The sequence below is a fragment of the Lepeophtheirus salmonis genome, chromosome 4 (genome assembly GCF_016086655.4).
Source record: "Lepeophtheirus salmonis chromosome 4, UVic_Lsal_1.4, whole genome shotgun sequence".
NCBI classification, from domain to species: Eukaryota; Metazoa; Arthropoda; class Copepoda; order Siphonostomatoida; family Caligidae; genus Lepeophtheirus; species Lepeophtheirus salmonis.
Genome location: NC_052134.2, coordinates 14,914,452 through 14,986,540, shown reverse-complemented (window position 1 = coordinate 14,986,540; position 72,089 = coordinate 14,914,452). Strand labels below are relative to the sequence as shown.

Below are 72,089 nucleotides of genomic sequence, written 5' to 3'. Positions count from 1 at the left end.
GCCCCTCCAAAAGAGTAAAACTAGCAACACTCAGGCAATATACTATAATATAGTTGCAGTCGTACACGAAGTTATTTATTTTATTAATATAGGAGATAACTCCTCAAATAATCCTTATATTACTGTCCGTTTTTCATGAGACACACTCACACGTAGCTACTGAACAATTAGATGTTCTCTTCTCAATATTAAAATAATAATAATAACAGCTTGCTTTTATTTTTTGAACATCACATGTTGAGCCTTGTAGAGTTTATTAAAACAAATAGCAACTAATACAAGCATACATATGTATTTAATAGGTATGGTAAGAATTTTTCAGTGTTTTTTGCTTTATTTTGACAAAGAGGGGGTTGCGTTATTTATTTTGTTAGTTGATCGGTGTTCCTTGTTTTTGTTTATAATCATGCTGCCTATTTGTAATTGTTGTTTCTTTTTCTTTTTATTAGTAGTGTTAATAAAAACCTTGTCGTTAATACACATGTTTTTTTGTTTTTTTTTATTAATGTGAAAAGAGGTTAACCCAGCCACAAATTGGGAAGAGAACATAAGGGTCTTACAATAGTTGAGATTATCAGATTTACATTGAATATGCGCCGTTTCGTTTGATAACATATGTCCATTTTGAAGGCAATTAAATAATTCTACGATTGGAAAAGTTTTTGTTCCTATTGGTAAAAAACTTGAACAGCTCATTTTCAGAAGACTCTCTTGAGGCCAGTTTTGTACAATCAAGAAATTTTTGGCAGTGTTGGAAAAGGTAAAAATCAATTGGTGCCAGGTCTAAACAATACGACGGGGATAATAAAACCTCCCATCCAAGCTCTTGGTGCTTATGGTGCGGTGTTAAAGATGTATGTGGCCTGACGTTGTCATGATGAAAAACAACACCCTTTTTTTTGCCGATTTTGGTCGATTGCCTACTTCAATTTGGTTAGTTGTTGACAATGTAAGTTTGAATTGAAGTTTTTTCCCGATAGAAGCAGCTCATAGAGGATAATTTCTTTCCAATCCCACCAAACACAAAGTGTAACCTTTTTGGACATTAAACAGGGTTTGGCAAGCATTTGAGCCGCTTCACCTTACTTTGACCAAGATATTTTTCAGTTGTTGTTCTCATATGTGAACCATTTCTCATAGTCAGTCCCCATACGCTTCAAAAATGAATCGATTTCGTTACGATTCAGAAAAGAGTCACAAACATCAGTTCGATCCAAAAGGTTCTTTTGAGTCAATTCGTGTGCCACCAATATATCGAGCTTCTCCTTAAGACAAGCCTTATGCAAATGGTTCCAAATAGCGCTCTAGCTAATCTTCAGTTCCTGGGCAATGGAATAAGTCCAAACATGCCTCTACAACTTAAGGATTTCCATAATTTTATCGACATTTTCTACGAATAGCCTACCAGAGCGTGTTTCTTGTTCGACCTCCATATTAACAGAACAGAATCGTAGGAACCCTTGCATTGCTGATGCATTCAGTACTGTATTGAATTAATAAAAATCACAATTTGTTTTGGCCATCTGCTTCGCCTTACACCTTTGTCGTAGTGATATTGAAGAATGTATCAATTTTTTTATTTTTTTACTTCCATTTTGTAACACTATACCACACAACCGGCAACACCTAAGAGAAAACTGTAAATGAACTTTTTATTTAAGTGTACGCTTGACCTTTAAGCATACTTGAAACTTTTTTAATACAATGTATTAATCGTGAGGTATTGGTAACATAATACATCTGCAAAAAAATACTCATAACTTTTTACTTAACCTAATATAATTTTTTTTGTTGGTATTTTGAAGCTTTTAGGGGGCCTCAAGGCTCCCCAAAAAGGGTTTAGGGATGCCTTTGACATATAGCTTTTACTTTTTTCAAGTATAATAATAAATGTAAATAATAGGGAGTCAATTAAGGTACGTCATGTGTTTTTAATATAATAGTGCGTACATAGTATTATATGTATATATTCCATCTAACAATTTATGTCAATACAAGGGATAATAACTGATTGTATGATGTTACAACTTGATTCAACATTCAAACACAAAGGAAGTATCCTCCCACTCAATTATCGTGATAGCCCCGGAAGTAGCAGACGATAATATCATACCAATAATTCATAAATACATGCTTACTATATATTATTTTCAACTTGCTATTTTATCAACTGTGTTACAAGTTTTACGAAAAAATATTACATTTTTCTAACACAAATGAACAAACAAACTAAAATGGAAGTTCTTTTTTTTTTTTACTCTGCATAGTGGGATGAAGAATTCTCTTCCTGACTCCTACGGTTCTTTTGATTCTATGTACATATAATATTTATCCTAAAATATGTCCATTTAAATGCACACTCAACATAAAATATAGTCATTATCATAATAGAATGCAGGCCCGATTGACACCTTTTGGAGGCCTTTAACAGAGCTTGGTTGAAAATTTGGGACAGTCATATTTATACCATAGAGTGAGTCACCCTTCTTTTAATGTTATTGGGAGTGATGCTAAAGGTACCATTTTGAGCATGTTAAAAAAGACACATTAATATGGTAAGTCTGACAATTTCAAGAATGTTTTGGAGGAAAGCAGCTTATCTGCCATCATCCTTTGGGCGCTAAGCCCCAGAAATTGTCAACACCAATATTTATTACTTATATAAACAGGTGTTATTGTAGATATATACAAGCAGAGGGTGCCCGCGTAGCAGGCCTGAACAGAGGGGAATAGATAGGAGGAATAAAGGTAGGAAAAGAAAGACAGCCACAGGAATATAGAAAGAGAGAGAGAGAGAGAAGAGAAGAGGGGAGAGACAGGGAGAAGGAGAGAGATGTAGAAAGAGAATAGGAAAATTTTGTTCAAAAACAGGGGTTTAATGCCCTCGGAGGCCCAAAATAGACGTATAAATGTATATAAGATATTATTATTTTTTTAAATTGGAGGAGGGGGGTAGCAAACTTTAAGGAGGCTTACACCCCTCCCACAAAAAGTGCTAACAACACCACTGACTGTCTTCTTGTTTCATTTCATCAGCTACAAGCAGTTGTGACGAGGTGGGAGTGAGATTAGGAAATAAACTAGGAAAGGGGCAAGAGTTACTCCGATATCTATCCTAAATTCTACTCTGACTACCAAGTCCACCAAGGACTTGCAATTATAACTCCACAACTAATCACTAGTGTTACTCTCTTTCTTTTATGAGCAAAGGCACATTCGGTTTCTTCATATATATCAATAATAGCTTCTATGTATTAGAAAATGAAGTTCACTCTTCAGGAATTAAATTATTATTATAGCAGCTATGGAAAAGATAATTTACTCTTCAGGTTGCCAATTCCATAAAAAGAGTGGGCTATTAAATGTAACAATGATCATTGGCAAATAACTGTAATGTTAGGGCTATCTTTTTTTGGAAAAATGAAAAAATTCGTCTAGTCATTTTTTGAAAGTCCATAGACAAATTTGCATCCTTTTGTGATGGTACTGATCCATAAAAACTCTTTTTTATTAAGACAGTATTTTCACAGTTGACTTGTCATGTTTAGGTCACTATTTCTCAGCATACAATGGTCTGATTCACTCAATTTTTGGCCTTGTTATTGTGCAAACATTGTTATAGGTTCTAATTCTCCATAACTTGATAATGAAAACTAAGTATTTATACTAGGCTCTTCTAATTGTGTCAAGATACTAAGTTAAATTTATCATTTGTGTACTACTGATCGAAAAAATACCCATTTGATGTCAATTTTTATGAATCACTAGAAATTGGTGGTTTAGCACCTTTAGTTTAACCTAAAGTATGAGCTTTTGTAATTATGGGATGCTATGTTTAGTCAGCACCTAGTAATTTCGCTTCAAATATGTACCTTCCAAACGTTACTTGTCACATGGGTGCCATTTTGAATATTCAGTTAGTAATTAGTAATTATCTTATAAATTATGGAATATAAATTCAGTTGGGTATGACTCTACATTAACTCTTCTCAACTTATGTTGAATTTCATTTATAATATTCAATGTCTAAGAGTGTGGTAGCTTCTCGAAAATGCTATGTTTTATCTCTTCCATGTGCCCAGTCTTGCCTTAATAGGACAAATGATGTTCTTTATACTTGTCCCAATTATTTACTACATAATTTGCCTTAGACATAAAATAAAAGTTGTTCAGAATTCCGAGTTACGTACCTAGAGCTACTATCATTCTGATCAGATCAAATTTCTGGTCTCTTGAGAGGAAGTTTGTTTTGTCACTACTATTTGATTTTTTTCTTTAAACAAGATCGATTCACCGTGTCTCAAAGTTTTTTAAAGGTATGGTTTGTACATACGAAAATAGAATCAAAAAATTAAAAATCCAAAAAACGAATTATTATACAAACAAAAAAAGGGAGAATGTATATTAAATACGAATTAATAAGGGGATTTAGGAGGAAGATTAGCGAGTTATTCTTAGTATATATCTTCATTATAGTTGAAGGAGAAACATATTATATTTCGAATTATTATGTTGTCAGTTGACAAGTTCTACTAAATTATAGAGTTATTTGGAGTATTAATAAAATAATACGAAATAAAATATATAATTTGGGTAAGTCCTATTATTTTAATAAGATTGCGTAATTGAGTCAAAGTTGAACATTTTTTGTACCGACTCTGCAGACCTGATTAAAATACACAGGAAATAAGATTTACTTATCATCATTAAAAGTAAGAACTTTATTGATATTGTAACTCTTAGACTACTGAATTCTCTTCTAATTTACTATAAAAAAAATAGATGATGTAACAATGAATGTAAAAAAAATGTGTATAAGGATGATAAACTTATGTGGTAAAATAAAACCAAATATTTGCTAATATTAAGTATAAGTTAATAATATTATGCCAGCCACAAAAAATGAAAGTTAACTATAAATCGATTATATCTTATATTTTGCAACCACTTCAATTTTTATTCGCATGCATTTAAGCATATTATTCAATAGGGAATCCCTTTGAAAGATATAACATTTATTCATTTCGTATTTGATATCATTTAAAAAGGATTCTTTATTCGGTAATAATATTAACATGCTTCAATTACTTTGATCACATAACGACACAAATTCTAAATAAACAAGCACACTGTTAGATGCATACATGATTATTACATTCAAGAATTTTCAATAAAATATTGAATTTACAGATAAAATAAAGTTTGTAGAAATTTTGTCTGGTTTGTGTATAAATATAACACATATAAAATTGATATTTAATTGAAATATTTTTTGTATAATTTCTCAATTTTTTTCTCTTTTTTTTCATCAAACGTCAATTTTCAATTTTTAAAAAGAAATACCACAAAACGACACATTTTGGAAATTAAATTATAAAATGTAATATTAATACATTTCCGGAATACTTAATAATTAAATAATTTTTGTAATATTTGCGAAAGTGAATCAGTTATTGAGGCTTATTTTTTCGACGATATTATTTTCAATATTTTTTTTTGTTTTCTAAGTACAAAAAAAATCTTGATAGATTTTTGTTCCTCTTTACAAAGGCCATAAATCCTATCAAATGCTTTTTTGTTAAATTAGAGACAAACAGTTTTTGCTATTTTCTTCGCAAAATTTTGATTTTGCAATTTTTTGACAAAAATAAAAGATGGATTTCTCATCTAGACAATTTTACATGCATATGTATATGTTGGTATGTTATTTGAAGTTTATAACAAAATTTATATATTTTTAATTCATACTTATATAGATAAATTATAAAAACGCCATATTATAATGTGTATCCGCACCAAAGGGCTCTGAACACTAAGAAAAAATATCATTGACCAATTTGATTTTCTACTCTCTCTTTGGCCGAGTAACGCCAGGAAACTTATTGCTAGTATGCCTTTATTTTATTTATCAACGTTTTTTTGCGAAAAAATAATATTTATTATCTATTTTTAAAACAAAGATCAATTCTTTTTTAGGGTCTTTAAAAAAAAAACAATCCCCACCAAGAGTATTTTCTGGGGAAAGTGCTCAAACCAATTTCTCCAAATTCGGCCCTACCCTCATCTCCAATATTCACATGTTCTATATCAATATTTGAAAATTATTATTAATTATATTCTCGTCTATAATTTAGTCACAAAATTACATTCAGTTATAACAACATTCATTTCTGTTACTAATTATATTTTAAGAATAATATCTTTAGCAATGAAGAAAGTTTTATTGTTGATATAGTTGATTCTGGACACTATAATTGAATGACATATTCATCTCTATTAAAAACTAAACATATACTTTTTGGTATTCATAACAACATCAACTCTTGCTTCCTTCAATCTAAAAGGATGTTCCATTTGAGGATTTAGGGAATATCATTATGTGAACAGGAGATACAATTCGAGAATTCAGTGAATTTATACAATTTGACTGAATTGAGCGAAGCATTTGTTCTTTTGAAAAAATCAGAAAAATCTTCGTAATTTTCATGAAAAAGTAAAAAAAAACATCTAAGAGTTATTTTATCCAGAGACCAAAGTTAAAACAACGGAACGACGACCACGTGAAAAATGCTTCCTTAATGTGGGGATATAAATAAGGGACAATATTCGAAGTAACTCAAAATGGACATCTTGCTATTTAAAAAAGATTTCTGTAGAAAACTAAATTTATACCAGAATTGATAACATGGTCTTCAATTCTTTCTAAAAGTTGAAAAAAGGAATGGATGAATTAAAAAAGATAACCAGGTCCAAGGTTGGATTTACTAAAGTTTGCCTATATCTAGAATAATCCTTCTCTCTTTTCTTAAGCTATTCTTTCTTAAACATTTTGAAACATAGCTATGTTTGACTGATTAAATTACCTTAAAATATGGTATTTTGGAATTTATTAGCTTGGGGGTGATACAATTCAACTTCTAAAAACAAGCTTTATAATAAATTCCTTCTATATCTGAAAAAATATAGTGTACAACAAGTACATTCCATGAAAGACCAACGCTTCTGCTGTTAGACGAGAGGTGCTGCAGTGAGAATTATCTTTTTCATTGGCTCGAAGACTTTTTAAACGTCAATTCAAATAGATTGGACTGCATTGGACGATAATTTGAGGATTTAGAATTCTCCAAGCCACCCTTTGTTGTGTTTGAAGCCTTTGGGTTCACCTGGTTGGACCATTTTATGCTGTAACAATATCAAAAGAAACCACATACTCAAGACTAAAACTTTTAATATAAAAACATACATTATCAGACGAAAAAACCTATCACAATTGATTTCTTCAACTTTAAGGAGCTCTGCTTTGATTGCATAAACAATAATCTTTTCTCAGAAGTAAAGAAAAAAATATTCAGACCATGTAATCCAAGCTGTAGTTAAAATGTCATTACAATATATGAGCGAATATCTTTCTTTCTGCAATTTCCTTATGCCATAGATGATTATTGTTCTGGGAAGACAAAGAAAATACTACAGCCTTTCCAATGAGTTTCCTGCTCAGTATCCCGTTCAGGGACAGGTCAGAAATAAAGATACCACTCATGTCACTCATATTTCCATGAAAATAATGTTTGAGTAGGTGGATTACCGATTTCACAAGCTTACACAACTTGAAGCTGTTAATAGAAGCCTGATACTCCAAAGTTAAGAAAATGACTGATATCATTGAAAAAATTTTATGAGCAAAAAACAAAGATACCAGAGCCAAAAATGAAATGGAGTGAAAAAATGAAGGAAAGGCTAAGAAACGGTGCTGCTGAAAAATAAGCCTTAGCACAAAAAAGAATACAAAATACTAATTTGCTTTAAAAAGAGTTGAAAGATGAACGCGGTCCTTCCACAAATGATGGTGAAATAGATGTTTATATGGAAAGTAGTAAAAACGATACAAGAAACAAGCAAAAGAGATTAAAAATGGAAGTCTCATTTGTAAAAAAATCTTCGAAATTCCTGAACAAAACTGACCCCTCTACAGAATACAAGTGACTCTACACACCAAAAAAAAGAATGACAAAACTGCTGATGAATACGTTATTGCGATTAAAGCATTATTGGCATTATAAGCATTAACAGATCCAACAGAAACTATCACCATTAAAAAAAAATTTATAAATTCCATGAATAAAATATATCAGATATAAATAGTAATATTTCATAACCATAATCACCATCATATTTGATAATATTTTTACAATAATATTTTATGTATGTATCCATTTTATATTTTCCTAATGTTAAAAATTATTTTTAGAGGCTACACAAATATGATATAAAATGTATAGATATTTAATTACATATTTCTAAAGAGTGAATTTAATGAAAAAGATGTTTAATCTTTATAAGGCAGTCAAAATATAGATTTAAAGAGAAACAAAAAATTGTCTATATTTTATTTTTAACTTGGTAGGGGCAAAATTTAAAGTATTCATGATTGTTTATACGTTTTTTTAAATAGGTTTTTGATGTCTAACAACAAAATACTGGTACAAAAATGTTATAATAAAGTATTTATATAGAACATAGATATATTAATTGTTGTTAAAAATATTTACTTTCGTTCCGTGATTCAAATTTAAATATTTCCATCGAAATTATTATAGAATAATTTAGAAAAAAAAATAAAGAACTGTACGAATTGTAATCATCAGATTAATTATCATCTTTTTTCTTAATCCTCTTAATATAACTATGCTTAACTTATAAATCCTCTCATTGCAGAAACAATGATTTAATGATCATCAAGTCTCATTGGCTTATCCTTCAAAATAAATTATCTAAGCCTCCTTGATCTTATAATAACTAGTGTTATGTAATACATTGAATTGTTTTGGATTATTTTGTTTATTGAATAAAAGTGTGGCAGACTTGGAGTTATAATGGTTTAGAGAATTTTTAAACCGGTGTACACGGTATTTCCTTTGTTTTAAGCCACATAGATCTTTTTAATGATTTTTTTTACTTTTACTAGGTAGTGGGGCCGTTAAAATACAACATAAGATCGAATTAACAGGTCACCCTGTGACCTTTAAGTGGCCTTTAATAGGACCTTATAACTATTCTTTATTAACTTAAAATATTATAAAACTATCGTTTTTTAAAAAGGGCTTCAAATGATCATGACATTTCCATGTTTTTCTTATAACTTTGAAAATAGATTTGAAAAATATGCATTCATGGATGAGAATGTGATTGTCGGGATAAGGGGTGGGAGCGGCCGATTGTAATTTTTCACCCACCATAATACTGCCAAGATATGTAGTCACTAAAAAAGTAACAGATTGAGGGGGGATTTTTCAGTCCTAAGTTAGAGATTACATAACTTTAACTTCAATCCCTCATTTCAGTCAAAATGAAAAAAAAAGTATAATTGCTTCTAAAGATTATTTCCTGCTTTCAAGATACATAATACATGTTTTTATGTTTGTTAATCTTTCAAAAAGAAGTAGAATACATGATTTTATTATTTATCTATAGTTTACTTGTTGATATTTCGCTTTAAATATTATTTTATATGTCATTTTATTAAAAAAAAAACTACAGTGAAAAAAACAACTTCCTACATCATTTTTAAGTAATCATTCTCACATTACAGCCTTTTGGATATTTTTGGGCAAGAAGGATACATTTTTGGGCGACTGTCCTATAAAATATTTTCACTGACATTAGGGGAGGGGAATGCCCTAAAAATTAACATCACCATTAATGTAATTACTAACATAAATAGATTTATTTTCTATGAATACTACCAGAGGGTGTAAGCATTGCAGAGATGATTAAATGGGAATGGATATAGAGAATGAAGGTAGAAGGAAATATACAAAGAGGAGTGTAAAAAGGGTCTAAAGTGAAGAAAAGAGACAGAGAGAGGGATGTAGAAAGAGACAAAGTGATAAGAAAATACAAATAGAGATGGATGTAAAAATTAGTGATGGGAAGATTAATCAGATTCGCAGAATCAGTTATTATTTTTTTTTTTGTGGAAGAGTATCAGGGAAAATTATTTTTAATTAGTGATTTCGATTCTTATTACTGATATTAAAAAAATAATTACTTTTTTAAGATATGAAAAATAATAAGCCCCCCCCACCACCAAAAAAAAAATTAAGGAATTTTGGTTATTTACAACAAAATATAATTTTGGAAATTTAACTTAATTTTTGAAATTTTTTTGCAATTCTTTGTTAATAACTGAGGATTTTTCAAAAACAATTCTAAGAATTTCATATTTAATTTTTTTTTCCAAATCTCAGCTAAAAAATTTAATTTTGCATTTTTTTTGCTAACAGCTGTGAGTTTCGGAAATTTTTCTACAAAAAATTATTTTTTTGTGATAAACTGTGGATTTAGGAATTTTTTTTCTAAAAAAAACCTAATATTAGAAATTTAATTCAATTATGAAATTTTTATCCAAAAAAATTATTTTTTGTGAAAAGCTGTGGATTTAGGAATTTATTTCCAAAAAATCCTATATTATATAATTAATTTTTTATATTAAATTTTTCTCCAAAAATTTAATTTTTTGTGAAAAGCTGTGGGTATTGGAATTTTTTTTCCCAAATATCTTTTATTAGAAATTTAATTTAACTATGGAATTTTTCTCCATATATTTTAATTATGAAACATTTCTCCAAAAATTATTCTTTATGAAAAGCTGTGGATTTAGGTATTTTTACAAATGTTTAGAAATTTGATTATAAAATTTCTCTCAAAAAGTTTAATTTTTGCGAAAAGCTGTGATTTTGGAATTAATTCGAAAAAATCTTATATTAGATATTTAATTTTTATTATGAAATTTTTCTCCCAATAATTTAATTTCCAGAAAAAACTATGGATTTTTGAATTTTTTTTCAAAAAATCTTATATTAAAAATTTAATTTAATCATAAAAAAATTTTTTTTTTGTGAAAAGCTGTGTATTTTAAAATTTTTATTAAAAAAATTTTTTATATTAGAAATTTAATTTAATCATCGAATTTTTCTCCTAAAAAATTAATTTTTGTGAAAAACTGTGGATTTTGTAATTTTTTTCCAAAAATTCTTAAATTTGAAATTTAATTTAGTTTTAAAATTTTCTCCAAAAAATTTGATTTCTTGTGGATAGTAGTGAATTTTTGAAAAAAAATTAAATATTAATTGTTATACTTGAAATTTTATATAAAATGGTATATTATTTGAAATTTTTTTCCCAAAAAAATCCAATAACGAATAATCCCCCCTCCCCGTAAAATATAATCCTGTGGACGCCCCTGATAGAAAAATGGTATTTTTGAACTTATTTAAAATCTTTAAGAATCTGCATCAGGAACGACATCACCAATTTTCACTAGAACTGTATTGGAAATGGCATCACTAATTTTACTAGAATCGTATCGGAATCAGCATCAGGATTTTTTTTAAATCAAGAGACAGAAAGAGGGATGTAGAAAGGGCATAGAGATATAAAGTATAGAGTACTTACTCATTATAATGACAAGGACAATTTATGCAAGCGTTCAGCTGATGAGCAACAAAGAAACATAAGGATCAAATCATTCAGTTATTATGTCAACATTAGCCTTTCAGTTATCAATAATATTTCTTAAAATCTTAATAAATTAATAATTAGTAATAACATAACCTTCTAATTTTTACAAAAGGAGTTTAGTATTAGGTAAGTTTATCGTAGTGGATATCATTGGAACTTGAGGCATTCTTATTTAATTCCTAGAGTTCAATGCCTGGTTGAATTGTATTAAATTTTACTTCAAAAATACTGGTTTTTTCTAGATCTCTAGAGCACGATCTTGCTATGAAATTGTGGAATAAATGTGAGAATAAGCTTTTTTCCATAAGCATTTTCATAACTTTATAAAACAATCATATGTTTTGGCATCCTTGTTACTTAATTTAATATTACACATATCCAAAAATCCAAAAAACAAGCCGCAATCATTTGAGTTAATAATTGATTATAATTTAAGATCACCTGCACAACTCGTGAGATGGGATGTATTATAGTATATTAGAAGAAGTCCTTGAGACTTAGAAATGCAACGGCGGTTGAGTTTAAACTACCTTGGGCTCAACACTTAACTAGCTCAATCTGTGAGTTGGGTGTATATTTTAGATATTACAAGATGTCTTTTATTGAATCAGTTCTTTTGATGATTCGTTCTTTCAAAGATTCGTTTTTATTAAATGCAGTTCGATCCTAATGAATAATTTAATGAAGTAATCAATGATCCAAACTATTTTTTTATGTATATTGTATATATATTAAATAAATTTATATCTAGTAGTTTACAATTTTTCTGTTAAAATTAAATCTTTCTAAATTATGCTTTATCGATTTAATACAGAATTTTTAAAAATCAGTTTTTATTATTCCTAAAGATCGTAAAAAAATTATTAGAACTGATTCAGTGTACGAAGCCTTTTTGTGAATTGAATCACTGAGTCATTTCACTAAAAAGAGTCACAATTCTCAGCATTAGAATGAGTTTTCTTTATTGAATGAGTTTTCTTTTGTTAGACAATTCAGTTAGTGAGTTGGTGACATTGCAATCGTTCGTGTGCGCGAATTAGAGTGCACTCAAAGTATCAATCTAATGAACTACCGTGAGATACTTGAATATATTCATATTTCGTAATAACTTAAAAGAAAAGTCACAATGTAAAGAAATATATGAAAACAGATTGAGGTTGTGTCATATATTCTATATATGGGAAACTTAGGGTATAAACGAAAGAATTATTCATACAACTGAGTCGGTTCAGTACGTTCACTAAAAGGAGTCGTTCAAAAGAAGGAATCTTCGTGAACGACACATAACTTCATAACTCATAAGTCATAACCATAGAGATATGAAGTATAATAGGGTGCCTACTCTCTAGAATGACGAGGACAATTTATGGAAGCGTTCAGCTGATGAACAATTAAGAAACATAAGGATCAAAATATTCAGTTATTATGTCAACATTAGCCTTTCAGTTATCAATAATATTTCTTAAAATCTTAATAAATTAATAATTAGTCATAAAATAACCTTATTTTTACAAAAGGAGTTTAGTATTAGGTAAGTTTATCGTAGTGTATATCATTGGAACTTGATGCATTCTTATATGATTATTCGTTTAATTCAATGCCTGCTTGCATTACATTCAATTGTGCTTCAAGAACACTGGCTTTTTCTAGATCCCCAGAGCACAATCTTGCTAGTAAATTGTTGAAAAAATGTTAACTCACCATAATTATGTGAAAATAAGCTTTTTTTCCGTAAGTATTAAAGTATATTAAGTATATTCTAAAAAATTTGTATAAAAATAAGTATTTACAAACGACAATATTAGGAACTTATAAGAAAAAATCAATTATGAAAATGTTCTTCTTAATGTTGTTATAGGCTTCAATGGGAATTTCAAAACCAATCGTGGAGATTCCTTTAAGATCCTATCCTATGAGTGAACATTGATATTGATTAATTATTATAACAATAACAAGAAGTATTTCGCATTTCCCATATTTCATATTTATACTTGCCTTTTTGATCAGAAAGAAGAGGAAAACTTGAACTATGTTGAGTACCCTCATAATCCATTAGGGTCTTAAAATCACATTATTAAGTAAGACGAAACGCTATTTACTGTATAATATTTGAATGTTTTGATCCTTTTGTTGTTTGTATCCATCAACTGTCTCTCTCTTCAATTTTTTCATGCAGTACGCATTCTATATTTTGTATCTTTATGAGAAAGAGACAGAGGAAGAAAAGAAGAGAGAAAGAGGATATAGAAGGAACGAAGGGAAATAAGATTTAATATCGGTAAAAAATTGGACTCTTAATGTCCTCGGAGTGCAAAAAAATATCATAGGAATATGTTTGGTTATTTTATATGTTAACTTGCTAAATTCCGGCCTGATCTGTTATAACATTTTCGAATCCAAATAAACCAAAAACTAGCTTATGTATAGGATATTATAACATTTTGGGGGGAGTTCAAAAACATTTAGGGGTCTGAAGCTCCCACCCCTACAAAAGGGCTAACGACGCCCTTGTTTAAAGTAGACACCATTTTGTGGTCTGACAGTTGATATTTTACTACATAAAATGGACAAATTCCCAATAAATTTTGATTAAACTTCATCAAATAGCATTAAGAATTTGAAGACACTTAACTCAGTGGCATTTCCATGAAGTGGATTGGAGGAGCTGTACCCTCTTCCCCATCCAAGTTAAGGAAATTTTGCTTTTTTCCTAAAATTTTTTTAGTCTGGATGAAAAAAATTAACTCAAAAATAGGGGTAAAGTTTTTTTTTTAAAGAACTATTGTCAATAGCTGTGGATTTTTGAAATTTTTTGTAAATAACTATAGATTTTTGAAATTTTTTGTAAATAACTATAGATTTTTGAAATTTTTTGTAAATAACTATAGATTTTTGAAATTTTTTGTAAATAATTGTGGATTTTTGAAAATTTTTCCAAAATATTTCATTTTTTTGGGAGTAGCTGTGGATTTTAGAAATTTTTTTTGAAAAAATTTAATATTTAATTTTTTTTTTTTTTTTAAATGCAATTTTTGTAAATAGTAATGGGATTTTTGAATTTATTTCTCGGAAAAATATTATTCTTGAATTTTTTTTCTCCAAAATAAACTATTTTTGAAATTTCTCATGAAAAGCTATGGATTTTTAAATTTTTTTTCAAAAAAAATCAACCCCCCCCCCATCTCAAATATAATCCTGCGGGACTCCCCTGTAACTCTCCATTGAATACTACTTGATCCTAATCATAAACATTGAACTAAATCAAAGTAAAGTAATATAAAATTCGATTTTGACAGCTGGGCCCCCTTAGAATATGTAGTGAGGTCTTCTGGTTTCAGCCCAAATACTCTTTAAGCTACAGTTGATTTTTCGGTTTGTACTTTCCTTTTGATATATTACCCTCGTTCAACACAAGGGTGTATGCATGATTATATTTGTTGGGGGTAAGGTTGTAAAGTCCCCCCAGCCCACTCCCTGAGGACCCCCTACCACTTTTTATATATGTGATTAATCGAATTACTGTATGAGAAAGTTGAATCTATTTTAAAAGATCAAACAGCTCACAACTTCATTGTGGATGAATTGGTAGCAAATTTTTTAACCTCTGATCACCACAACCTTGTCCACCTTTGCTGCAGATTTGATTCAATGTAATGTGTTTTGAAAATCCTATAAAGAGGCTGGATTTGTACCTTTTTTTTGATCAATTAGGGACAAGAAAAGAGGGATAGTTAGTGAAAAATATCTCAATCTTTCTATTGTAATTATCTACAACACAGAAAGCAAAAACATATGTTTAATACATGAGTCACTAAAGTTTAATAGTTTTATTAGTTGGTTCATTTGGTACATTTTGATTCGGTTTAAAGTTGCATTTATATTCATAAATACGAATATATGTAACTATAGTTGGATTTGTGTAAAGCTGTGGTTCAAAAACACATCTGCGTCATAGTTGAATATATATATTTTTCATCGTCCTACATAAGGAACACAAAATGGTAGTTGGGGTAGTTCTCAATAAGATATATAATTTTTTAAGGAAGCAAAGATTAATATTTATACATTGTATATTGGTACTTGTTTCAAGATTTTAATAGTTATACATAATACGTAGATTTGTACGAGGGTCGTTTGAAAAGTCCGTGCAAATTCTGAGAGATGGTCCGTATTGAGGTTATGTTTAGTTATTAGCATCTCTTGGAAGAACACACACCAACTTTCAGCCAGATGGGTTGGAAAGATTATGGCGAATGCAAGAAACACGACCACAATTGGCAAACAAAAAGTAAATTTCCATCATGAGTATGCTCCCACTCACACCTCAGCACATGTGGTAGCAAAATTAATGGAGATAGAGTTCCAACTCGAGATGCCCACAGCACTAGAAATCTCACGTACCTTCACTCTTCTGTCATCCATCATCATATCATGGATTTGATCTATGAGTTCTGGAGTAGTAACCTCAAAAGGGCGCCCAGAATGTTCAGTGTCACTTGTGCCATATGCCTCCTCTGTTGAACCCACTTATAAGCTGTTCTAATCGAAGGTGCAGAGTCCCCAAAATGCTTATCAAGCTTCTTTTTAGTCTCCTGCGGCGTTTTCCTTACATAAAGTAATGTTTAATAAAGGAAAAATAATTTTTCCTTTTTTTTTTTTTTTGAAAATCACTCCACTTCTTCGATTCATACGAATGCCAAACAGTAAGAAATAGACTGATCTGGCTAAAAGTTGGTGTGTGTTCCTCCAAGCCATATGAATAACTAAAAATAACTTCGATACGTAGTAGTAGTACCATTTCTCGGACGTGGCACTGGGCATTTGAAACGACCCTCAATAATTTCTTGGTTTTTGTTTTTTGGCATCATATTGATGACTTCATTGGGTTCGTTATGAAGTCATTCATGAATACTTCATACTTTAGAATCATAAGATTACTGATTGCTTAATAATAAGACTCCATCTAGTCAAAGCTATGAAGGAAAGTGGCAAAACGTATCGTTTAGCTTGAAAAGTTTTATTTGGCTACCAAAAAACTTTTTCATAACGAGATGTTGCTTTAAAAAGTATCGTTATCAACTAGATACCACAGATGAAGGTACTAATTTGTACTAATAAACATATAAGTAAAAAATAAAGCCAGATGGCGTCACTATGCTCGGATATGCACTAATAAGTAAACAACACTCATTCCCTATTAATAGAGTGAATTCATGGAAGTTACATACTAAGTTATAGAGCGTTTTCATGTGACGTCGACCATTTGGTGACCTAAGCAACTGTTTTTTTAATACATAAATTAAGGAAAATAGTGAACTATTGAATGTCAAAATGGGATTAACAAATAAAATTAATGGAATTGTCTATCATAAATACATTATCTCTAATGTCAAGTTTTATAATATATATGAGACCCTAATATCAATTGAAAATATGTTATTACATTGATATACCAGGTTGTCCATTCAAATCTGAACAGTTAATAATTCAATAATAAATTAAGGTTAAGTGATTGAAAGTAATGTATATTTCGATATATTAAAGCACAAACAATGAGTTACAAAGCAAAACAAACCTGAGTTCTCTAGCTTACGTACCAGTCGAAAAAATGAGACTTGAACATGATCGGCGAATTTCCATTCGTGCACTCCTAGCAGCTGAGTGTCTCCAAGACCATCGTCTACACCGTCAGAAAGTCTGAAACGTTGGAGAGGAAGAAGGACTCTGTCAAAAAGGCCAAACTGGACCCTGAGGAGTTAAGGATAACTGCCAAGGCAAATCCACTCACATTAATGAGGCCCCATGTATAAAATCTTGGTGTTTCACACACCAGACTGCTCAGAGAGCTATCAAAAAAGTGTGTGGGAAAAGCCTTGTGATGGTGGAGAGGCCACTTTTTACAACTGTAATGAAAGAAAACCATCTCCTCCGTTGTAAGACTCTTTAGAATGAGGTTTTTTAGTTCTTTTTGGCCCCCCTACAGCCCTGATATGCCAACCCCCTCTACTACGCATTTTGGATGTATATCGAGGGGAAGGCCTGCAGCGTCTGTGATCCAAACACCAAGGCCCTCAAAGCCACTGTCGCCAGCACTGAGACGCCATGACAGAGAACTACATCGTCAGAAAGTACCAGGTCTTCCGTTACTACTTTGAAAGACATTATTGCCGCTAAGGGCGGCTACAATTATGATTAAGAGATTTTAGGAACTCATTTATGTATATTATTCATTTTAACTTATAAATTTGTTAGTTAGTTTTGAAGAATACTTCTAAGCTTCATCCAATCAAAGCATCTCAATTAGATTTACTGTACCTACCTATTCATTACATGTTATATTTTGAAATAACTCCACAATAGTTATGCAATATATGTATACAAATGTATTTTTCCATCCTACGCCAAGTGTATATTCATATATACAACACACATAGATTCATTTCCCGTTACGTCTTAGAAGTTCCACCTACTAACTCCAACTCAAAAGGATGAGTAAGAGCATGAATATATGTACCTAATATACAACGTATAAACAGTATATATATACAGGGGCGTCAGCAGATTTTTTTGTTTTTTAGAAAAAACTCGAAAAATTACATTAAAAAAAAAATCAAAAATCTTGTGCTATTCACAAAAAAAAAAAATCAAATATTCAATTTTTTGGAAAAATAATTCTAAAATCCATATTTATTCAAAAAATATACAAGTATTTACAAAAAATAAAATTTTCCGGAATAAATTTGAAACTTCAAATATTATACTTTTTAAATAAAAAAAACGGATAAATTCACAGCTATTCCCATAGAGTAAAATTAAAAAAAAAATTTTAAATTAATATAAAATATGACACTTTGGGAAAAATTTCAAAAATCCATTAGCTATTCACAAAAATATTACATTTTGTGGTAAATAATTCTAAATTTTTTTATCTATTCACAAAAGGTTTCATAAATCTACAGTTACTTACAATAAAATAGATTTTTCAGAATGAAAAAAAAATTGAAAAATTGAAATTTCAAATATTAAATTTTCAGAATAAAATTTAATAATTGAAATTTCAAATAATACATTTTTGAAAATATTAAATTAAAAAATCCACAGCTATTCACAGAAATATTAAATTTTATGGAAAAAGTTCTTGTAATGAGGAAAAATTCCTTAATTTGGGGGGGTGGGATACAGCCCTTCCTGCCCACCCTTGCGCACTTAAAAAAAAGGCATGGATCCGTCTCATTTAAAATTAGGTCTACATTGATGCTATGAATGAATTTTTGATGGCGACATTTGTTTTTTAAAATTGTAAACGTTGATACAAACACGTCATATGAAGTTCACTGTCTTGCATTAACCATATTTGTAACAGTACATAAATCAGGATAGGATAGGAAATCGATGCACGAATTGATAAAGAAAAAAATTATTCAATATTTAAATACGATTAAATTTTTATCTACGGGCTAAATCACACTCTGAACCGACATATTAGAAAAGATCACTTAATATCGAAGTAGCAAAAAAAATCGGTCTTGGATCTAATCTCAACAATTGTTGGAGCCTACACACTTCGTAGGACCTAAATCTGTTAGTATTATTGTTGTGTCGCTCCTTATTTACGACAATGGAGCTCATTCCAGTCCATACCAGTACCATCAAGTCCTATTTGTACAGCCCATAAAGGAGGATGTGAGAGAAAATCACTCTATGGATTTAGACCATGAAAAAAGGAGCTATATATTCAAACCAAATAAATTGGTCCGTATTTTGAGAATATTGAAATATCGATGGAAAAAAAAAATGGATTACCCACATACCGAGTCTCAACACCAATACATACATTGTTACAACGTAAGGAGGAGGTGATATTTAAAAACTTCAATATTTCACAAGTAACATATTTTTTTTCTTTAACTTTAAGCAATCTGAACTGAATTTAATACGAAACATACAGTAAAAAATATTGGCGTCAGCTTACGATTTATCCTTATAAAAAAGGAAAAATCATCCTATGAATTCTTCATTCTCACGAATTCTTGTAAAGTTGATAACAAAAAAGGGAAGAAAAAAGTTGACTTTATGTTGATTTTTTTCTCCATGTTTCTTCTATGAGAAGTATTTTAATCTCAGAAAACTTTGATTAGATGCGTGTTATGTTCATATATGTACAAAATAAATTTATCCGGATTTGACTGTATTATTAATCTTAAGGGGGTTTCTGTAACTTTTGGGAGAGTTTTATCCAAAGGTGTACGTAGGGGGGTGGTTTGGAGGGCTGTAAATTTAATATTTGAAAAAATTAATATTTCTCTGAATAATTATGGATTTTTGAAATTTTGAAAAAATTTAATTTTTGTTAACAGATTTAAAATTTTTAGTAAAAAATTTACATTTATTCAGATAAAAATATATTTTTACACCTAATTTTGCGTAAAATATATGCTATTCTAATTAAAAAATTATACGCAAAAATTCCTTTATTCTATGGTGGTGGGACCCTCCAACCCACCCTTCCAGACACTCCTGTGATGGCATCACTGGCTGATATCTATGATGACATCATGTAGCAAAAATTGTTCTATGGCAAATCTTTTAAGTCCGATTGGTGTCGTAATCATCATATTTAGGACGGGACATCAAAATTTTGGGACGACAACGTCCCTATTCTGTGTCCAATAAAGTTCTTTAAATGTAAATTGCTTCAAGTTTTTTGATAACCTGTACAATTAACATGAATATGTTATCCAGAGATTGAGAACATTATTCGTATTTTTTCGACATCAACAAAATTTAATAGAGTAACATGATATTTTATTAATATAAACTGATGATTAAAAATAGAGGAACTCATGAGTAATAAGAAACAAGCATTTATTTTCTTTGTGAATGTGCTGTACGCCTCATACTGTATTAATCAATTATACAATTGCTAGCATAGTTGTCTGTTATAGTCATTTTAATTAAAATAAATGAATAGTAGATAACTATTGTGCATCTAATGGCATTTAAGTCATTGCTATTGCTAAGACATTTCTTTAAAAATATATCCCTGCCAATTCAGATGCGATTCTAGAAAAAATTTATTTAGTATGTTAAATAGTAGTTAAAAAAATACAATTTTCCTGTAAATTTCTAAGAAAAACAATTGAAAAATATATCCCTTCCTTTATTTAATGTAATTTAGTGATGGGACGATTTAAAAAAATCCCAATGTCGATTCTAATTCAATTTTAGTGAAAATTCCCAATTCCAATGCGATTCTTGTAAAAATTCTGGATCTTGAATTTGATTTTTTAATATTTTAATTAATAGTTAAACAATACAATTTTCCTGTAAATTTTAAAGAATTACAATTGATAAAATAAGTCGTCTTACTGGCAATGTAAATTTTTACAATAAATTAAGGTGAATTTTCCCTTTTTCTAATGAAAGCAAACTTTCACGAGCCAAATCTTTCAAAGGCGAGCTTTCCTTGATCCATTATCTCAAATTACATCGTAATTTATTCATTTAATACGCTTCCTCGTATTGGTATTTTCAAAGCGTCCGCAGGGGGCTGTACCCCCAAACGGAGAAATTTGAAATTTTATTTTTAAATTTTTTTCCAATAAAATTAATTTTTTATGAAGAGCTGTGGATGATAGGAATTCTTTTTTGCAAAAAATCCATTTCTGGTGAATAGCTATATAAATTCCAAAAACTAAGCCCCCTCCCCTCCACAACCAAAAAATATAATCCCAAATATTTAATTTATGAGTATAAGTGCTGAACCAAGGGTCTATTTTTCCCCCTTTTTAATAAATAAAAATTATGAATTGTTGCGTAGTTATGATTATATTAATAGATGACGCCATTCTTATGAAACTACTCCCCTCTCCCACTTCTTTCGAAGGATAATTCTGCAAAAGGAAGGAATCAATTGCATGAGTCAGGAAAAATGGTATTTAAAAATAATAATTGATGATTAATCGAGAGACGAGTATATCAAAAATAGAAAATAAAGTAAGGATTTTACTTTTATAGTTGAAGGAGGAATTGAAAGGCACAATGTGTCATTTACAAAGAAATCATGTCAGCCCAATTGATGAAGCCCAACAAAATGAAACGGTATTTTGACGCTAAACATCCTAACACTGCGTGTACAGATGTCCAGTATTTTTAAGAACAAAGCTGATTTTGTCAAAAAGAAGAAGAAGCTTGATTTCGGCGGCAAATAACAACAGTAAAATATGGCAGTCATTTTAACTTCATATTTGGTGGCTCCATTGCCGAGGAGTTACTGCAGCCAGTAACCAAAGACATTGTTCGAGTTAACTAACCGTGACTAGTTAGCTACAACAATGCAGTAAAGGAAGATCGACCCATGTAATATTGTTTCCCAGGGATCACCACAACCAGGGTAAATGTTATGAAGCGATCATGGCTGAAGAAAGGCTGGAAACCGCTTGTATAAAAAATGATACTATAATTATTAAAAAAATTCATTTTAGGATCAAAATCGACCATTTTTAACGGTTTGTACCGTTGTAAACTTAAGCTATGAATCAAATGATGTACAGTTAATTGGTGTTGGAACGTGGTTTGACCAAGAATATTCCCGTTTATAAGAAACAAGCATACATAAAAAAATAATAATTCATTTTAAGACCAAATGAAGTCGGTCTCAGACCGGTTTAAGATTTCTAGAATGAACCCCAACACTAATGTTAATGTTTAATGAAGCATAAGTTACAATAAGAAATACAGTACTACACACATATTTTCCTTTACAAAATAAGATACCTGATACACATTTAAAAATATTTTTTTTAGTTGCGTTGCTCCTCTTTATACTTCAATGAAATTATCAGGCTTTTTTTTTTTCTTCTATTTTTTAACTTGAGCCTATAAAAGACCGTTTTTCTTTTTCTAAAATGAATAATAACTCTATATCTAAAAACGAACTTAATCTTTTTTGAAATGCCACATTGATCTGAACACCCAGGATATCATTGATATGCTCTTATGGAATGTACCTCAAAACACTTGTAATAAAACTCCTTTCTTTGCTCATATTCTTAAGATTTTGTAAGTTTTATGATGTCTTGGCATCCTTATCATTCTGTTTAATTTACTCAAAGGGCATATTTTCACTCTAACACTTAACCTTTCCTTAAAAAGAGATATAAAAATTATGGCTCAATTTGTTTACAGTGGTGTCGGTCACAATTAAGGATTGGAAACTGTAATCCCGTCCATTTCAGTCTCGGTGCGGTACAGTTTAGTACAGTATATCAATCCTAAAACTTATTAAGTTGGACCCTTGATGACGTAACTCAATTATTTATTCCTTTTTAAATCAGTTCTAGCACTGATAGTCTTAAACACTGATGGATAGTACCGATCTTAACTTTAGACTGGAATAGACCAAATAAATAAGGATTTATATAACAATAGTTTGCGGTTAGTCAACTATTCCCAATTGTGGGAATCTTTTTCAATAATAATAGGGAATTGTTTATAGAATAACAATAATCATTTGAATTCAACCCACCAACTTTTAAAACATTATTTAGACATGAGTAGTACACAGTTGACAAATAAATTGTTTTATGTTAGTGGATAACGCCGTGACTCGTTTTTCGATTATATTTATAAAATAATTTAGATTTAGTTCTAAGTTGCTAGACTTTTTTAATGTAATGTAATGGGAGCAGTGCTCTGTATTTTCCAAAGATTTTAGTTGTTCACTCCTCAAGAATGAAAATATACAGATGAGTATAAAGTAACCATTTGAGGGTGTGTGCTCATGAATAATGGAGAGTAACGCTGAGAAGCTTTTGGGGAGTTATAAGTAGTAATGTTAAGAATGCATGAGTGAATTAAAAAATATATTATCTACAAGGTGGTTTGCAGTCTGTAGCTTGTCCTATAAAAAATGGCGCATCCTCAAAAGAATTTTGACAGTCCCCTCTATATAAGAAACATATATTCATGTTTTTTTATTATTATTATTAAATAACATAATCCTTCATGGAGTTGCCTTATTTTGTCACAAGACAGCGTCACTCTCTGTCGCTTTGTTTACTAATATAAGTAAACAACGCTCATTCCCCATTGGTTACTTTTTTTTAAGTTGGCAACTTGAAAATGGACATTTCTAATCCTAAGGTGCCATCTTTATTTTATAATTCTTAAGGATTGAACTTTCTTTTCTAGTACATCCAAGCTACTCTTGACATATACGAAACCGGATTGAACGTTTGCATGTTCTCATAGAAGACCAAGAGTAACTCAGGGGATTGTTGTGGAGTTATAACGATGAGTCCTTACAGGACTCCAAGTAGAATGGAGGATATACATGAGAGAAATTCTTGCCTATGACTTTGTTTATTTTCACTCCTACCCCTCATCCCAGCTGTTTGTAGCTGATCTAATGAAATGTTATAACAGCAAAGCTGTTATCTTCCAAAACATTATTTAAATTGTCAAGGTTACATTCTTCATTTTCAGTTTTTTTAACACACCCAAAAAGCTACCGATTAGCATCACTTGTTATAAGTGTATGTTTCTGTTGGAGTCAGAATAGAATTGATAATTGAAGATTGAGTAATTCCTCCCCATATTTTGCTATACACGGAGTGAGATTTGTGTTCACTTCCTTCCTCTCATAGCTACTTGTAGCCAATCGAATGAAACATTGTCAGAGCTAAGCTGCTCTCCTTTAAAACATTCTTCAAATTGTAAGGGTTACCATGTCAATTTTCAGTGTTTTATTAATAACAAAAACCCTTGAAATTTACAACTCTACAAATAGATACATATACCATAGTTGTACTTTTCTTAGTATATATGGGGCTATCTTTTTTTTTATTAATACTCAGGTTCCCGTGTATACATTCCTTTCTTCTTATTCTGTTGATAACATGTCAGTAGGAGCAAAGGTTTTGATTGAGAAACATCTTTAATAATGAAAGTCCTCCAGTCCTCTGATTTAATCTCCACTAGACTCCCTTTGATCTTTGTCGAAAAGGTAGTATCACGTCGTTATCTTTGTTCTATCACACAACATTTCTTCCAAAAAGAAATAGAAAAAAGACCCGAAATCAGATGTTAGTTAGCCAAATAAGTCAATCATACCAACTGTTATTGATATCTTAAGTACTCTTAGAATATCATGTGACATTATTTCTCCACAATTTTTAAAATGGATTACAAATACGTATTTCAGAATATTAAAATTGCTTACTGTAAATGGAAATTGCTATCGCACCCTGATAACTGATTTTTTTGCCCAATTACAAGGATTTGATTTGACAAATATGCGGTTCTAACAGGACAGTGTCACTTGTATCACAGCAAACGTTACAATCAATTTATTGCAAACCAAATTAGGTGAACACGTTATTTCGAGAAATGTACGAGTTGATTGCCACCTCGAACGTGTGATTTAAAGTCTTTAGATTACTTTCTTTGGGGTTACATGAAGTCATTGGTATACACCAATATGTCGGCGACGTTAGAAGAGCTCAGAGAAAATATCAAACGCAAAATGGGTGCAATAATGGTCCATTTATTGAAAAAAGTGGTGGAAATTTGGGTTCAGCAATTGGACTTTAGTATACGCACTCATGGTGGTCTCGTTAGAAAAATTACTTTTCATACATAAATGTATATGTTTATAATGTGTACTGTAAAATAAATTTGGAAAAATCTGTAACTGTTAGTTTTTTATTCATAAAAATGTTGAAGCGAGCGCTCTTAAACAAAAACCCTTTATATACGACGAGGGATCAACAAGAAATTGTATTCCTGTCCTTTTGGAAACGGGGCATAAGTATAGAATAACTTATTTCTTCACTTATTTATCAAAAAGAATAAATTATGAATTAGCCATAACGCGTATCAAGTGAGACGAGGGAATCGACAGCTGACAAAACATACACAGGGTATTTTTGTGTTAGTAAGGTAATGTCGTGGTATATAATAATTCATAGGTAGGGACCACAATATACACAAAAGAAACACTTTTATTCCATGTTGATTTCCTTATTCGGTTGAACTTTCAAGTCAAGTGTCACATAAATTATTATTATTTATGACATGACAAACACGTAGACTGTCTATTAAGCCCAGGGTTTATTTTTTCACTTTGAAGATCTCATCACTCACAGTTCAAAACAGTGTTTCTGAAAGTTTTATATTCTAAGGTACAATGACAGGACTTTCACAGGGAAATATATGTGTAAATTTTAGAGTTCTACACTACAGATTTAAAAAGTTATACTTTGAAAAATATTTGCCCTTTGTTAGGATAATTTAGGATGTTGTACTTTTTTTTTAGAAAATATATAAATTTTATTTTCCATTTTTAAAAAAAATAAATTTTCTGGAATTTCTCTTAATTTATTTCATAACTTTGCATTAAAAAGAAAAGAAAATGGGCAGAACATCACCAAGGAAGTCTACCTGTGTGTTCTATGGGATATTTGCAAACTTGGATGTACTTGGTAGCTGCTGGAAGGTCATATGTCTTTTAGTAATATGGGGCTCCATCTCACACTTTCTACCTTCTCCAAAATCGGTGACATTTTCGACATATTTTGATCGAATAAAATATGGCCTCCTAGCCCACCGTATGTGAATTCTCCATTCTCGAGCAGTGATCAGCATGTACAAGGAGTTCCTCATCAAGACTTGTCTCAGGTTCAGGGCCAGATTAATAACTGTGGTTAAAGCTGGAAGTGATTGGTTTGAGTGATGGACTATTATATATTAATGTAGTTAATACTTCTTGATATTATATTGTTACTATGTGTACCTATATAATATATATATGTAATACAAGATGATCCTTTAAAGAAATATTAGAGCGTACAGTTTAAATATAGACCACGATGGATCAAGCTGTATAAGTCTTCCTCTGAAAGATTATTATAAAGACGTTACTATGGAGCCTTAGATGTAAAATCAACAGATTTGTGAATTTCTAAATTAATATTGGGAGAATTATTGTAATTTACATTATCTTTGATTTTTCGAGGTTTAAAATCCCTACCCAGAATATAGATAAGTAGGGGAATAATCATAGAGATAAAATACATAGAATGCTAAAGCTGAGACAAAGCAAGGGAATTTTTTTGAAGCCGAAAGTTAGTTGACCAAAACAACCAAAAATTAAGTTTTTTATACATCAATCTTACCAGGTCTTGTGTAAAAATCATCTTATACTTCTATGAAAACTGTTCCATGAATTGAAAAATATAATCAAATATATATACAGTGAGGAAAAACAAATATTTGAACCGCCATCTATATTGTTAACATAATATCTATTTATTACTACTACCATTTGAATGTTTTGGTCAACTACGACGGCGTCAACTTATTTTTAAATACTCATTTTATGTTTTTTTTATCTCTATGGACATAATATGTATATTGTACCTATATACAGGGCCGTACGTCAGTATTGCGCTTTGTCCGCTTCAGTGGACCAAAAAAAAAAAAACCTTACTCAACCGTCCACCAATCATATAGGTATGTAAATATAGATGAATTAAGTCATAATTAATTATTAAAATCTATTATTATATATATGTAATTTATGACCAACTCATAATAGTACTGAGTCATTATAATAAAATTACATATTTGTAGCACGTCCACCCAAAAGGAAGCTAGATAATTTTCATCTGAGGAGATGGAGTTTGTGGACGGAGGCCCAGAGTACCCTGTCGTCTTCACGAGCCAGCTGGGTGACCCGATACTTACTGGGCGGGAGCCAAAGCGGAAGGACATCCAGACCAGAACCAGAGTGGAGACTGAGCGGGAAACTGTGCCTAAAGTCGAGAGAGATCATCCTCTACAGCCCAAGTTACAAACATACAGTCCTCAGATAGATGACAAATACTCCAGAGACTTTCAATATGATTGGTTCCGTAAGTTCCCGTGGCTAGAATATGACGAGGTTGAAAAGTCAGCCAAGTTCCAAATTTTCCATTTCCAACCTTGGGAAATTTGAGTTCAAAACATGGAAAAATAGTTCCTCGTTGAAAGTTCATTCTAACAACAAAAAACACAAACTTTCGATGGAAAAGTGGATCAATTTCCTTACATCAAAGAGAAAGAATACCTCGGTTCTCGGCCATGTTCAGTCTCAACATGCTGAGGAAGTCGTGAAGTGGCGACCTTATTTGAGGTATCTTTTCCAAACTGTTGGGTTCCTTGCAAAGCAAGGATTGGCTTTTAGGGGCGATTCCGAAACAAGAGAAAAGTTGACGGAATCTAATGAAAACAATCGAGGAAACTTCTTGGAGCTTTTGTCCCTGCGTTCACACGAAAATCATATTCTCAAAGATAAACTGGAGGCCGAAGTCAAAAATTTGGTTCAGATGGGGTAGGTTTTGTCAAATGGACTTCACCTGACATCCAAAATGAGCTGATAGAGATTATAGCATCCAAAGTGACGGAAAATATAATTGAAGATGTCAAGACTTGTGCCGGCGATGATGACTACTGGTTCTCTGTGATTGTTGATGAGACATCAGATATGTCAAACACGGAGCAGTTCAGTCTGTCACTGGGATATCTGACGAGTGAAGGCATCAAGAAAGAGAGCTTCCTCTCGTTTGTAAAAGTTACACAGACTGACGGCAAATATTTGTTTGAGAAGCTTCACGAGGCTGTCAAGGATCTCGGCCTTAACCCCGCCCGCATTGTCTCCCTGGCCGCGGACGGTGCCTCCAACATATCCAGCATCAAGAAGGGTCTTGCCGCCAGGTGGAAGAAAGCAGCCCCACTGTGTGTCTACATCCACTGCTACGCCCATGTCCTCAATCTTGTAGTCAAGGATCTTCTCTCAGATATAACCCTGTTGAGAAATACAATGGGGACAGTACAAATTTTATACAACTTCATTGAAGGGTCACCAAAGAGGTCAGCAATCTACAAGTCGGTGAAGATAACAAGTAAAGATGAGGAGCATACCAAGGTGATGACCCTGAAGAACCAGTCTGCTACAAGTTCAAAAAATTTCTCTCATTCTTGCACCGTGCATTTTATACTCCATTATACTCCTTCCTTTATGAATAGGTCGGCATTGACTTTCCGTCTAGAGTTTTTCCTTTTCATTTTATTTTTCCCAATGTTTGCCTGAAGAAAATAATGGTCAGACAGTCCATTGGACGATATTCTTCCAAGATTTAATCTATGCTGTAGCATTTGCCCTGTTTAAATATCCCACGTTCACCACTGAAAATCAACCGTTTACCCTTGTAAAGCGGACCAAAAATCTTCCTGATATACGGCACTGCCTATATATACATAATATGTCGTATATTTAATAAGTTTTGTAACCTATTCCTATTATCTCAAAGAATTCAACATTACAATTATTTCATTTGTAAGGTTTCTCATCATAAATTAAACTCCCAGTGCACTACTCAGTCGAGAATTGTTTCATGGTTAATCACCGTCTTAGGTCGGTATACATAAAAAACTATTTTCAAAAGGAAAAAGTGAAAAATCAATCAAGTAATTACTATTTATGAAGTTGTTATTTATTTTTTTGTTCAAGGTAAGTCAGTTCATAGAAGAAATGAAATATTGTACAATGTACATAGTATGTAGAACTAATAACAATCAATGATAGAATCAATATTATTCAATTAAAGAAATATCAATGAATTATCATTTTCCATGGCATTACGATATCCTAATTATTTCTGCAGTATCTCCATGTAAAATAAATTATACTGGGTTGGGCAGCAAAATGTGGATTCGAGAGGTTCTTGGCCTTCATTACCTCTGTAAGAAAGTGGCACGGGGTCCTCGTGCTTCAATACAATACCAAGTTGCCCCTATTGGCCCTGCTGATGGTCCTAGCAGCCACCAAGAAGTCGTTGGTGAGGCAATTCATCGATTTGGTGGGTTCCTATTTGCTCTTCTACTCCAAGCTGGACAGGAACTCCCTCTTTATATTGTGCTCTTTACTTCATGTTTTCCCTGAGAGATCTTTTCCATAATTTTTTGTCGTGGCCACCTTGAAAACCAGGCTTATGGAGCACTTCACAATATCCATAATCCTTGTAACCTCAACTTCAGCATCTAGGAGATCTGAAATGCGCTGCCTTTTGGCTTTTTCCTCCCTCATTATGTCAATTTGACGAAATGTTCTTTTATAGTTTGTTTATTTAAAAAAAACAGAATGTTTGTTAAACCAGAATGTAAAAAAATAATAACTAAACCTTCCATATTAATGAAAAATTAACAGTCTACGTTTTGCTGTCCAACTCTATACACGATCAGAATGTAAATCAGCAATCTCGACCAAAAGCATAAAAACGAAATTGATTTGCTACATGGTACACATCCCTTTAATCTTTGTGCTAACTAGGATTTGAAAGTATCATAATTAGGATTGTAAGTCATAAGCATTTTCGGAATGAACCCCCCGAAAATTAATATGGTAACCCTGAGAATTGAGAATGTTTCGGAGGAAAGAAGCTTAGCTGTCGTGAAAATTTACTAAATTAGCTGCAAGCAGCTATGAAATAAAGGAAATACACTTAAACTCAACTTCGTATCTAGCAATGACATAGGCTTGCATTACTCTGATGTCGATCCTCAATTCTACTCCGAGTCCAACAAAGACTTACACTTTGAAACAAATCCTCCATGTTACTTTTCGTCTTTCACGCACTGGTAATTACTTTATACTTTTATGTTCTCTATATAAAAAGTAAAATAATAATGATAACATCTTTGCAAACATGAAAAAAATATATGTTCAGGCAGCTACTACAAAACGTTCTTCCATTATGATATTATTTTCCTCTATGATGACTAAAATATGAATCATCAATCTAGACCAAAAGCATAATGAAAAAATTGATTTACTGTGATGCATACCTTTAATCTTTGTGCTAAATAGGATTTGAATGTATCGGTTTCGGATTTCGGTGCTTAAAAAAAAGAAAAAGAAAATGAATATAACTAACAATTTGAAGAATGTTTTAAAGGAGATAAGCTGAGCTCTCATGGCGTTTTATTAGATCAACTACAAGTAGCTATGAGGGGAAGGAAGTAAACACTAGGTCCACTATGTATCAAGCAAAGACAATTGCAAGAATTACATCCTTTTTCCACCCTCAATTTGACTTTGAATAGGGCTTATAGCTCTACAATAAAATCATCAGTGTTACTCTCTGGCTTTCATCAGTAAACACAAGCACTAGTGATTACTTTATACTTAGTACGACGTAATTTCATTAACTTAAAAAAATGTAATGTAATTTGTTGTCAGCTTTAGATTTTCTAATTTTTTTCTCTTTGTCAGTGTTCTGAACGTTGATTGGTTGAATTCGAATTAGCTCTTGTTAAGCCGTGAACAAATTCTAGCCTTTCCCTTAAGCACTGGCCCAGCTCTTATCATTTATTAAAATTTTATAGGTTTAATTAACTTTGAGACATATCTCTAAGAAATGGAAGTGACATTCTTTGGTATTGCTTAGGATGAATAACATTAGGAAAGGATAGGAATCTTTGCCACACTTATTACTTATGTCTCAATAACTTAAAGTAGGTTAGACTTAGACCTTTTGTTGCTCATTATTTAATAAGTCGTGGTGTGTTAATATCTCCCTCTAAAAGAAGAATTATCGCAAATGCATAATCAAATCAATATAGTTGAATTTAAATATAACTATAATATTTTGCATTGCCCTAATGCTATTCTTAATGTAGAAGGTATTATAGCAGTAATTCACTTTATCCCTCCAGAATCATAAAATAGGCAGCTGATATTAAAAAGGGTCTTAATTCAGGCGTACCATATGACTCCCTCCCACTTTCTCCCCGCTCCACTAATATACAATTCATACGGATAAACTTTACTTTATTAATATAGATTATGAAGAAGAAGAAATAATATGAAGAAAACGGTCACATTTGTTGCAACTGACCCCTTTGTGCTGACCATTAGAATATCTCAAATTTCTTTTGAATCTTATATCTTAATAGTATAAATAGCTGTAACTCTCAGGTATTTATCAGAGTAGTGTCGAGTAACAATGATTTCTATAATATACTTGTTTATATATAACTCCTTTTAGTCTCATTCCTCTACGCATTCTCCTTGTTTCTCTCGGTCGTCCTGGATTTCCAGTGTTGAATAGTTTGTGCCTTTCAACCTCGTCAAGACACAACAAACGAAACATGAAGTCAAATGACTTATGTCACACCCAAAAAAAATGAAAAAGTGTTTGAATTATTACAAAAATTTTGCTTCTACAAAAAAATTACTTCCACAACTCAAAATAAGTTTTATGAAATATTGCAATAATTCGCACTACATATATTATACAACTAGCTGTAGTACCCGACATTGCCCGGAATAAGTAGGTATCAACTAACTCACACAACTTGACTTAATAATATATTATGTTGAGTAATAAGTTCTGAGCGTTTTTCGCTAGATATTGAGCTATATCTCACGATTAATAGATTGCATCAAAAATAGCTAAAACTATGCTTAAAGGTCAAGCGTACACTTTAAAAAAAGTTCCATTACAGTTTTGATTTTGGTAAAGCCATTCGTGTGTTACAGCGTTCCAAAATGGAAATAAAAAAATGAGAAAATTCGATACATTCTTCAGTATCACTACGACCAAAGTGAAAAGGTGGCCAAAAAATTTGTGCTGTTTATGGACCCAATACAGGATCGAATGCAACATCAAAGCTGTGGTCCTAACTATTCCGTTCTATTTATATAGACATCGGAAATGTCCATCAAATAATGGAAATCATCGAGTTGTACCGACATGTGAGCACTTATTCCATTGCTCAGGAACTGAGGATGAGCCATTACTTTTTTAAAGATTTTTTTTTTTTGCAAAAGAACAGAGGTTTCATTCATTTCAGTAAAATTTTATCAACACACTGAATACTCAAATTATATATCATATTATAATTTTCTTAATGGAACATCCTTTTTTGAAGGATGCAGAAGTTGATGTTATATTAAATACACAAGAGTTTAAGTAAATAGTTTCTTTTTGAGAAACGCTACTTAACAAATTTTGATTTAATCGTAGTCCGTGTAATAAAATCGATTATTTTATGTATATAAATATGAGTCTGTTATAATTGTTTCTTGTTTACCCTAATTTTTTTAATCCAATAACGTGGATCAAAGTCCGAGGGGGATTTAAAATAAAGAAAATTATATCTTCTTATAAATTAAATGATATTCATCAATCCAAATTGTTTAAGCCTTGGCCAATAAGATAAAATTTCAGTCCATTGGGTCGATCTTTTATTTAGACCGATACAACAATATTATCTATGCGATTACAAAGTAAATAATTGGTTTATTTTTAATATAAAAACCTTTTTAAAATTTAATCTAAATATGAGACATTCTTATAGAGAAAACGATTATAAACATAAAAAAGGAATGTGCCACTCATTAACCATGAGTAATTTAAATGAGTAGCAATTTAATTGGTTTAGTCTTTAACATTGAGTGAACAATTGGAGGTACATAAATACGTTTCTAATCATTTGTAGTCTTTATTTTAAATCGTTCATACCAGATAGAAGCATTTATGTACTATGGAAATACCGAAGATCTAATCAATTGTTTTTAAAAAGAAATACATGGGATTAAAATCTATTGAACCTTGGAATTTTTGAGTCGTTACAACGTGATAAGAATGTGTTCGAATAATATTTTTAAAATATATCATATCATTTTGTAAAATTAAGAAACTATGAAAGGCATTTGGTTTCTTATTCCATTCCTTTGAAAAAAGGGTAAATAGATATTAATTATACTACAAGCAATGACGACAGAATATTTCCAACCAACTGTAATAATAGAAATAATGATGCAACATAAGAATTCCTAATTATTCACGCTTATCAGTATATTTCGTTACAGATGAATGAATTGAAAAAAGTACAATCAAAATTATTTTCTGAAAATATTAAATGTAAAAGTGTTTTGATTATTGGATTGGGAAAGGGTTTAAGTGACTATTGATGACTCATCATGAATATTACCAATACATACCAGAGCTACTCCCAAATTTGTGATTGACTTGCACTCAAAAGCTAAGACTCGCGACTCGAAAGTAGTATCATTTTTTTTTCGCTGGATATAAAGTAGGGATGGTGGGGTGTAATACATATATTTTTGCATTTGAATGCTTACTCTTTTCAAATAGTTTATGTTAGAGCTACATTTCTTAATTTCACTTAGGCAGCGATAACATGTAATTGAAAAATAATCTAGAAAATTTTAATTATATAAAAAAGTCAGGTACATCAATTTGATTTCATGGATGGGGTCAAACGGGTGCATCAGACTTTTCATCCATAACTAATAAAGTTGATACTCTTTGAAAAAAAATAAACCTTATCTTCAATGAAAGACAATTAGTATATCTTCCTAGAGAGGCTCTCGCCGTTGTCAATGAACCTTCTGACTTTATGGAGAAGCACAACAGAGTCAGACATCCTTTATAGTGAAGGGCGCTGAGAAGATCTGCAATATATTGTCTTTTTGTCCCCATTGTCGTTTTTTGTTGACGTTTCGATACAAATAAAGTAGAATATGAAATTTAATAAATTTTGGAACAATTTCTATTAAATAACCCAACATCGATTGCAAGTATTAATGGCGTTTTGTGACTCTAATTGGCGCGGTACGATTTGCTTACTGTCCGATAGGAAAACTAAGCCTCAATAATGGCCTTTATAAATTTGTATTTGCTGAGCATGAGTATTGTCTTTGAGTCACAACTAATTGGCTATTCAGCATTCAATTGCTAGTTTTGAGATAGATTTAAGACTTAATTCAAAAATTTAAGGCTATTATATGTAGCAAATCTCAAAATATCAACGAAGGTGTCGACAATGATTTGAGGACTAGATTAGCTATTTTTTATAGATTGTTATTTAAATTAAAAGTCTGCATATAACATGGTTGAAGATTTGACTCCGGTTTCACTGCCGAAAGTGTGAAAAAAATACTAAGGGTAGAAAATAATCATTGAGAATTGTTTAATAAAAGTCCTTTCTAGGGTAAAAATGTCTGTAGATTATGATTTTTAAGTTTTAATCCTTTATTTTGTACTATTTAGCCAATAAATTTGAATTGTGACCAATTTCGCCCTAAAAGGACAGTTTTTGTGAGATAAAATAAAACCTATAGAATCTATAATGTACATCTAAAAAACCATCATTTATGTTCAAATGATAGATAGATTTAAAATAAAATTGTTTGTTTAGTTGTTTCTTGCATAACTTTTGTGCAATGACCGTTTAAAAAATGACAAACGGAATAGAAAATTCACACGTTAAGATAAATTCCTGGCTTTAGGTAGCCATATCGACTGATGGGATAAATTGATGCCTATTTATACAGTTTCTTGTTCACGAGCATTTAAAAAGATAAAAATATTAAGCCTAGTCTCTAATTTTATTGTCAAATGGATGGTACATAAAAACGTTTGGTGCTATACTTAAAAATTTGATTATTTGTACCTGAAATAGTACATTTTAGACTGAGGTGTTTGTTTGTATCCTACCAGTTGTAATATTTCCGATTATTATTTTTTTACGATTTACGCATTTAAAATTAATAAAAAATTTCGCGTTATAAGAGGTCTCGTCCAAAATACGGAATTAACAATATTTTTGAAAACTTAATCAATTATGCCCAGCATATACTTCTTTATGAAAAGGATACCCAAATTGAGTCAAACTTCTTAATACTTCTGGAATTTTCATTTTTTTTACGAATCAACAGAAACTCAATTTTATAGCAAAATATCCATATTTCAGAACGCGTGACAAGCATATGAACCATATAACAAGCAGCTACTTGATATTTACTAAATCAATGTTCAATTTGTCACAAAACAACTACAGGCTCTCAAAACAACAGGCATTTGACTAATTGATTCATTTGAAGAACTTGAAAATGCTGAAGAGATATTTTTATTTTCGTCAGATTAGACATACCTTTACAAAAATTAGTATATCTAAAAACCATCATTTTGTATTTCTGATTTAAAGCCTACATAAAATTTTGTTTTAGAAAACGTGTATTACTTATAAAAATTCGATACTTGATATTTTCCCAATTTTAGCAGTTAAACGTGGTTGAAACTTACACCCTGTCATATAAAAACAGATTGTTTCAGATCCCGCATATTCATACTTAATTATCAAAAAACACTAAGTATTTTAGGGGTATTTAGATATGGTAAATATATATAATTAAATAAAAATTATGTTGACATTGAAATTCGGTTTCAATAAATAAAAAATATATATATCTCTTTTTTGTCTTATTAATGGGATCAAGAATTCCCCGTTCAAAAAAGGATCAAATCGAAAAAATATTCAATATTAAGACCCCGTTACAATTAAGCGGTAGGATATTTTATGTAAGTAAATAACCCTTTTAATCGAAAAAAATTAATGAACAATAAAATAGAGGGGAAAAAACTTATCTTGTTGTGCTTCATTTGCAATTAATGAACCCAAACTAACGGAATCTTCTCGTTACTGAAGAAAAACAAATTGAATTAAGTACGGAAATTTTTGTCAATTAGAAGAAAATATATCGAACCTGAAACCTTTTGAACAGCTTAACTATCCACTTTCAGCGACATTTTTTTCATTAATATATCATTTACTCTGGGTGTTAGTGGGCCAAATCGTATTAAGAGGAATAGAAAATACATTAAAATACCATTTGGCGAAATTATTTGAATACATATATTTTTATATAAATATTTATTCAAAAGGACTCTCAAAATAACTATATAAGTTGCTAATCTTAACTAAAAATGAATAACTATAGAGTAATCCATAACAAGTGACGTTTTTATGTGTGTACTTCGGTAATATATACATTTGATGCTGATAAATGTTATAGTACTAAGTAATTTTGATTCCCATACATGTTATATTGTTATACCAATTTAAAATTAAGTGTTTAATTATTTGCCACGAATTGCAATGATTAATAATTGATTTATTTCATTATGAAAATGCTTCAAAAAGTTAGTTCAATTAGAACCGATGTCACAAAATCATTACAACCAACCAATAAATAAATTAGAAAGATAAAATATATTTAAAGAATAGAAGGAGCCAATCACTCAATGGACGAATCATTTAGATAGAATGTATTGGAGCTCTTTAAGTACCTGATCGACAATTCTCTATCCCAAGGTCGTTAAGTGCCCTAGAACCGTTTATATGAGTAACTAGATTAGCTTAAACGTATTACTTATTCCATGGTTTACAAGCACAATATTATAGGTCTCAATTAATTATAAATATTATATGAAGAAAAGCTTGATCCCAAGAAAATAATTGCAATCTATTAATTCCAGTTAAACTAAGGATGTTCATAATAGTTAAACTATTCTTAACCAAATTATCACTTAAAATTATACATTGTAAATATTTCAAACAAAAATCTCACATTATTAAAGCATCACTTAACCTTCTATAAGATAAATAATTTAGAGAAAAATAATGACACATTATAATGATATATAAATTATTCATTTCGATATTCAACAAAAAAGCTGAAATAGAATAATAGATGAACTGAATGAAACGTGAATAAAATACAAAATCGCATTTACTAAAATATCGTTATTTTTTCAATGGGATTTGGAAATGCAGACATAAATGTTTTTATTGAACCTCACAGGCTCCACCCACAGCTTCCAAGGCAGCTTTAATCTTCTCAGCCTCCTCTTTCCCAATATCATTCTTTACAACAGCAGGAGCAGACTCTACAAATTTCTTGGCTTGAACCAAATTCATGCCCTCAATTTGTGCCTTCAGTTCCTTAATCAGAGGTATTTTTTTAGAGGCATCAAAGGAGACAAGTTTAAGAGTAAAGCTCGTTTGAACTGCAATGGCTGCAGTGGATTCTTCTTCTTCCTCCTCCTCCGCTGACGTAGAGGCAACGGCGGGGCCAGAGGCCATCATCATGGGAGCATCGGATATATTAAGACGTTCTGTAAATTATAAATATGCATATATAAATAGATACACATGGCCTATCATTATTAACTACCTTTTAGAGCTTTGTTGAGTTCTGAGACTTCTAGGAGGTTCAATTCCGCAATTTGATCTACGATTTTGACAATTTTTTCAGAGGGCCCTTCCGTTGCTATTAATGGCAATGGCTCACTTGACATTGCACGAAAAGAACGCTCCCTCAGAAGTTGACGAGGAAGTCTTAGGCGAGAGACCATTCTAATAGATCCAATCATATTTAATTAGTAATTTTAATATAAATATAAAATATGTTAATTAAGTTTGGACTAAACAACGTGAGAACGATGAGAGACAAAAGTTTATTTACAAAATAGTATGAAAGCTTGAGTAAAGATGAAAAGAATAAACTTGAGCAGCTGATTATTAGAAATCGAATCATGCTTAGGCTAAAAAAAAATAGAGGAGGCAGGGAAACGTTCTTCTAATTTTTTAACTTATGAATATACTATGTCATTTTGTGCATTGCAGACTAATAAACGATCCTTTATTCTATTAATTATACACCCGAGTGCTCCATCCTTCATTTTGTCGACTTTTTTAACTAAAAATCCACCATTTAAATATAATATATAATATGTGTATTCTATGAATATGAATCAAAATAAGCTATTTATACTTTGCCCTTATAATCATAATCTTTAATTACTTGTATTTCGATATAGTTATTTGCATATATGTCTTTATATAGCTCAATAGTTTCCATTTATTTATTTAAAAAACATTTTATTTAACCAATATCAATTATAAGGATTGTCTCGAAACTTCAATTGATGAATGGATGCATAGATAATAATTTTAATCATGGAATAGATAAATTAATTAATCGTATGATTTATGAATCAATCCCATTTTTTATAAAAATAATGAAGTTATTATTTGTGCAAATCAAGTTCTCTTAAATGTTCCATTATACAGATTTATTATCCATAATAAATCAAAGTCACATTTTGTAGATAGGCCAATTTATTTGTTTATTTTTTAGTAATTGGGCTCAATTATTTGGGGTTAAAACCTTCCTATATTACTGTTTATGACGCCATTGCTTTAATAATTATTGGTAGGGCTACTATATTTGAATTTGAAAATATGAGGAAACTTGGTTTGATCGGTGTCGCATTTAGAGAATTAAATAAATTCTTCATTATTTTTTACAAATATAATTTAGAAATTATTTTATCTAAGAAACGGTATAAATAAATATGTACACAAATATTGAAATGGCCGGATAAAACCGGATATTTCATGATTTAAAAAAATCTCCAGACAATACATAAAAAGAGGACGGTTTATCGATCATCTTTTCATTGCTTATAAAAAAAATATTCTATAAATTAACAACTCTCTTGGTCTCCCCTACATTACAAATTCCAATCTTCCTTGTTTATTTTTAAGAACAATTTAAATCGCACACTTATCTCAACTAATACTACTACCTCCTATTCAAAACCTTTTTCCTTGGCAATCATATTATTTGAAATCATGTGGTAGCATCCATCACCAAGTCAACATAACATTTTATGTAGTAGTATAATTATTAGTCTTGTGAGTACTAAAGATACTATAAGGGAAAGAGGAGTCATGTATATCAATCAAAAATGTTTTTTCTTATCTCTAATTCTGATTCGTCTAAAATTAATATATGCGCTATGAACTTCTCTTGCACAGTTAATTGTTTTCACGTTTTTGACTAAGATTCATCTAATGTAATTTAATAGAAGTCAGAGTCTCGAACGAGGCTATGTATTTTTCTTTAGATTTTACTAGAAGCATAAGCTATTAATTAAAACCATATTTCAAAGTATATGAACAATAATTATGCTATAAAAAGTTATTTTAAAACAAAAATCCATAACCCTAATAATCTACGAAAGGTATTTATATTCTATATTTTTGATCGAGGTTACGTGAATCCTGAACATAATTCATATACGTAGTTTTTGTTTACTTTTATTTTCAAACATCTTGTCTCTTCTTTTCCATTTTTGTCTCTTTTGTGAGTACCAATTACTGATGGTTGAGAAATAATGTATATATAATATTATTGAATATACACAATTGGAGAGAGATCTGTATTGCGAAATTTAAAACTTGTTTTTCTACATATAGAAATAATTAAACATCCCCATTTGCACAAATTTCACGTAGGTTATTTCACATTTAGCCTAGCGTTTAAAAAGTTGCGTGATTTAGTAAAAAGAGTGCTTGTTTTGATTGCAAAGAAGGAGAGCGAGATGGAAAGAGAGAGAGTGAGAGAAAATAGAATGATGGCCGGGGAAATGCTGCGACAAGAGAAATCTAACAAAATTAAAGCAGACGGCTCCGTTTCTATTGGACTATTATTTAATATTTGTATTTGATAGTGTCAGAGTTAAGTTAATAATAAGATCCCTCAGTTGTTGAAGAATTAATTAAAATGTCAACCGAAGAAATAGATCCGCTCCTTACTAAACCGAGATTTCCTACTTCCAAATTGGATTTCTGTGTTCCTGAAAAAAAAATTAAACACTTTGAAGATGTTAAGAAATGGGAAGACTCTGAAGCATATCAGGTAGTTGTTTTTTTTAATTTTATATTTAATGCTGGGTTCAAAATTTTATAATGGGACTTTTTGACAAGTGAATGTCACGTGACTTAAATCCCTTAATGATAACATCGTACATTATTATTGAAATCTAACCGTACTTTTATATCCATAGGAGTACTTGGGATTCATTATCCACATTGGGGATCGTATAAAGAATAAAAAAATTTCCCAAGTAGATTCTCCAGGGAAAGCTGTGCAAGTGTGCATTAATATTCTTCAAATTCTAAGCGAGTGGGTTGATGAAATTCCACTTGAAGAGCAATCTCAACGCTTTGGAAATAAAGCATTCCGAATATGGTGTTCCAGAGTCAAAGAGGTGGTTTAAAAAAAATAAGTAATAGATTTTCCCATGCTTGATATTGATTTGATTTATAGAGAAGTCAAGAGCTGTTTGGGTGTTTGATACCTTTAGAAAGTGCAAGGAATGAGGTTGTACTCTATTTTAACCACAGTTTTGGTGATGAGACCCGTATCGACTATGGAACAGGTCATGAAATGGCATTCGTACAGTTTTTGTGTTCATTATTTAGAATAGGTGTCTTTGGAGACTCGGATAAGGAATTTGTGGGATTAAAGTTATTTCAGAAGTAAGTTACTAGACTACAGAGGAATGGGATGACTCATTCCTTCTTTATACGCAGTCTCAAAAGTGGACGAGTGTCTATAAGCTACTATTGCATGTTTATCTGCCTTTTTCTTTTTGGCATGGGTATGAACTATCCTACTAAAGTCATGTTACATGTATGTAATACCAAGTAGAGCAAATATATATTTACTTTTATTATAAATTAATTAATTCACGTTAATATCTGCGTTATATTTATATAGATTAATGATTTAAAGTAAACTTCCCTTCCTATTTTTATGAATACAGCAAAATTGTTAAATTGGCCCACTTTTATGAGCAAATTAATACAGTAAGATTACTGATTGTGATTGATGAATACATATCCTTCTCATTTCCTATAAAAGGTACATGGACCTCTGCAGAAAAATTCAACGACATTACATGCTTGAACCCGCAGGTTCACAAGGAGTCTGGTCCCTGGATGATTATCAATTTGTAGCGTTTATTTGGGGAGCAGCACAGCTTATAGGAAACAGAGTGGTCAAACCCAAAGCTATCTCAAACTATGAGCTCGCAGAAGCCGTTGCTGATGATTATCACTTTTTTGCATGCATCCATTACATATCTCAAGTAAAAACCGGGCCTTTTGCCGAACATTCTAATCAACTCTGGAATATTAGTGCCGTTCCCAACTGGGAAAAAATTAATTCTGGTCTCATTAAAATGTATAAGGCCGAGGTTCTTTCAAAGTTCCCTGTTATTCAACATGTCTACTTTGGTTCCATATTCAAATTAAATCCTCATCCCATAGCAGCTTAAATTGTCATCTTGATTCATTCATTCTCTTTCTTATCAATTCTTTGTCTCTCATAATAATACAGAAATGAGTGTATAAGTATGTATACACCGATTTATAACAATTCAATTAAAAATTAAGGATATTATTTAAAATATTTATTATTTAACCTGCAAAATTATCATAATAATAAATAATCCACTATTAATGTTTGACTAAATCACTTTTAATCATGGCATACAACAATACAATGTTTTCAAGTAACGTCAACATGTTGACATTTGCCATTTTGGGGGCCTAAACAATCAAGTTTTATAAGAATAAAAACTTTTATTTCATTAGTATTCAGGAAAATAGTGAACTATTGGATGTCAAAATGGGACCAACAAATAAAAGGACTTAACCCTTGCTGTTTACCAAAAATCTATCATTCTATTGCCTAGTTTTATTATATATTTGACCCTAAAATATGGTGAAAATATGCAACTACGTCATTTTACAATCTTTTTTCATATTTTAGATAAAAATTAAGTATTACAATTTTTTATCTAATTTTCTCGTCGATATTCGATCCAATAAAAATTGTACAATTTTAGAAATTTAATTAACATATAACTATCTATTACTGCATCAAGAAGTATTAAATTCAGGTTTTAAGTTTTTTATTATTATTCTTAAAGCCATTTGATCGAGTTTAATAAATATTTAATTGAAATTTGTACATTTTATGTAGTAAAAATATCAAATTTGATTCCCCAAGATGGTGTTTCCTTCAGTTATTATGAAGTTTATATAATTAGTGATAAAAGTGATTGAGAAATGCTTTGGAGGAGATAAACAGCGCGTGTGCTCATGAATGCCGGAGAGTAACACTGATAATTCGTTGGGAAACTTTTAGTGTAAGTCCTTGCTGAACTCAGAGCAGGATTGAGGATCGACATTAAAGTTATTGTTGAGATTATTTCCTCCCTCTCAAAGTTGGATGCAATTAATCTGATAAAACGTCATGACATCTAGGCTGATCTTCTCCGATGCATTTTTCAAATTGTCTGGTTTAACTTTTTCACAACTCAAATAATTATATTACTTTTAAATTATTAATAATTTTGGGTGATATAGTTAAATCTATAATGTTGCTAAATAATTAGTTCATACTACAAGTGGTTGCTGTTAAATACTATTTTTCTGATACAATGTATAGTTCAGTACTTATTCTGGAAATACTTTGACTTCATTAAAGATATTTTATTGTATTGACACATCTATTTTGTCTCTTAATATCTATTTCTGTGGGTGACTACAAACGTAACAAGCATGAAAGAAGTCAATATATTTGTGGAATCAGGAATGCATTGGAAATGTAGCATTAATGCATTAAGTATTTTATGGGAATAAAATAATTGAATATATTATCATAACTACAAGTCTAATAATGAAATTATGTAAACATTCATCCTCTCATCTCTAATGTACCAGGTTATTATTTTAATTTACTGATCTCTATTATGAAAATTTTGAGAGGTTAAGAGTGATTTTTTAACAATTTTCCTATGAACAATGTTGTAGAACCCATAATTACTAGTGTTGGGTTTCGGTTTGGAAATTCTAGACCGTTATACTTTTTGTAGGACCGACAGAAAATCTCGTTCTGGACCGGTCTCATAGAAAAATTCGGTCTAGATCGGTCCAAAGGAAAAATACGGTATAGTTCGGTCCCATAAAAATCGGTCAAGACCGATTTTACAGATAAATGATTTATAACATGACATATGTATTTTTAAGTACAATGCCGTCATGAGAAGTTTGAACAGAGATAGCTCGCATGAATAAATTTATATTATATCTATACAGTATTAATTCTAGAACATATCATATACTTTTGAGATTTTCAAGGTTATCCAGATATTTATTCTTTGTTAAATATTGTGAATAAATCAATGACGGTCGATCTAGAAAAAAAGATATTTGGTCTCTTATAATATATATATTAGACCGAAAAAAATCGGACCTTATATTGAGACCGAAAAAAGAAAATCCATAAAGTGAAACCACCGACCTATATAATAACTGGATACTCAATAGGCAAAGAAAAGGAGAGTCAACTGTCAGCAGCCATTTTTGGTACCTATAATTTGTATATGAAGATATATAGGAGATTTATCTTTCACTTCCAACATTAGAGGCACAACGATATTCTTGAAGCTGTACAAGGCTTAAGATAAGGATAAGTTCAAGTTCTTCTCCTTCCCCTTTTAATCCAAATTCATTAAATTTATTTACGTACTATGTCATCTGTTAATGCCTATAATCGGAATCCTTCTTTTAGTTAAGGCACTCTTACACTTTCAACGTTCAGTGTCTACACTCACTTACATCTTGCTCCGTGACTTTATCCTTCTAATTGATAACAAATATTATACAATAAAGTCATTGTTCTTTGATGAGCCATGTTGCATCAGAACCAACAATAAACTAAAATCATTTTATTACAACAATCTTTGCTACTATTTATTTTTAGAAAATACAAATATAATATATGATATTTAATACCTTTGAATCATTGATTCTTAAAAAGAATCTGTTTCGAAAGAGCCTTTCGTATAATTTTTTTTTAAATGCTCAGAAATAAGTCTGGTTTCATGATGAAGCCTAATTTTGGAATATGTCCAGATAATACGTTTTTGTAATTTAAAGATATGGTTATTTAATGGTGAGCTGTCAAGACTATGAAATTCAAGTTCCTTAAATTTATAATTGCATATTGTAGGACACGACTGGCGATAGTATTTTGTTTCACAGTAGCTTTGGTCTTGAGAACTCCTTGAATTTTGAGTCTCAAGATACATTTTTCCGTTTCTATACAAATTTCCAATACACCTTTTGATGGATAAAGGAGACCTCCATTGGATTTTCAATAATTTGCATTAACTTTTAATGAATAAGTAAAGTCACTAAAGAGTGTTTCGTACAAATAGGTACTCAAGATGGCTGCCAACAGCAGAAGGGTAACTCACTCTTTTTCTCCTTTTTATTCTATAGGTTGTGCATCCAGTTATTATATGGGTTGGTGAGTGAGACAGAAAAAAAATCGGTCTACAAAGTGAGACCGCGGTCTGGATCGAAATATTGTTCTAGAAAAAATTACTTAAGACCGAACCGAAAAAAAAAAATCGGTGCTGGACCGAGTCTCAAAACTAATAATGCCTATTAGCTGTCGATTGCCCAAAGACATCTTTTACTACATGACTTGAATAACTCACGCACCTATTAAAAGTGCGTGCTGGTTTTCTTTAGTTCCATTGAATAAGTAGAAGTGAAGTGAAGAAAATACTATTCAGTTTATTTGGCCATCAGTTAATTATAATTATAATTCACTAATCAGAATTGGAAACTTGCACATGGGTTGTCGTTAACTCTTGTTAAATTGGGACTTCGAACTCCAGGAGGACTCGATTTGGACTAGAAAAAAGAAATTTCAGATATCGCTAGGATTAAATATTACTCGTAACTCGTCTAGAATTCGTCGTAAAGATCGACGAGGTTCAGATTTTAATAAGACTCAAGGCTTGAAACTCACTCATTCACGTACCCAAAAACTCGCGACTTGACTTGGAGTCGTATTACATTGGACTCAAAGTTGTGAGTCTTCACTCGAGCTTATAATATTTAATACTTCGGAACAGGTATTGATTTTTTTTTTGAAGGCACTATATGGCTCACTACGGATAAAGGTAGTAGTTTATTTTCCTTATACATTTCAAATGTTAGGTTCGAGTCTATGACGAAACTAAAGACAATGGCTGGAGCTTAAAAAAATATTTTTAATTATGTTTATATTAGAAATAAAAAAATAATGGAATTACCTAAACTTGGTTCTGAATAAGGAAGTACGTTAATGAAGTATCTTCGGAAATACAAAGGACACTTGATGGAATATTGTACTCTTTAATTTTTCCTTTTAATTCATCCAAGGTAGAAACATTACCGGAATTTATCAATTCCTGGTTCATATGATTAATTTTTTGATTTTCTTCTATTAGCTGCTGTTGTTTTTTCTGTATTTCTACATTTAACGGATTTTGCAGAAAAATAACTTGGACCTTGGAATTTTGAAGGAATAGCACCCTTCTTCAATAATCGAAGTTTTAAAGGTTGGTTAGTATTTAAGCTTTGGTCTGTATAATCATTATCTGTAAAGTGAAGGGAACAACATACTATTGCAATTTTTGTATTTATTGATTTGCCCTCTGAAAGAAATACAAAGTTGAGAAAATAATTATACACTGTTTTACTGTTTAATTTAATTAATGAATTCCGATGTAACAGATACCAGTAAATACCTTGTGCCTAAGTTGTTGGAATTGTTATTTTCCATTTATTTATCATATCTATATTAGTTGGGAAGCCATGTAGTGTGATTTTCGAATTAGTTTCTTTATTTTTATATGATCGGTATCCAGTTCTACAATCTGGAACAGTGTATGTGCTATTTTTACCCATTTTTTAACTTGCAATGAGTATTGAAAATGAAACGATGATAAATGAACGACTTAGCATTTAATAATATACTATAGCAACTACGTAGGCTGCTATATATATTTCTGCCCTAGGCTACACTAAGTGTTGCCAGCTGCAATTTGATATTTCCTTTGGTAAGTTTGACATTTTTATAGCATATTCGTACAAAGAAGTTTTTGACGTACGACCATCATTTGTGTTGTTTACAGAGACTTGAAAAAATTAATTTAGCAAAAAATGGAATTAAGTAGTGAACATTTTCGTGCAATCATTTTTCAAAACTTTCGACGTGGATTATCACGACAAGTGTGCATTGATGAGCTGAAATCTTTGTATGGCGATGAAGCACCATCCTGTAGCACTGTGAAAAACTGGTTTAATGAGGTCAATCGTGGCCAACGCTCGCTCAAAGACGAATTCCGTGGATGTCGTCCAAAAACGGACGTAGAACATTGATGCCGTGTGTGAAGTGATAATGTAAGTTTGTCATGTGACATACCGTGAGAAAGAGGCATCTTTGTGCATTTCTTCCACCAACATACATTCGATATTGCATGTACTCCTACCCGTAAAAAAGATTTGTTCTCTTTGGATCCCGCACAATTTGACAATCGCTTAAAAGAAGGATCGTCACTTGCGGTGCTTTAAAAGACGTTTATAAGTTCGTCACAGTTGAAGAATCATGGATCTATGCGTATGAGCCTGAAACAAAACATCAATCTTGGGGGTGTGTGTCTTCGAAGACGAGACAAATCGTTGTTCTTGGAAGAATCACTTCAAAGCAAATGGTCGCTTGTTTCTTCGGCAAAACTGGTCATGTGGCGACTGTTCCACTTGAGCATCGTAGGACAGTCAATTCTGAGTGGTACATCACAATTTGTTTGCCTGAAGTCTTCGGAGAAATTCGAAAAACGAACAAGAGAAGAGGAATCATTGTTCACCATAACAAGGCGAGATCTCACACATCGGCTCAAACCAGCGCCTTTTTGACCGGCCAAAACGTCGCATTGAATCCTCCGCCGTAAAGCCCTAACTTGACACCCAATGACTTCTTTTTATTGCCGTACATCAAGAAAAAAATGCGTGGTCAACGATTTTCGTCGCCAGAAGATGCTGTTGAAGCGTTTCAAAACCCTGATTTAGAGTGGAAAGAGAGCTTCGATATTTGGTTTGAGCGCATGCAAAAGTGTATAAATCATGCTGTAGAATTCTTTGAAAAACAATAAAACCATTTTCTATGATAAATATTTGCATTTTGATTATTAGGTCAGAATTATGTATATCAGCCTACGTAATAAGAAAATCAATAGCACATAGCTCTTGTGGAATACACACGATTGTTTTTAGCGTTCAAGTCATGGAGTAAAAGGTGTCTTTGGTCGATTGCTAATAAAAACTATGTCCTAGTCGCCACCATGCACACACAGTACGAGAAGGCAATTGAGATAGCAGCACTACTCCGATCGGGATTGTACCAGAAGGCCATTGGGGTGCAGACTTGGGCATCAATGAAGACGATTTACAATGTCTCCATGCATGAAAGGCATTATAAATTGCTGGTTGGCCCAGCATGTGCTCGTATAGAAGAAGTAAAACTCCAATACAGTTTTTATTTCCTAATCATATAGCAGAATATTCTTCAAAATTGAGAAATAAAAAATTCATGGAATGCGTTATGTCAACAGAGGTTAATATCAACATTCATGGGATATCAAATTGCATTAATATTAACTAATGGTAAATGATAAATAAATGAGCAAATTGAAAGGTATACTAATTTGAAGCGTCTCTGGAACCAAGATCACTCTAATTGATAATATGATATTACATAGGGTATTATGTAAGATCAATTTAAATTTTTTGATTTATTTTTATTTATTATTTCAGTATAAGGTGAAGATAAAATACTCCATGTCAGGCTGTAATCACCAGGAGGGGGGAACAATAATGGTGAGTCATCCATAGTCACTCCAATTAGGCCTCTAGTAACAAAACTGTCATTACGACACTGCTTCTTTGATTGTAAATAATTTTAAAACTTGATAATATTATGGATATATACATCGGGCTCGTTTGTATGAATACCTTTGTTATATTATTCAAAATGCAAATAAAATGGTAATAATCATAGATAGAGAATATAAAAAAGAGCCTTAACCTATTGCAAAGAATACTAAACAATTTTAATTTTAGTATTACTTGCCTATTGATAATGTACTCCCATGATTCGGACGGGTAATTGTTTTTATTAACAATAAAAGATAATTCAAGTAATACATTAACATGTACATAATTAAGTGGAACCTGATTGAAGCTTAGAAATATTTCTGGAAGAGAGCTTGACATTCTTAGTTGTATTCTCATCTGAAATCATTTTTCTGCTCCCTTGACGGACCCCCTCATTTATGTAGTTGATTGCCCAATTTCTTGCCCACTGAAAGAGAATTAGCGAAAGGTTACCGTGCAAACTACTCCATTTGTGACCTTGTCCGCCAGAAATGACATTCACAGATTCAATTGCTGAATCAGAACTATCCAGCATTTTTTCCCGAAACGTAATTACAAAAGAAGCTCTTGGATTCGAGGTGTTAAGAAGTGAATCCTGTCTCACCTGTACGTTGGTGATGAGGCTAAATAAAAAATGAGCGTTAAGACAAGTAAGAAATATGATAATGATTGAAGTTGAGATGAGTCTACTCATCAATTTTATCAACTTGGCCAAGTTAACTTGTTCCTCTTCGGATTCAGCGACCCACCTTATGCCTTTTGTTAAATGGAGAGTAATTGCCAAACAGAAGAGCTCTGCATGATGATGACTTCGTTTTTATTTTTGAGAGGGAATGTATGTATCCACAACAAAATAGACTGCATTACTTTCTCCAATCCTGCTCATTTTCTCTATGTCTGAAGGCTCCTAATCAATGGGAAGTATTTCAACTCTTTTATTCTCGTCCACATCAGCCATCACGTCCTTAATCTCAAAGATCGTCATACAATTGAACTTTACGAGACACTTGAATCCGATTTTCTTTTCAGCCACCAATATCTGACTAACACTATTATAATAATTCACTCTGCTTAGTTGTCTATATATAAGAATCTTCAGTTTATACTGTCAGACTGGAACATGGCAAACAGTATATAGTCGAATTCCTTATTCTCACTATCCAGCAAGTACTCTGTAAGATCTGTTGCAGCCAAACGAGTATGCTTAGTTGCCAAAAAAATTCCCTTCATCTGACACTTGAGAGTAAGAATATGAGCTTGTCTTACTTTATAAGTGGATTTATTGTGATAGATCTCTTTAATGTGAGCAAAATTTGGACGTAAAAATGATTGATCTTGGTATTGCCCTTTACTAGCATGACTGAAGATGAGGATTAGGAGATACATTGGAACCAATACATTTGTAGTAACTAATGTCAGGTTTCTTGGGTGTACCACTATACCCCTTCCAGGGCACAGTATTTTCATCCCATTCTTTTACAAGAAGAGCCAATTAAATAATCGAAAATCATTATATAATTTATTGAAAACAATAACGTTGTCAGACCAAAACTAAGTACTTCTTCTTTTAAACAGTGAATAATTTTAATAATACGGGGCAAAATATCCATCCCCTCTATGGAACCGGCGTGCGTCTCTTCGTCTGAAGAGGGCAGTCCAGAAGTTTAGAGGGCTTCCAGACTTTATGGATACATTTTTATATCTATATTTTTCTGTCTCCATGTAGTCCAAAAACGGACTATAATGAGACAACAGATTATTTTAATAACAACTAGTTCGAACTCTTTGTCATATTGATTACTAGATGAATGATTTAGTTCTAGTGACATTTTCGCCTGGGATAATAATAAAGTGAATATTACTTATAATATATTTGTTTTTATAATTTTTATCGTTGTATTGGAGTTTTTGAGAAATTAGAAACAAAAAAAAGTAAGCAAGACACTTTTTCAAACTTTTATACGTAGGTTTCAAAGCATTTAGAAGGAATCACAGAATTACTACTGCTATGATCCGTTGAGAAGAATCATAGGCATCTGTATGCTCATAACATCAAACCAAGAATGGAATAAATCCACAAAATCAGCAACATTTTGAGAGTCTTCTTCATCGAGAAATAATGAACGAAGACTCATAGTAGATCTCTTACTAAACAGTTGTGTAGCTAAATGAACGTGTTGTCTTTCATTATTCACGCAATTGAAATATTTAGAGGTCAATTCGTACCTCATTATTGTCAATTTGTATAATTATTTTAAGAGAGTCTGGTTTTTATGATTGTGCCATCTCGTAGTTTGAAACTTTCATCGATTAAGTGATTTCTTAATAGCTTGATTATTAAGTTTGATCAACTGTTATCCCAAACTGTTTCCATAATCTTTGATTTTCGTTCCCATGTCAGAAACCATTACGTATATTTTAATTACTATTTTTTCTAACTCAGAAATAATTTCGATCAATAAATCTTTGGTGATTGCTCTATTCTAATCAGAGTTCGGCAAGTTCACGCAATTTAGCTTAAGTTAGATAAGTTAATAAGTTAAGTTAGTTAACTTTTAGCTTAACTAGTTAATTTTTTAAACAACGTTTTTTTACCTTAAAAAGTCAAATATTATTTATCAAAATTAACCCTTAACTTTATTAGTTAATTTTTTAAACCGCATTATCTAAAATTTAACTTAATTTATTTTAGTTAATTAGTAAAAGTTTAATTTAATTTTTTTATTTAGAGTTGAAATACTAAAAAAAACTCTTTTGATGTAACGATAAGTTCTCCGATAATTCAGTAAAACACTGTGTCGATACTATTTATTTGATCAAACTTTGGAACGGGGTCATTCCACACACAAATCGTTTTTATATTATATCTGATATTTTATAATTTTACATATAGTTTGAAATTATATAAAAGCTCAAAAATGTAACATTTTAGCTTTCTTTGACCTCCATTTAATTAGTTAGATTCTCTAGCATTGCTTTTTTGCTTGAAAAATAAGTTGTTGGGGGTTTTGAATCTGTATTTTTTCTTGATCATTCAATTAAAAATAGAGAAAATTCCAGCCAGAGAGACTGACAAAATAATCTTTATTATGAAGCCTTGATAAATCTCTCAATGGACTAACTTGAATAGTTATTTTTTAATATTGGAATTAATTTTAACTTAACCAAGGTTAGGTGAGTTAATTCAACTTATATTAGTCAAACGTTAATTAACTTAACTCGAAAATACCTTTAACTTAACTTGTAAAAATGGAAAGTTAGTATGGCACTACTTATTATATTATTTGCAAAAAATATGATGACACTCTGACATTACACAGACATACATCTTTTGAATCTACAGAATGAGAAATAGCTGCTGATCGAAGAGGGATATCACAGCCAGGAGCATCTTCAATTTTAAAAAAAAAAAAAAAAGAAGTCCTCCGTCAATGGTTGGATTCTCATCTATGAATTCTATTGGGGGCTCTAGCTCTTGCATTGGCTTATCTGCTATTTCTTTTTTCTTCTCTGTTATTTGAATGAAGTTTATTATATTTTTGAGTTCTTCCTCAGTCTCTGTAGTGTCTTGACGAAGTATTTATTTTTTATGTGGTCTCTGTTATTTGAATGAAGTTTATTATATTTTTGAGTTCTTCCTCAGTCTCTGTAGTGTCTTGACAAGTTGATAGGAGACACAAAATATCGTTCACCACAAATCACTCTGACCCAGATGAACCAGAGGAGAAACCATTACGCGTTCATTACCCCATGAGGGAGAGGGAACATCGCCGTATGGAATAACCCCTGACACGGACCTACCCTTCGTAGGTTCTCACAAGACCCAAACTATATTCTTTCTCCCGGTCGATGAAAAAGGGCTACCCAACTCTAGCAGGGCTAGCATCTCCGACGATCCCAGAGCAGGGAGGTCACGTGATCATGACTCCATTCTATGTCACACTACTTTGATATATACATATATAATACATGGTTATTTATACTTACAAAGAGGTAAAGACAGTACTTTACAAACATATATATATATACGAGACAATACAAGAAATAAGAGAATAAATGGGAAGGAGACACGAATGCATTACAGTCTCTACATTTTCACCTACTTCCAACACCGTTCTGCTTTTAGAACCAATACCTAGAGTTTTAAAAACAGTAATTACTCCTGCTCTTAATGCCTTTTCTCTAAGGTTCCAGGCATCTTGCCCTTTTTGATCAATTTATGGGTTAAAAAATTTCTGTTCACATTTTTTCAGGTGAGATAGACAGTCAGTCATGTTCATCCCAAAGATCACCATAGCTTGGGATATTCTAGTAACAGGCCATGGAGTATTTCTAACAATAACCATTGCTCTAAGGAGTTCGTCCGTATTTAGGGTTCCATTTCGACCTATATTTTTTTAACAGCTACTTCAGCTCTTCCATTAGATTGAGAGTAATATGTAGACGAAGTACGGTGATTAATGCTACATTTTTGTAAAAACTCTTTTGTTTCGTAGGATGTTAATTACGGTCCATTGTCACTCGATATTTCTTCAGGAACTCCGAACGTAGCAAAAAACTTTCATAAACTTGTCAAAAGGCATTTTGACTCAATACATTCTGAAACATCGGTCCACCCCGACAATCTATCAGCGACTACGAGATACTTATTTCCCTTAATATCACAATAATCGGTCACTACGGCTTCAAATGGAGAACTTGGAATACTAGGCATAACCGTAGGACATTTAGCTTGAAATGGAGCAATTGAATCACAAGATCAGTATCCCTTCCTAGGTTTCTCAATATCTTTAGTCACACTGGGCCAGAATACACATGAGGAAGCATGGGATATCATAGGTGATACACCTTGATGGGCTGTGTGAATTGTAGATAACATCTCCGCTTGGAGTTTTTTCTGGTACAACGGCCCTCCCTATCTTGGTACACAATTACTCCTCTCACTTCGTTGAAAGATTCCAGCATAAGTTTGTACGTCTCTAAGGCCTCAGGTAAAGAATCTTTAATCCTTCCATCTTTGATTATAGCCAATAATGCTTGTGATAACTCCCGTCTATAGTAGCATTGGCTAATCTCGCCCATTTAATTATTCTTAATTGAGATCCATGATTCACCTAAACCATCACCATTTCTTTCACTTCTATTACCGTGGTATTCTCTATTTCTCCAGTAGGATATCGAGATGCTGCGTCGGCAACTGCATTTGTTTTACCTGGGAAATGTACGATTCTAAATTTTCACAAGAGAGCCCGTGGTTTTAGTTGAAATATTGCCATATTTGGAAATTTATCTAAAGTTCGATCTCCCAACAACTTAATAAGTGGCTTGTGGTCTGATACCCCCCACAATTCATTACAACTTTGAGTAACCCTCAGTGAATACTTTAAATGTATTTCCACACTGGGGACATTTTCTGACTTTATTGAACGTTCGTGTTACGTTGGCCCTTTTGGCATCTTATGAAACTGAATTTCTTATATCATACCTCGAATTTTGACAATATCAAAATACATTAATAAAAATCCTCTTGAGATATATAATCAAGTTGTATTTTCCTAAGATATAAATATAAAATGACATAATAATAATTAAACTAATTAAAACAGATACACTTACAAAAAATGTCCATAATGTGTATATATATAAATTCTTCTCATTATTTAAAATACAACACATTTTCTCATACAACGTTTCTCATTTATTATCACGCAACCTTTGATATTTCTTCAGGTGTGTTTCCAAACTATCATTATGTCAAAATGTTTAAGAAGCTAATATACTCTTGGTGTCTTGATAATGATTGCCTTCGCTTTTTTTACTTCATCAATTAATATTTAGTATCTAGTTTCAAAAAGAGAAACACTATTTCTGCCATCGTTTGCTCTTACTTGAGATAATTCATGGTAGAAGCGTTGTTGTATGTTGGCATGGAATGGTTCATACTCTGACACTACACTGTTTTCCCACATACGGGACTAGAAAACACAGGGGAAAAGTTGAGAATATACTTTCTCAATAAATGAGAAAATAAATATATTGCCTTAGTTCCAGAACTCCACAAGGCTGGTGGAGTTGTGTTTAACACAATCGTATCCCCAAATACTATTTCAATTTTCTGGTTCCTTTGTCTCATTTTCAGGTACACCAAACAAAAGAAACCTTTATTCATACTTAATGCGTAATTTCTAGTGATGGAAAATGATACACTTCTATAGCAATGATACTCATCATTTCAAAACACATTATATATTACTTCATTATTATGGCGTCATCAAAAATTATCAATATAAGTTATAATTTATAAGAATATAAAGCAGATTCAAGCCCGAATTACAAAGGTTGACCATATAAAAACTTCAATTTGTGCAGTAAAACCCCTTTCTTACATCTTCAAATATATTTAGATCTTAAGATTCCGGCAATTTTGATCATGTTTGTAAGTAACCCCCCCCCCGGGTCCAATCAAATGTTTTAGTTCATACCAGCTCGATGAGTATGTAATCAAAATATATTGTTGATTACAGGCAATAATTTGACATCCACAAAGCACAAGTACCTATGCACTATAATTCACTTTGTATTGTTATTTACATCCTGTAGCTTATATGTATCATATACTTTGTCCACAAATGACCCTGGCATCATATATAATATACAGGTAATTTATAAAATGTCGTTTATTATATAGTTTGACTGAGACCATCATGTATTATATATATTATCTAGGTATTTAATATAATGCCATGCATTTTCATACATTGCCGATAACATATACAATAAGAAAATGAACACCGTTCATTTTTTTTTTCTGTTCGTTGTTCAATGTCCAAGCCCGGTAGAAGGATAGGGAGAAGGAACCCCATAACCTTTCAGTTTATTTGAATAATTGATAATAATAAAGATTTATATAACAGATGACGGAACATTTCTTGCATAAAAATCTATCAAACCTCTGTACTTAATTATACAAATAAAGGTTGCAATATTCTGGGAGTTTAAAAAAAGTATATAATATTCATTGGGAATTTTTGACTAAAAACAGTGGGAATCTGGAAATTTTCAATGCTGTAGGCCAGAAACATATATAATCTTAGCAAAAATGATTTTTTTCCCCAGAATTATGCCTATTAAAATATGTTCAAGATTGGAGGACTATATCGTCAGTCTACTCAGTTTCAAAAAATATTTATTCTTGTTTGAAGTAACAAAATAAGAAAAAGTAATCCCTAATTATTTAATGGAATACACAAATTATTTATAATAAGGAAAGTTTTCCAAATTATTTATAATAAGGAAAATTTTCCAATACCCTAAAAAACCTTTACAAAGTATGAAATATGCATTTTAGTTAGTGTAGAAGGATATTTTAATTCATATACAACAGTTTAAATTATTGATTACTCAATTATTTCATACTAAAGTATAATAGAATGCAAATTACTTTTTTTATTTTGTAAAAAACTATTAATAATAAAACTACTAATTAATATTAATGGATATAAAATCTTTTAGCCACTGTCTTCACTTTCCTCACTAGTATCGTCAAATTGTCAACATACACTTAAAGAAAAAAACACAAAAGAAATAGAATTTCATCAAGATTATTTTCTAAATAATGTTATCTATTTACCAGTTTTAAAATTGCAAAAAAAGTAATTTTGATGTATGTAGTATTAGTAAAGAATTTAGTAGGACAAAATTCAGGCATGATAATTTTCTGTAATTAAACTAATTCACTCTTTTTATCTAGTTTATGAATAGTTTTATTTATTGTACCCATTTATGAGGTGAATTTTGCACACTTTTTCAGTTTTTCTTGAAAATTTTTGTAACCATCAAATTTTGTTAGGCAAACATACAAATCGTAACTTACCTTCTGCACCATCTTCCTAGAAGAGACCTGCCTCTGTGGATACAACATCTAATGATTTTGGGAAGAATCGCCCTCAAACTAAACCAACAAGTAGCAATAATTAGATTCTTCCGTCCATACTCCTGGGGAGATAATTCTGCTTGGTTCGATCTAGTTACAGTAAGCCACTGTCGTGAGTGCGATGTATCTTTTGGAGTAGTGATCTTGAATATGGTGGTAAAGAACTGTCATTCAACTTTTGTAGACATGTGATTCATTCCTCAGCTTTCTTTGGCTACTACTTATTCAAAAACAACTGAAACCCAACTTCATATACATATGTCATTTTCTTCTTTGTGTACATATAGTACAATTTTTTTTCAACAGAGGCAATAGTGGATCTGTTGATTTCAGATACAAGTCCAAACAGGCTAAAAGCTGAATGTGCTTCTTTTGTTTTTCTGGAGGAGCTTTATTGATCTTAATTTCCCTTTTCCATTGAATGACGATGTATAGTCACATGATAGGCGGGTAGTGATCTACAGAATGTATCGTCAAGGGCTGCATGTATCTAAGTTATGCTTATATATCGCTGAGTGTTGTTAGTTTTTAATCAGGCTTCTGTTTATATCTTCAATTAAGGGTAATAAGAAGAACAGCAGCCTAGGCCAATTACAGGACCATTGGTGTCGGGTGTGAGGAAAACAACGTTATTTGGACACGGTATGTTTGCAAGGTGGTAAAACATACGGCTATCAGCTTATTCATGACCACTAGATAGCTCAGATTCTACACTTCTAACGGTTCTTCCATGGACTACTTTGTAGCTGTAGTATGTATCTCCTGAATTAGTCAAGAATGTCTTCTGTTACAACACATAATTCAAAATAAACCCTCCCAACTGTTAACAAGGAACTTGATCAATGACTCTTTAAAAGTGGAATTTCTCAGGGATTGAATTCAGTTACTTGGGCATTTATGTGATGGTCCAGTAATATGGTAAGCAAAAGAAGATGAAGCTCTTGAATTTCTCTCACAGTCCTTGATTGAGGGAGATATCCATTTGTCAGAAACAAAGTGAATAATGCCCCCATCTGATGAAAGCATCTTCTTGAGAAAAAAGTGAGAGACTTTACCAAATCTGAACAGAATAGCAGAGTTCATCTGAATATGTAGGAAGAACGACGCATCGATGGTGGTTGCAATAATTGATGCTGGAGGGGTTGTTGAAACTTGAGACTGGAGATACTTCATAAAGTTCTACTTTGAGAGTTATATCCATGACAAATGTATTTGTAATTTTCATTTAACTATATATCCATAAAGTTTATAGTACAATGTGTAACTGGAAATATACTCAATGTATGGTACTTTTTTTTTTGGGGGGGGTCTTACTTAATTTTTCCGGATAAAAATTGGTTATAAGTCTTAGTTTTTTATAATGCCCTAAGATAGTACTATACATTGATGCAAGTTTTGTATGTGTACTTTATGGAGAAAAATAAACTGTAAATTCAACATTTTTGGGACGAATTTGGGGGAGGGGGGTCTGATCTCTATTTTCTGCAGGATTTTTTTTGCCAATCCTTGTTTTTTATGATGTCCTAAATTTTGTCCTTATACCTTTATGGGATGAAAAAAATGTAATTTCTTCTTTTTTTCGTTGTACATTGTGTGTGTGTTTGGGGGGGGGTGGGGATCTCAAGTTTCCGACCAATTTTTTGTCAGGCTAGGTTTGTTATGATGTCCTGATATAGTACTATACATTGGTGCAAGTTTATGGTCCATATACCTTATGGTTAAAAACCCCGCCAAGAGGCTATTTTCAGTGGGGTCTGGAGGGGGGGGGGTCAGGCTGACAAAAAAAAAATCAATTTTCTAAGTGACATAAGTAATTTCAGGTGGTCAAACCTTTTGTTCCTTATGGGGTGAAATCTTGCGTGTCAGGGTCCCAGACTTATAAGACAAAACACTTGTGATTATTTGAATGATTAAGATTATAATGAAAACTAACAAAAATAAAAATAAAAATTTAAACATTCTCCAAAAATGATCAACTGAAAATATTAAATACATATTTCTCGACATTCTTTGAGACACGTATTGTATTTTGGATGATTAATTAAGTTGTTCAGCCTCAAAATTTCCGATACCTGCAATACATAGACAAACATAAATTTCACTTTAATATTTCTTTGTTCTATTGCCAAAGTGGATTGAGTCAAAAAGATTTTTAGATTTGGAAATGAAAAGGTGTATTTCAAAAATGTTAATTCTTGTATGATCTGAGATTGATTTAACTTTTGAATTCAATATTTAACTATTAATTAATAATAACTTACCTATTACCATCATAAAGCAAGATCAATTCCCTCAATTTAATCTTGGAAAGTTTTTCAAAAAATTAGATTTTTCGTAAACAACTCTGGTTTTTATACTTTTTTCCCATAAAAATTTTTCCAAAAAATTTAATATTTGAAATTTTTTTAAAAAGATTTTATTTTTCATATCTTTTCCAAAAAATTGTAATTTATGGATTTTTTTTCAAAAATTCCAACAACGAAGCCCCCCAAAAAAAAAAAAAAAAAAATAATAATAAACTATATATATATATATATGTAGGAGTTTGACTTGTTCAGAGGATATTAATTATTCATCATAGTACCTTGTACTATATTATTTTCATAATGATCATTTTTGTCCAGTTAAAATAAAGATTATTTAAATCTTAACATAGACTTAAAATCCTACGGACCCCTCTCAAGAACAACATGATGTTTTTGAATAATTTTATTTAAATCTTACATTCAAAAACGGTACAATTTGCTTATACACACTGCATCTAGAGAATGGGAGTATCTTTTTATTTTAATTATACCTTATAATATCAATAAGTAATTATTCCTCAAAATCTCCTTTTCTGCGCGCACCATGGTTTGAGGGCCTTTTACACCTTGCAGACGTAGTTATTGGACATATCTGCCTATTTCTTCTCAAATGAGGCCTTCAGCGAATCAACATTGTGAATGGGGATTTTGCAGGGCCTGCTCTTCATGAAGCCCCATATTACATAGTCCAGTGGGGAGCGGTCTTGTAAAGAGGGGGCACAATTTTGGAGGCCAAAATTGATGAGGTTGTCCTTGTAGCAAACTTGAATTTTTATAGCCTGGTGCTAAGTCTTGTTGTCGACATTAATCCCTTTTTTGGGTAGTAGGCATTCAACCAGGGCTTCACAACTTCATTCATCACCTCCTCTTAGTGATTGGCATCCAACCTTAGCCAAAGCCGTCAAGAACTCTTCAGTGATCTCTTGGGTCATCGACTTCTTGTCTTTCTGGTCACGATCAGGCCGCTGTTAAGCCTTATATCCCTCCTGACATTACGAGCAAGTAAAGCAGAGCCATTCACAATGTTGGGGACCACCTTTACAGAGTGATGGGTGCGGAGAAGATTTGCACTCTGTTGGCTATTTCCTTCCATTGTCGTTATTTCTTGACGCATCGCGACTAATAATACATGCACATGCAAGCCAACAAATTTTGAAACAATTTCTTTTTATAACCCAATATTGATTGTCAGTAATAATAGCTGTATGGAGATCTAATTGGCGTCTAATTTTAAGAAAAAGAAATTGTAACTTTGTACAATTCACTTGTACAAGTTGCAACTTGTACATAACATGTACAAGTAAGAATGAATAAAAAATACATTTTTTGATTAATTAAATGTTTGTGAAATTAAAAAAATAGGACTGAGTCACCAAGTACAAAATATCATCTCTCAGACAAATATATTACCTCATGCACAAACCTGCTTTATATACTTACATTCCTGAGCCGCTTAATATATCAGTATGTTCTAACATATTATATTATTTTTAAATGAGCTTTTGCAAAGATACGTTATCTGAGGATTTGACATGATGGACTTGTACCTTATTATTTTAAAGGTTATACGATCCATTGAATGATTTAGCTACTTCTCTGGAATAGGTGACATAAAGTATTTGAATGAATCAACAAATACCGGAAATATCTTTTATGCGTGATTGTATAAAGTTGAATTTGATATGCTCATCACTAAATAGGTAGTTTTGAGATATTGAAGGAGATAGTTATTATTATTACATGTGACTATTGAACCCTATGTTATTGTCTCAAATTAATAATGGAATGATATTGAGTTGCTAGAAATGCTTCCGCAAAACAATAGCATTCATTATCTTGTAAATATTTGATATAGATCCATTGTCAGTAGTTGTAAGACATAATATACAGGGTGTGCAAGCTACCTATGCTAAATCTTTGGCGTGCTCTCTTAGGCAAACACGGGAACTTAGGCAGCTGATTTTATTTTATTAGATAACTTGTTCAAACCTTCACCAGTTGCAAACAATGGAATCAATTGACGAATTCATTGTACCACATATGTATTTCTAAAAGGTACAGAACTGTGTGTCTCAATGTAAACCAATCAAGTGAACTATTCCACCGATAAATACATGAATGATAATTTATTTTACATGAATAACAAAATATGAAATAAAATGAGTGATGCATTGTTTAAAAAAGAATATCAGAATAAACTAAAATATACACATTATCTATATTGACCGAATTGACCTTCGTTCCGTATGATTTAGTCTTTCAATAAAATATTTGCCACTAAGAATTGACTAATTGAAATCAATACTTGCATGAATGAGTGCTCATCACCATTTCTTCACTAACTACCGAGGGGTCCATTAAAATCTGAAAAATTTGCATTTTAAACTTCAACAAGATATAATTTATGAATAAAACATTATAATTTCAACATAAATAGATGCTGGATGAACAACATTCGGATGACGGAATACTAAAATTGATATTGTAAAAAGTAAATCAATAAATTGGATTGAAACATGGATTTTTGCATTTAAATATTAACTTTTATAAATATAATAACATAACAATTAAATTTGCAATTATACAAACTGAATATATATATTTACGTAATTAAATTTTTGTTATTTTTCGATATCCTACGAACAAAAGAACCCATGTAATGGGGTGTCATGTGTTGTCATATAATTTTGTGGCACAACTCATCTTTATGTATTAAATTTTAAGGTATTTCCTTCAAAATACTGACGATGTAAATGTTATAATAGTTTAAATTTTAGTACTTTGAATCTCAAACGCAAAAAAAAAAAAAATTATGCCGTCATGTCTACAAATAATAATATTGTTAAGATAAATAATAAAACTTTACAAAATATAGTTCTGAACTTTTGATCTGGGTTCTATGCATATATTTCGAAGGTACTTCAAATTGAATTGATGTGGAACAAATTCAGTCCCATTTTGATTAAATATAACTCAACTTTAAGCAATAAAACTCTGATTTTCTCAAACACTTCATTCACCGGATGTAACCTCTATTTAAATTGTTTATCTCTTAAGCTAAACATCTGATTTTAATAAAAACCAATGCCAAATGAAGCCTAAATAATAAATTATTATTATTAAATATAATCGCCTTTGGCGTATTGTGTCTTGACAAGGTATGTTAGGCACAAACTAATTAATCAACAGAAATTCAGGACGACTGAGAGAAACGAGGAGTCAAGTAGAAAAATAAGTTAAAAGTAGAGTTTCAAGGAACACACGTATATTGTATTCAGATACATAATATAGACTACTCTAATAATCATGAAGGATGTCAGGTTATTGATAACAGGTCATGATAACAGTCTCCTTCGGCAGATTCCGGAATTCCTACCAAATCCTGGATATCTGCTTGGACTAAGTGTTGCAAAGAGGAGGTTGGTGGGTTCATCAGGTGCACCCTTCAAAGAAAAGGCCATGAGGTTGTAGGTTGTGGAGCTTGGAGGCCAAAAACTGGCTCCAACCAAGTCAATAAAAATTATGACTGCAAATTCAACGTTTTCTTTGCAGTGTGGATTTGCTATTGATTCATAATCACCTCCAGACTCTTTCATTTTATTTCTGAATCTCCTAAACAAAGGACCTGTCCACGTTTAAGAAGTTTGAAATCTCAACATTGTCTTGTCCGGTGCGAATCGTCTGGCCTTTTCCACGATTTTGAAATAAATACTACTTTGATCAATTTTTTTTTAACTGAGGCTAAGCACTTTTGGCTAGTCGCCAAAACAACAAACAACATCCTAACTGTGCATCCATAGCTGTCCCATGCGCTCAAAGTTCGTTGTTAAACAATATCCGCACGCTGAAAAAAGAAATTGCCCATCATGGAACTAAAAATAATGACTTAAGAGAGAATGAAACAAAACCCCTTCTTCTAACAAAGAAAGTATATTTCACATACATTAAGAGATGGCCTGGCAGTCTCCCTCCTAAATCCTGCGAATAATATTTTGTTGGGTGGCTTTGCTAAATTACCTTATTTTCTGTGTACCGTCGTTGCAAATTTTGAAAATTTGTATTCTAGAAGCAGTGATATTGCCCCTTCCCCTTCCTTCCAGTAAAACTTTGAGTAAGATCACCACTGTATACAATGTACTTGTATTTACTTTTTATGAATCATGAAGAAGGCGAAATTTTTCTACTAATAAGTAGATAAAAATATTTGAGTGCATTAAACGTCGAAAAGGAAACACATTCTTTAGATGCCATCAAAAACGATATCTCAATTATGCAAGTTACCTTATTTGCAGTCGACGTAATGCTATAGATGTATCTGTTATAGGCTTGCCATGCAGGGAAAAATAACAACAGCTAGGAAAAGAGAAACAGCTTGATAAAAGAATATTATGCAGAATGACAACTGATATGTGTCTTAAGGTCTTCTTGCACGCTTCAAAATGTTTGTATTCAATCATTCCCTACTTATAAGGCAAATGCTACTCGAATATATAATCAATTTTGTATCAATTTAGTACCTTTAGTATGTTGGCCATGCGTTCAAAAATTAGAAACTGTCTCAAATCACAGACATAGTCAACACAGTATCATATTATACATAAGAGCTTAAATCAAATAGACTTAAATTGATTAATAAGCATTTTTCACTCGCATTTCACAGACATTTAATCTTATATAAGAATGTAAATTATGTATTTTGGACAAGTGAAAAATGTCAAGTTAAAGCAATGCATACACAGAGCCATAGACTCAATAATTTAGGAATAGGTATTTTAGCACTGCTTCATGGTGGTATTTATGCACATAAAATATAGTCTAGTGCACTATGACATTAATATGTTTCGATTTATATTCTGCATTCATTAAATATTCCAAAAAAAATCAACGAACTATAATTAACCGTATTAAATTCTCAACGAATATAATAAATATTTAATTTCATCATTTACTTATGTTACTTAAGGAACGATTTGAACTAATATTTCGGTCGAGGTCGCAATCACATGGCGTGGACTGAAATTTTCAAGCTATGTATTATACATATGTTACAGGCAATGTGGAAAATCAGGCATGGTGCAAAATAACCGAAAATGTACAAAATACTCGTTAGAGCAGCCAATCTATAAAATTTCCAATAAGGAGCATTTTACGTTGATTTATGTCAGGTAAAATGATTGTGGGTAATTTGATTATTAAACATTTCATTGTAACCAATTTGATTAAGATACAATTTCATTGCAAGTACTTTGATAATCTAGTGTATTTTCATTGAAATTTATATTGTATTCAGACAATCAAACTATTTTATGATAGGAAATTGCCACGAGAGACTCCATTCTACTTTGCAAAATATACCTCAGCCAATAGTTTGGTCATGTGAACAGCTGGTCCCTGAGGGTATCAAAACCTATCGCAACCAATATCCTGAGTATCACATTATCCGCTCTAACGGATATTTTTCACATTGCCCGATTTTCCATATTTTTTCTATGTGATCGGCTCATACAAAATATATATTTTTTTAAAATTGAATTAGTTCAGTAGATCATTGACACACGGCGTTAACGCTATTCACCAAAATGCATACTATATTTTGTTGTCAGCCATCTATTTTTCGGCTTCTTTTCTCCTAATCAGTGTTCTGAACATTGATCGATTTAATTAGACTACATTTTCTTAACAATTGTTAATAACTTCATAGATAGGTAGAATTGGCCAACTACAAATTAATTTTTGGACTGTTTTTCTGTTTCATTTCGGATATAGGTTGTGAGATACAATAAAGATACGGATATGGATTATAACTAATAATGCTAATCGGTAGCACTTTGGGCATGTTAAAAAAATCAACGAAAAATCAACATGGTAACTATGACAATTTAAATAATATTTTTAAGGAGAGCAGCTGGGCTCGGCACAACCTTTTATCAAGGTTGTGCCGAGTTCAGGTTCAGCAGTTCTAACGGTCCCGGTTCTTTAATTTCAACGATTTCGGTCTCGGTTCTGCTTTATCAGTCTCTGTTCTTTTTTATACAGGCTCAGTTTGGTAACAGGAACTTAAAACAAGGAGTGGCACTAGAAAATTCTGTCCCAGGAAATGATATCTGATACATACAGGGACGCAGCTACCTTATACGCAGAGTGCATACTGCCCCAAATTTCCCTCAGGGGCAGGAAGATGGATAATTGAAAATTGCTTTTAGTCTTCGCATACATGGTACACATGTTTCTTAGAAAGGAAACTCAGCTAATAATGTATTAGTGAAGGAAGCATATTAAAATTTGGGAAATCCTTGCTTAATAAATATTATATTTATCATTTTTAGGCCCCCGACAAGCTTCAGCCATTTGGAACTCAGATACAACCGTATTACCGCCTGGTAAAACAAATCATTGGAAAACGCTGAAATTGCACATTAGAAACTCATAAATTTAACTCGTGGATTAAAGCTAATTTATTTTTTATAATATATGTATATTATATTTTCTATATATATTCTATACAGAATCAAAACTGCAGGAACCGAGACCGATAAGCAATATATTGCAGTTTTGGTTTGACTATGTTTGTTTCGGTTCTAGTGGTTCGAGAACTGGAACCGCTTGAAACGCTAGACGGATAAGAGATCAACCTTGGCTTTTATTATATCAGCTGCAATAATCTGTCACAAGAGGGAGAAGGATTAAAGAATGGCAGATCATTGTATTACCCCAAAACGTAAAACAGGTCCTCCAGGTTATGAAAAACGTAGAACATATTATGTTCACCTAAGTTCCCATCGAATATCAAGGAGAGATAAATAGATAAAAGTTAATCAAAGAAGTTAGGGCAATTATACTTATCCTTTAAATAGCCAGAAATTTGTAATGCTGAATTCCTTAAAATATATAACAGACGTGGTTCTGCACTATTAAAAATGTTATAAATAGTATTTTTATTTGTAAGCAACTTCTATGAAGACCTTCGCAAAAACTATATCCTCCGAAAATTAATTATAATATTAGAAAGTAATCAATCTTTTTTTGGTACCACCACAACTCAGTAAATGGAAGTGAAATATTTAGTAAGGATAATATCAAAGAAGAATGCAGGTTAGGTCATAGTTGCCGTAACAAATAAAACATTATTCAAGAGAAATTGCTTTCTGCATGCATGATACATAGTGGTGAAAATCGTGTGTATTTTGGGCATGTCAAAAAAAAGAAACCTAAAATCATCATTAGTAACCCTCTCAATTTGAGGAATGTTTTGGAAAATCAACATGGTGACCCATACAATTTGAAGAATGTTTTTGAAGAGCAGAGCTTAGCTGTCATGACACTTCATTAGATCAGCTGTGACCAGGGAGGAGAGGGAGATGGAAATAAACAAGGACATTGACAAGAATTACTCTGATATGAATCCTCAATTATATTACGAGTCCAACAAGGACTTGTTATTGTAACTCCGCAACAAATCTTCCGTTTTACTCTCTGTCTTTTATGATTTGACGCAATGTTTCATCCTTTTTTGTATATATTTTTTTAATATTTTATGGTGTAGGAAAGAAGTTCACTCCTCAGGAAATAAATTATAACGACAAATGTATATATATTTTTTAAGGGGCTTGGTTTTTGGAATTCTTTGAAAACAAATCCAATTTTTTTTCCACCCAAAAATTAGCTTTTCATAGAAAATTAAATTTGTTGAAAAAAATATTTTAAATATTAATTTTTTGGAAAAAAAAAAAACAATCAAAAATCCATAGCTATTTACAGAAAATTAAATTTTTTTGAAAAAAAATTCAAAAATCTATGCTATTGAGAAAAAAATTCTTGAATTATATTTTGGAAAAAAAAATCAAAATTCACCAACTAATCTCAAAAAATTAAACTTTAAGGAAAAAAAAATTAAAGTTAAAAGATTTTCACAAAAAAGTTAAGATATTAATTTTTTATTCTCTAATAAATTTTGAAATTTCATTTTTGAAACTTTTTTATCAAAAAATTTTTATTTCAAAAACCAATCCTGTCACATCCCTCCCCCCCCAAAAAAAAAAAAAAAATAAAAATATATATATATATATAATAATAATATTTCGAAAAATACATGTATTTATTGTATATGAAGATTTGCTTTGGTTCATTTTTAAAATAATTATTATTTTGTCAAGTCCTCTAATTTAATATATATTAGCATTGAAAAAAACGTGGAAACAAATAACTTTCAATCTTTGCAGATATAAGGCTTGGGAATTCAGCGGAAATGAGCAGTATTCATTTTTTATTCAGTGGATATTATTATCCTTATATTAAATTAGGGATATTAATATTTCTGTTGAGAAAAAGTTTATTCATAACTTGTTCGATTTAACTCATTGAGCTTTGACACCTGAAATAGTTAAACGGGTCATTAAAGATACGTCATCTAAATCCCTGTACTCTTACGTAGCATAGATGTTCATCCAAGAAACATTTTTATTTTGTTATATGAATATCCTCACATATATCTCTATATAGATATAAATTTATTTTAATTATGTTTTAACTATTTACTGTTACTACACACAGATGGAAAAAACATGACTTGAAATGGAGTCTACTAAGAATAACATGTTTTCAATAGCTCACCGGCCACTCAAAAAAAAAAGAGGCTGTATATTTTTATTTATCATAGAGATATCTATGTATACGTAGTACGAATTGATATTATACTGATTTTGATAAAAGGTAAACCCATAATCCACTGAAGGATCGATCGGTAGAACCGTTGAATGGTAAAAAAGATCCAATCAATAAAAAAGGTCTAAATCAGCCCTAGGACAATTATAATAATTAACACGAACAAAAAAAAACCACGTTATATTTTGTTGTCAGCTGAATTCTACTTCTGTTTCCCCTATCAGAGTCCAGGACCTCTCAACCTCAATATTTATCATAAAAAATGTATATTTTATTTAATAGGTATAGTAAAAGAAATCCATTATTTTTCCAATAGATATGCCTATCTTGCGTTGTATAAGTGCAATCGGTTTACACTAGATGGAGTTAGAAAGATAAAATTTTGAAGCTGCTGAAAAAATAATTGGTGTTAAGCGTCCTGATACTTAAGCAACCAATCAAGCGCAATTTTGGGTAGCATCCAATATGTTCTTGTAATTTTAATGTCAAAGAGGTATCAGGCTTTGGAAGGACTTTTTGTCAAAAGCGTGAAGTTCGACCGTTATGTAAAATTTATATAAAAATTTTGATTGCCAAAGAAATAAATATTAATGAAAAAAAATATTAATTAAAAATGTCTTTTTTCTTCACCTATTACTTTGTATGTAAATAGATACTGTTTGCTCCTCCCCCCGGAACAAATTATAAACTCTTGGCCCCCTAATAAAAAATTCTAAAATTAAACTTTGCGCCGCTGAATAATTTGACCTTAATCCATATACTCATATAATAACTTCCTGAGTGTGAATGTATATATTACTTAATTCATATCATTTATGCAGTTGGCATTGGAACGTAGAGAACATGTCCCCTTCAGTTTTTCTGCAACACAAATTCGTCCCTTTCCAGATTTACTCCGATTAAATAACGATTAAAAATCATAACTGCACCCCTCACTCATATATAGATATTCAAACACAATAGAGACCAACATCCTGGATCATACGGGGTCCTTTTCTAAAATTTATTCTTTATTTAGTGTCATGCGAGTCAATGAAGCCCTGGTCGTATCTTTCACCCTCCCTTTGTGCTAAACATTTTCAGGAGGCACACAGTGACTTAGAAAAAAGCAAAGACTCAAAGTTTCTTAAACAAGGATTTTCACTTAATGATCACATTTTCGTTTGTCTAATTACATGATAGATTATGTCGCAAGTCATTTTTGGCGTTTAATAATTTTTGAGAGGTTAAGCTAGCATAGTCTTGACCAAACTATGTTCTTCTTGGGAAATTGATTGCATGGATTTTCCTCGAATGAAGAGGCAATCACTCTTCTGAACAATTATTTTGCAGATAAAAATGCCGAGTACTATTTGCCCAGGTTAAAGAGATGGGAACATCGCTGGGAGAAGTGTCTAGAGTTACAGGGAGAATATGTTCCAAAATTAAATTAAAAATTAAAAAAAAATGTCTTGTATCTTTGTATAGTCACCATCGTATAGTCAATGGTACTTTTTATTATATAATTTTTAATTCTGTAAATATTTACAAAGAAATAAAATGAAAAAGTTTAATTTAATTTTTTAAATCTTTTAATGTTTTTTTAGTTTGAGTATTTTTCTCTTTTTTCCCCATATGATCCAGTATGTAGAGATAATATTGTAGAGTGGAAAACCACCGCTCTAACACAATTTGAATTAAGTATCTGAATGTGATTCAAAGTTATTGTCCATTTTGCATTTTTTAGGCTTTGTGTTACCTTGAATTTCCAAAATTTAATGGCCACTAATTGTGAACATATATAGTCAATATACAAAGTTTGATCAAATCCAATATGTAACTTTTGCTGTAGTCCTGATGACTAACAAATATTCAGAGACAAAAACATAACCTCCATTAAACTTCGTTGCCGGGGGAAAAAGAACACATCAATGTGATTATACCAAATATTTTTTCCTTTATCGGCAGCATTATTTATTGAATATTTTACATTGATTTTACTTAAACCATTTTAAAGGCCTGGATATATATATTTAAGACAACAAATTTGTGCGGAAATTCATGCAAGTGTAAAACAAATGCCCTTCAAATATATGTCAAGTATTCATTATGTAAAGACAAAAAGATTATTGAATTTTGATGCTTTAAATTTTACATTTTTTATTTCTCTTCTGAATCTACATACAAATCTAAATACATTCAATATAAGGGCATGAATTACACTTTTTGAATATACTCAAGTGAATAAAAATATAGAAGGAAAATTGCTCGTCAGTTACTAAAAATTTCCATTTGGATAGTCTGAATGTCTGTATATTGTGCTCTTTGACGTAAAGGGTGATGACTCAAACAATAGAAAATTTTAAAAGCCGTTTTCACATCTACATATTTTAATATTCTGCCATTTCATGGCAAACTTTTTATTCAATATGTCCCCCTCCCTTCTTAATGATAGCTTCAACACGGGGACGAATAGAAGCACAGCTGGCTTTGGTGAAGTCCAAAGTACAACTCCTCCGTGATCACATCCTTCAAGGCATCCACATTCGGGTGAGAAGTCTTGTTCGTCTTGCCCTCTAAGACGTACCAAACAGCAAAGTCCAGGGGGGTTCACGTCCGGAAAGGACGAAGTCCAGAGGTCTACCGGCCAGAAGGAAGCCATGTTCTCCCTGCAGAAATGATGTACCATCTTGGACGTGTGTGCCGGAGACCCGTCTTGGATAAACTCATAGTTGTTCATGGAGAACATGCTTTTCAAACATAGCAAGCCATGATACCTGAGGACCTTGTACTAGAAGTACGTGTTGACTTTCTCTTTGGCCCAGAGAATTAAAACTAGAATTAGGGAGGCATCTTGCTGCCGTAGGACACCACGACGCCGAGGACCACTACCTGAGCTGGATGTTTGGTCCTGAAGATTCCCTTGACATGAGCTTCTGATTCAGCTTAGAAGCAATCATTTTTTATGTTCAAAACAGCGTCCGCTGTGAAGATCTTCTTGTCGGAGATCGACTTGTGCACAGAAGAGATCGCATACCCTCTGCCGTTTTTCTTGTTTCTCGGACATTTTTGATCGCATAAAAACAGAAATAAACATCCGATTGTAGCTTTTTCGAATGTTGCCAATTACAAAATTGTCAGACTTTTTAGAGTTGAGGCTAGACGGCCTCGAATAGAATTCTAATTTTTGAGTCATCGCCCAGAACATCATAAACATATTAATATGCATATATTTGTATGCACAAGGATATGAAATAGTTTTGTTTGGATTTTAAAATTGTGGAAATGCATTTATAAATATATTAGGGGTGTACCGATGCATCAGAATCGGCAAGAATCGGCCTTTTTTTAAGCAGTTCAATCTGTTGGAAGCAGTTCAAATTAGATTAGAGGCCGAGGGGCGAGGAGGCCTACTTAAAAAAACAAAAAAAACCCAGTCTAACTCCCAAAAATGAGCCAACCAGAAGAAATTGAATCCGGGGCACGGAGAGGCATTAATTTTTTTAAATTTAAATTTATTTAAAAATTAATTATGATTGATAAATTTATGTATTTTTTTCCCTATCCGTTAAAAAATAAAAAGTACTGTATTAAATAAAGTAACCAATTTTTTATTTGTTTATGAAATTCCTTTATATATAAAACAGAATCGGTAACGAAATCGTCCATAGAGATTGTATCAGAATCGAAACCGAAAACGGCTGAAAAATTGGTATTGGTAGATCCGTAATGTAAATATATACACATGTTGCAGTTAAAGTAAAAATCCTTTAATATGTAAAATAAATAGTATATGTGCATAATAACTGAACTACACCGTTAATGAGTATAATAACTAAGTAATATGCAAAGTCACTGGATAAGACAGCGAATGTTCATAATAACGGAAAAAGATAGTTAATGTGGAAAATCATTGGAATCATCAATTTCATATTATTTTCTGAGACACCTTCTAGAGACACAAATTGATACTCGGCTCATGGGATATACAGCATGTCCACAGTGCTTGGTATTACAATCAGAAACCCCAAGCACTGTAACCCCGGTTGACATATATGAATTGACGAAGGGTGATTACTCTTAATCAAGCCCTGTGGAAAATAATGGAAAATTATTGAGTTGAATGATTTTCTACATTAACTATCTTTTTCAGTTATTAGGCACATTAACATTCTTGTTTATTTATTATGCACATTAAAAGTCTTGTTCAGTTATTTTGCATATTACCTACTTTTTATGCACATTTTTTTTTGTGGGGGGAGGTCTCAGTTTTGAATTTATTTATTAAATTTAAAACATCCATAGCTATTCCTAGAAAATTAAATTTTCTGGAAAAAAATTTGAAAAAAAAAATTTGTAATATTAAATTTTTTCGCATTTGTTTTCAAAAATTCACAGCTAGAGAGAAAAAATTTCAAATATTAAATTTTTTGAATTTTTTTTTGAAAAATCCTGAGCCATTAAGAAAAAAAACAACTCTTCTTTACTGCCAAATTTTTATGCAATATTCTGTAGATGCTGGTAAAACGGACCCATAAAGATGCTTTGATCTCACAGTAAGTCACATGATGATCTTCTTTTATAGCTCATGCACGTCATCGATATATTCTAGCAAAACATCCGATTTAGAATGAACTTCACGAAATTTGTCAGGGGTCAAACTCCGGCCTTACTTGAATTGGTTATACTATTTTTTTTACTTTACTGTAAGATGGTGTATGATTACAAAATAAGAAATGAATTCATCATGTACTGTTGGTTTGATATCCTATGTCGAAAGATTTAAAAATGATTGTACAAAAGTGTTCATAAGTGAATTCCATTAATTTACTGGAAATAATATTTTAAATCACTGTAAAATACTCAAATCACGTGTAAATAATAAAACGTTCCATAAAGTTGATACTTGCAAATACTAAGCTATCAACTGGATACAACTGATGGAAATCAATGGTTCTCAACCTGGGTTCGATCGAAACTAAAGGGGTCGGTAAGTCAGTTTCAAGGGTTCGGAGGAGGGCAAAATACACGTGATTTGTGATGACATACTCCACTTGATCAATTAAGAACGGTTCGGTGAATATTAACACGAAACTGATGAGGTTTACTACTTGAGGTATGATTTATGAAACGGTGTACACTCCTCA

General features: G+C 31.5%; 3 protein-coding genes and 1 long non-coding RNA gene across 4 annotated transcripts in view; 2 read left to right on the top strand and 2 right to left on the bottom strand.

The window, feature by feature from the left end:
* Positions 1-37,067: 37,067 nt before the first annotated feature.
* LOC121116871 (large ribosomal subunit protein bL12m) lies at positions 37,068-37,967 on the bottom strand. Its single transcript, XM_040711169.2, has 2 exons — positions 37,607-37,967; positions 37,068-37,547 (listed from the first exon to the last, which is right to left on the bottom strand). The coding sequence occupies exons 1-2, from the start codon at positions 37,803-37,805 to the stop codon at positions 37,219-37,221; spliced, it is 528 nt and encodes a 175-aa protein (XP_040567103.1). The 5' UTR covers positions 37,806-37,967; the 3' UTR covers positions 37,068-37,218.
* Positions 37,968-38,990: 1,023 nt separating this feature from the next.
* Positions 38,991-41,746, top strand: LOC121116870 (serine/threonine-protein phosphatase 2A activator). Its single transcript, XM_040711168.2, has 4 exons — positions 38,991-40,138; positions 40,287-40,490; positions 40,550-40,761; positions 41,147-41,746. The coding sequence occupies exons 1-4, from the start codon at positions 40,004-40,006 to the stop codon at positions 41,559-41,561; spliced, it is 966 nt and encodes a 321-aa protein (XP_040567102.1). The 5' UTR covers positions 38,991-40,003; the 3' UTR covers positions 41,562-41,746.
* A 2,286-nt stretch (positions 41,747-44,032) lies between these two features.
* Positions 44,033-46,076, bottom strand: LOC121116869 (uncharacterized). The gene is made up of 2 exons (XR_011779672.1): positions 45,879-46,076; positions 44,033-45,785 (listed from the first exon to the last, which is right to left on the bottom strand). It is a non-coding gene; the product is annotated as an uncharacterized lncRNA (long non-coding RNA).
* Positions 46,077-67,106: 21,030 nt separating this feature from the next.
* The window catches only part of LOC121116868 (uncharacterized), a 7,098-nt gene continuing 2,115 nt past the window's right edge, over positions 67,107-72,089 (top strand). Inside the window, exon 1 of the mRNA XM_040711167.2 lies at positions 67,107-72,089. This exon is cut by the window's right edge and continues 852 nt beyond it. The gene's annotated coding sequence lies outside the window, so the exon portion shown is untranslated.

Coding starts and splice junctions, on each gene's coding strand:
- LOC121116870 (XM_040711168.2), top strand. CDS start 40,004: ATGTCAACCGAAGAAATAGATCCGCTCCTTACTAAACCGAGATTTCCT. Junction 40,139..40,286: donor AAGACTCTGAAGCATATCAG/GTAGTTGTTTTT, acceptor TTATATCCATAG/GAGTACTTGGGATTCATTAT. Junction 40,762..41,146: donor GGATTAAAGTTATTTCAGAA/GTAAGTTACTAG, acceptor TTCCTATAAAAG/GTACATGGACCTCTGCAGAA.
- LOC121116871 (XM_040711169.2), bottom strand. CDS start 37,805: ATGATTGGATCTATTAGAATGGTCTCTCGCCTAAGACTTCCTCGTCAA. Junction 37,548..37,606: donor ACTCAACAAAGCTCTAAAAG/GTAGTTAATAAT, acceptor TATAATTTACAG/AACGTCTTAATATATCCGAT.